Source organism: Centroberyx gerrardi, chromosome 1 (genome assembly GCF_048128805.1).
Source record: "Centroberyx gerrardi isolate f3 chromosome 1, fCenGer3.hap1.cur.20231027, whole genome shotgun sequence".
NCBI lineage: Eukaryota > Metazoa > Chordata > Actinopteri > Beryciformes > Berycidae > Centroberyx > Centroberyx gerrardi.
In genome coordinates this window covers 6,975,193-7,047,281 of record NC_135997.1, presented here as the reverse complement: position 1 = coordinate 7,047,281, position 72,089 = coordinate 6,975,193, and the positions used below count along the sequence as shown (strand labels likewise).

The following is a 72,089-nucleotide window of genomic DNA, read 5'->3' as shown; positions in this document are numbered from 1 at the left end:
CTTAAACACACACACGCACGCACGCACACACACACACACACACGCACACACACACGCACACATACACACACACACACATCACAGCTTCTCTTGCACTGCAATTCCCTTATTTCTTTTGCTTTATGTTTTTTTTGGCATTTATCTGCTTTGTTGGATAGTTGACAGTAGAGAGAGAGAGATAAGAAAGATGGGAGAGAGAGAGAGAGAGGGGGATGACATGAGACAAAGGCCAAGGCCCTTATTTCTACTACTGTAATAACTGGTTCCCCCCATTATCACCTCTCTCTCTCTCTCTCTCTCTCTCTCTCTCTCTCTCTCTCTCTGTCTTCTCTCTCTCTCTTCTCCTCTTCCTCCCCTGACTGAGTCCCCCCCTTTGGATCCTTTAACACTGGCCCACCGCATGATTCCCCCTCACAGAAATTGTTGCTCTAGTGGAACATTTAATGCACTGGAGCTCAAATTTCGGTTTCCCAAGTGCACGGCACAATGTTCCAGCCAGCCACAGTCTGCACACAAACCACTTCCTCTATCTAAAGGGGAATGAAGAAGAAGAAGAGGGAGAAGAAGAGGAAGGGGGGTCTGACTGGGACCATGAAGGAATGGATAGAGGCGAGCAAAACGGGGGTGATAGAAGAAGAGAGAACTAGGAAGTGCAGGAGCGAGTGGGAGAGAAAGAGTGTGTGGTTCAGATAGTGTATCAGTCAGAATTTCTTAGAAGTATGAATCAGAGCAGGGTGGTGGAGATAAGTAAGAGCTTTTTCTGATAAGATTTTTCTGACCTCATGACTCTTAAAATCCTAATGCGCTGATTATTGTCCGATGCAGAGTTGTGTGTGTGTGTGTGTGTGTGTGTTCTTGTGGCTGTCTATGTAGTATGTGTGTACACTGCAAAAAATGTCAAGCTGTCCAGTGATTTTAACTTGTTTCCAGACTTATCAAGCATCTTTTCATGATATTTTTAGTCAAATTATCTCACTGCACTGGCAGATAGTCTTGCTAGCTTCAATACATTTCACTTGATACAGGCCAATATGATTCTTTCAAGAAATCATCTTGAAAAACGATGAAGAAAATCTTGAAACTTTCTTCAAGTAAATGTCCTGAAACTTATCTTGAAAAAAAGTCAAATTTGCTGAAACCGGTAAAATTATCTGCCAGAGCAGTAAGATGATTTCAGTAAAAAAAAAATCCTAAAGTAAGTTTGATAAGTCTGAATACAAGATAAAACTTAACAAGTTTGTCAGTTTTTGCAATGTATGCCCTGCAACACCATGTGTGTGTGTGTGTGTGTGTGTTCATGCGTGTGTTTTTTTGGCGTGTGTGTTTTTCTGTGTGTAGCTGATGCATCGCCCAGCCACAGACTGAAAGTGAGCAGACAATTCCACAGTTTACTCAACACACACAAACGCATCTCTCCGGTCTCGCTTTCTCCTTAACTCATTTTCCACTGGTTTTTCATTCATCTCAAGTCTTCAGCTCCCCTCCTCTCCCATCTAGTTTCCCTTCCCAGAAACCCTCATTTGTTCTATTATTTCACCTGCCGGTCATACGGGCCGATTTATGGAGTCCTCTGATGGAAAAAGCCCCCCATCCCTCTCACCCCTCCCACCCCTTTCTGGACCCTAATTCATGTCAGTGTCAAAGAGAGATGCTTCTGAATGAAATGTTTTGTTTACTTTTATAACATTTCAAATATGGCATATCCTCCCTCTCTCCTGTTGCAGTAACCTCGGTAACCTTTTCTACAGTCACTGTAAGTGATAATGGCGAGTTATGGAGTCATGGAGGTAATAGATAATGTAAGTTATAGAGATATATAGGTGATTTAGGTTGAGGCTTGCACACATTTGGAATGAGAGAATGACACACACACACATCCACACACACACACACACACACACACACACTCTCTCTTTCTCTCTCTCTCACACACACACGCGCACACATTCACCACACACAGAGTCTGGAAAACAACACGCTCACATTAAGTCAGTGACAGCAGTACAAAGGCTTAACATGTGGTAGCAGTTAAGCAGACCTTTTCAATCCAATAGACCTAAAATAAAGAAAAACACTGGAAACACAGCTCCCGACGTTCAATCAAATGAAGGTATGGCAGCAGAAAGAGATAATGTCTTCCCCTTAGAAAGACCATTATACGTGCTTCTCCGAGTTAACGCACCGTCGTCTCCTGTGCGTATTTCCCTCATTGTGTGACATTAGTGAAGACAGAACAGTAAGATCTGCAACCTTTCACCATTTCACTCTCTTTTTCTTTACAATAGTCAAAGACCGTATATTTTTGGCTCTCGTAAAAGTCAATAAGCAAGGGGGGAAAACGCATTCAAAACTTATAATTTCCCTCGGGATCATTCAGTGAACTGATTGAGTGAGTCAGTTTGGCAGACGCTGTATATTTGAATATTCCTTTGGTCAGCTCTGTCCCCACCAATGAATATGAAGTGCCTTTCATGTCCATTTGGTTTCCATTTGGGGCCAAGTTGAAGGGTACCAAACTGGCACTTGACAAATTTCTGAGTTGTTTCTTTATCGTTTATGGCCCTGCTGTGCCATAAAGGTGGTGAGGCAGTACGGAAATACTCATTCCTTGCCATACGTACATGTATTTCATGTTCCCTTGTCTTTAATTCTGATGTGAAATGAGCCTTAGCATAAAGATGTACAGTACAAACAAAAGTGTGCAATTTATTTTTTAGGGTAGTCCACGTATGATGATGCCACTGAACAATCAAAGCAGAGACCATGTAAGACCATCACTTTCTATGGAGGCTTATATGACCATTGCCTTACAATCTGATAACATTTTAAAGGTCCATCTATGGATCATCAGCCTCCAGAAAAGAAAACACACCACAAACATCAAAATCCCCTTTTAATTCTCCCTCTCCCTCCTCCATCAGCACATAAACACCAAAAATCATGGAATTCAGATTTTTCTTTTTCTTTTTCAGCTGTCACCCTTGAAGTTCACACACAAGCTGCTTAGATGGCCTGTCCAGATCAGAACAAAACAAACAAACAGAAACGGGTCTAGATGTGTCTGTGTGGTCCGTCTTCCCACCTCAAAGGCAGCACGGGGAGTCCAGCAACAGTTCCTAGTCCGGAGCTAAGTCCAATGCTCTTTCTTCAATTAGTGCGGCTTCTTGTCATTGCTTACACAGCTTCTAGGCCAGCCTGAAGCTCTCACTCCCGGTCTTAGCACTAACAGGCGCGGGCTTATCATAAAAGCAGAGGAATGCTATTGAACCTTCTGCAAACTTCTGCATCCCCTCCGGTGTGCTGCCAAAAGCAAAAAATAGACGCTTGAGTCATGCTCGCCTACACTCGAGGGTCAAAAAGGCAGGTCAGTTCTTTGAAAAGTCGAAAATGTCAGGAGTGAGGGAAAATTCTCTCTGAATACGCATTATTTGTGTAATGTCTGATGCCATTACAGCATAAGAAGCACTTCTGGGGGGTTCACAAATCAAGAGTCTCTCTGTGATCTTCAACAACCGAGGGATTTGACAAGCTAGTGTTAAACATCAAGATGTGTCTGCTCTTTCAGTCCTGCTGTTTTCTGTTTTGTTGTCTGGTTGTGTACGTCAGACAAATGGTTTGAATCCTAACTGCTGGGGATTGCACACACTTTGAATGCATTCCAACTCGAGTCTTGATTGTGTTTGATTGAGCTGGTAATCAAAACTGGTCCGCGTTCAAGGTCTGATTAGTGCCAGCCGCCTGAAACCAGTGGCATATTCCTACCACATGGAGCAAGTGAAATAGTGTTGTTCAATCCAGACAGTTGGCTTGATTGATTATGGCATAAAGCAATTAAGATGTAATAATGCACAACAGAGGTATTGGATCATATTAGAGGCTCTAGGCAAGACAGAGGAATATTACAGGGATATTACACAATCAAAACCATACTTCATGTGTGTGGTGTGCTCTCTAAATACACTATTTTGTGCATTTTATGACACTTTACTGTTGGTTGATCGCCAAGACCAATTTCAAATCCAGCAGTGTGTGCCAGGCTTGCTCTAGTTGGTGAGTCAACATAAGGTGAGAGGTGAATACACAGTGGTTTGGAGAATCTATCTGTGGTCCAGTAGCCCAGATCCAGGGAGATTTCTTATCAAAACCAGCTGAAACCAACATGTTTTAGTGATTGCTTCTAAAATTGTCCATTTACAATCTCCTTTGTCAAATTTATGACAGCAGAGACGGTGTAAATTTCATCCCTCTCTAATACTTCACCATGTAGCAGTTAACAGTCGATAAAGACTATTGCATCTGTGTGGAAACTGGGAAGAGAAGAAGGGAGAGATGATTTTCATCACACTTACAGCTAATGGGCAATCCTACATTTATTTTTGGTCTTCAGGCCAAAAACAATCATTTAATCCTCTAAATCTGTGTATCCTTGGTCTATGGAGGGCTTGAAGGATCCCCTTTTAAAAGCAATGTTAAAACCTTTTTTCTCAGGCCTTTGGTTAGTTAGTATGTGTGTGTGTGTGTGTGTGTGTGTGTGCCTTTGTGTGGCTCTGCTGTAGTCTGCGTGTGTGTGAGTGCTGCTGCTTTATGTGTGTGTGTTGTATGTGTGGGTGAATAGGTATTTTATACATGCATTTCCTTCCTTTCCGTTTATTGTCACTATTGTTGTATTTTAATGTGAAGCACATTGAGCTTACCTGTGTATGAAATGTGCTGTACAAATAAAATTGACTTGACTTGACTGAAAGTTCTGTTTCTTTGATAATACACTGATCATTTGAACATGTTACCTGCAGTATTATGTCGGGTATTACGTCAGATGGGTTTCTGTGCTTCTAGTCAGGCACAGAAGCAGGTGAAACTGCATAATGATGACAGAAATGAAGCATTAAAGCTCTCCAAAAGCATGTGACCAATGTATATGATGGCAGACAGACCATATAAGACTTGAACCGCCGTCATATCATGAACCTGAAGTCATCTTTGTAACCAGAGGTCTACGGGAACCGAATGGACTCAGCGCTCGTAAACTGTGTAATTGGTCAGGGGTTACGGCTGTCAGCATCCACAGGAGGCATATTTACCTGCGCCTGGCAGAGGAAAGACACTCAGCGTGCGGGGACCCTCTGCAGCTCTGGACCCCGCTCCTGGAACCGTGCCCTACTCCTACGGTAAATCACATAGCAGCGGGGACCAAAGAAAAAGGTTGAAAGTCTGAGTTGGTATTTCCAGCTAAACATCTCATTCCTGGACACCAGCTGTTTGCCAGAGTGAAAATGGGGCACCAGCCAGCTATATTTCTAGTCCCTTTTCTGTAAAGACGGCTGTGAATTTTTTTTTTCCACCCCTGATTTTCGGAACTCAGGAAACTAGTCATTGCTCTTTTTTGGGGGGGCTGTGACGTTCATTATGTGTTTATTTTGTGGTGTGTCTGGCATAGTTTCCATGGCTGTGGTGTCTGTGTGAGTCTCTGGTATATGGCGTATATGTTATGTATATGTAGAGGTCCAGAAAAATGAGATAGTCAAGGTATTGCCCAGGATATCATGTCGAATCATGCCATGATATGAATCTGTTATTCAAAGGTGACACAGTTTAAGAAGGCAAATATTTTATTCTCATGAACTAGGAAACATCTGAATGTGTGAGCATGAACAAATCTCTCTCTGAAATCACAGAACTAAGACATTCATTTGTGATTGTACCCTTGTACACTGTTGTACCCTTGAGTTGCTAGACTGAAAATAAAAGAACATGTTTGTCTGAAATTTTGAATGCAAATGTACATTATATCATGGCAGTGCTAACAGCTGCTGTACCCTGATCCAATCCTATTTTTTAATATGAGGTTAACAAATAAAATTACATATTCAATTGCTATGAGTGACCTTTTTCCATAAAGAGTATTGCTGGAATATGTTCCTTCGTCTTTAATTCGGATGTTAAATGAGGCAAAAGTGACCAGACCAAAAGTGTGCAATTTATTTTCTAGGGTCGTCCACATATGATGATGCCACTGAACAATCAAAAGCAGAGCCCATGTAAGTCGTCACTTTCTGTGGTGGCTTATATGACCATTACCTTAAGTTTTGTTTGACATGGTGCATGCCATCAATGTCCATCTCTCATTATTATCATGGAACTTTGCACACATGAATGAGTTTCACATCCAAAATGGCATACCCTACATCCTCTTGTATCCCACATTAAACAATAAATGTTTTTTTTTTTTTTTTCTCCTCCCCTTCTCTCAGATTCCGGTGCAGTCTTCTAGCTGTCAGCGGACGGGTACTGCCCCGGCTCTGATGGTCATCGGTGCTGGCCTTAGTCCCATCCCGTATGCTGCTCCCACCTGGATGTGTTCGTTGTCTTTGCGCGCAGCCGTTTCTCTCCCCTTTCTCAGACTCTGGTGCAGTGCAATGGTCGCCAGTGCAGGCCTAAATCCCATCCCTGCTGCTGCTCCCTCCCGATGTATTCTGACTCCGTGTGTTCTGTGTGCAGCTGTCTTGTCTCCCCTTCCCAGACTCCGTTGCAGTGTTTCCACCTGCCATTGGACAGGTGTCGCTCTGGCCCTGGCGGTCGTCGGCACCAGCCTTGGTCCCATCCCTGATGCTGTTCGCGGCTGCGTTTCTCTCCTCTACTCTGACTCCAGTGCAGTGTTCTAGCTGGCAGTGGCGGGTGCTGCCCTGGCTCTTCCTTCGTCAGTGCTGGCCTTCCTCTTCCCTGCTGCTGTTCTCACCTGGACGCTGAATTACGACCGCTGCCCTCGTCTCTCTGAATTTTTAACGCTGACCACAGCCCCTACTCATCGCCGCATGCTGCCTCTTTCTTTTTGTCTCTCTTTGTTTTCTCATGTCATTGTTGTTGCCCATGATTCTGTCATTGTTTTGCCCGGCACCTATTGCACGCTAAGCCGTCCCGGGGGGGGATCCCTCTCTGCCTCAGTCCGCCCAAGGTTTCTTCCAAGTTTTTCCTACTAGGTTTTTCTAGTGAGTTTTTCCATGTGTGCATTTGGGGTCTAAGGCTGGGGGTGCCAGGTAGGTTAGATTGTTTGTCTTGCTAAAATCTCCTCTTGTCTACCTGCTTTTCGCTATGCTTGTCCTATATCTTTCTGTTCACCACTGATTTTGTTTAGTTAGACCGAGCTAGGCTCATTCTCTGTAAAGTCCTCTGAGACATGCTTGTGATAAAGGACTATATAAATAAACAAACTTGAACTTGATTGTTCAAACATTGTTGAAATATCCATGTTAATATGTAAGATGCACTACTATGATCTGGGAACATCAGTCCAGAAGATATGCTGTGGTAATCTGTAATTTGTCATTGCAATATAGTTATTCTCCCACTGACATTATAATCTAATATCACAGACATCCTTTACTTCAGTTTGTATATATGCATGGTGTACAGTGCTGAGATAAACCCATTTTCACGCTTTTTAAAAAATCTCAACCTCTGCATGGTATGTGGGGTATGTTTTACCTTAAAGAGCGCTCACTAAGTATTCACCAGGGTCCTCACTCTAATCCTGGCAGAGGCTTTTTCAAGGTCCAATCCTGAACACAATGTACAAACTATAATTGGACGAGAACCCATTTAGGGCAGACACCTTCTCCCTGCCAAATTAAATAGTTCTTTAAAAAATACAAACACAGTTAGGGAAACCGAATCTGTCTTCTCCTGAGCAAATTAACTGCCAAGTCTGGTATAAAAATAAACAGAAGGTTTAAAACCCCAGTTTGAACAGTAGCTGCCAGGGTGTAAAACAACAGAAAAATACCATCACACATAGACGTTCCCTTTGGAAATACCACACCACAAGATGTGTTACATTATCCGTTGATGCGTTGTCATATGGAGTGCATTTAGAGAGGGACTTAGCTTGGTGTTTGAGCGGTCAACCTGCAATAGATAATTATGTATAAGCTTCTCGAAACCTAATAATTACATGCAGAAAATTGTAGACAGTTTGGTTTTCCATTGAGATCCAAGAGGAGAGAAAAGCTTTTTTTTTCCCCTCAGTACAATTTTTCCATCTGTCTCCAAATGAATGTAAATGCAAACGCAATGAAACAGGAGTATGTGTTCTCCCATGATGAAGACATGACGGAGGCAAAAGTTTATTTTAGACCACAGGACGGTATGACCTAACAGTCTGTACGACGACTTATGAGTTGTGAGTTGCTTGATTGGATATAGGAATGTGGTGAGTGTAATTCATTTTTGATTGTTTTGAGTGAAGAGAAAAGAAGACAACTCCCAACTCCAAGGATTGTATAAGAACTGACTGTGGAGATTGTATGAATTTGTGTATCTGCCCTATGACTGTCTCTCACAGGCAATACATATATTAAACCTGTACTGGGAGGCAGGAGGTTTTACTGAGATTATGAATAGACCAGGAAAAAATCCATATCGTTGACATATAGCATATCACAATGTCCATGAAAGTAATTACATATGGGCTGCTTGGCTTTGTGTTTAAGCTGGGTGTCGAGAGAGAAGGCTTTGCCCCGAATCTGGATGCGTGATCTGTGTGGTGTTCCATTGTCGTCCATCTTGTGGCGTGTGGCTTCAGTTTCCACATTAGTCTATTTCCCACTATTGCTACTGGCACAACTCAACCTGCACAATCCTCTGCCAGAGATCTGGAAAAGTTAGAATGACTCACACAAGCTCAGACAGAAACATTTCGTTCCCTCATTCTCTAAAATCTGCCTGTTTGCCTATTTTATGTTCATTTTTACTATATTGTACACTGAGATTTTCCATAGGCATCCAACTACTAATGAGATTATGTCAATTAACAAGTACTTTTCTGTTTGGGGAATTCATTCAGTGGACATAATAAACTAAATAGAGCTGAACAGCGCGCTAGGGAAGTAAGTTAAGTTGGATATTGGCGAAAAACCATTGCTTTGAAGTTCTCTCACCAGTGCTGCACTGCTGATGCTCATTGCCTTTGCCTTGGTTTTATGGTTCCTGTGACGATTATTTCCCTGTCAAACTCCTAAATTGCTTTGGACCTCCATTGTAGATCCAGTAGTAAATGTTGGCAATTGTAGTAATATGCAAAATCTCAGAAATGCTGAGTAAGGCTCGTTGAGGCTGATGAATTTATATCCCCTGACAAACTACTAAGTAGCTAATAGCATAGAGGAGTGGCAACAACCAGGAGATGCTTCAACCAATGTTTTTCTTTTTGAGTTGTAGTGTACAGAGTTGAGTGTTGACAACAGGATAAGTACTGTGGTGCCTTAAGGGTTCTGGACACCAGGGGACTTTTAATGTCATGTTCAGAAGAAAAAATAAAGTTCTATCCAGAGGCAGACTAAACAAGCACAGATTCTGTACAGTCCCACCGGACATTTGTGGCGATAATGTTTAGTTCTTCCTTTCTGAATGCAAGAAGGAGATTGTGGGAGTTGGAAGGAAAATTCACAGCAAAGGTGTGAAGATTCATTCAGTTAAAGTTACATTTTCACAAACCTTAACTTCCTTTTATAATTTAGATATTGCTCAGTAAGGAACAGACATCATTTGTACAGAATCCTTCCCCCGACTGACTGACTGACTGGTGTGAAATTGCTCCTTGATGCCCACAGTTTCATGGTGAAAAAAAATACACATTCCTGCATCCCTCTTTAAAAAAAGAAAAAAGAATAATAGAATAAAACACTTTGGTTTCCTCCTGCAGTCCAAAGACATGCAAGTCAGGTGGACTGGAAACTCTAAATTAAAGTGTGAAAGTGAGTGCCTGTCTATCTGTGTTAGGCCTGTCCAGGGTGTCTCCCTGCCTTCTGCCCAGTGCATGCTGGGATAGGCTCCAGCCCCCTGTGACCGTAGAAACGGATAAGTGAGTAGAGAAAATAAACGATAAGAATAGACTGGCTGGTCAGGTGCCATTTTTTAAAAGTCTGTTCTGCTTATTTACCCCAAAACTAGCAGAAGCTCACATTCTCAGCATATAACTATGTATTTCCGCTTTGCAGTTCCCAAAGCATACCACAGTCTCTTGCACATAATAATATGTGGGGTGAATTACGTATTTCCACTTCAGCTTAGCTGTGGGTAGGCAGGCTTTGATGCTCAAAGCCATAGATCTCAGGTTGAGTTTACAACTATGATAGACTGTTTATTCTACATGCCATCTTTAGAAAACATGTACAGTATGAACAAAGAGCGACTGGAGCAACAACTGTTCCAGTTCAATCTCCACTTTGTTGTTGTTTTTGTAAAATATATCCTGCAGACATTTCACAGAAGACTCAAAGTTGCACAAATGCATATGTCTAAACCTATATACAGTATGTGTGCTCCCATGCAAGCACACACACACACACACACACACACACACACACACACACACACACACACACACACACACAGATATTGCTTTGCTTATTTACTCATCACAGTTGGCTATACACAGTTGGCTACACACTTTATCACTTTCATACAACAGAGGAGTCCTCTCAAACCACATGCATGCTATGAGACCATAACACTGTAACACTAAGAAAGAAAGAGTGCAGGCTACACTGTAACCCAAAATAATAATAACAAAAAACACTGTCTGCACACTCCAGTGTAACAGGATTTCTGTATGGTAGCCCGAAAACCACTGAATTCCTCATGGCCAGTATTCTGTCACTCAAACTCTCCCCCATCCGAATCCGCTCGCATTGCTTAGCTTTGATTTGAATCACTCCAGCATTGGTTGACCATCTCCCTTCATTCCTTTAAGATGATTCCCGAAAACACACTGTTTTAGCATCTGATCAAATCAACATGGTGAAGCAAGAGGCTTAGTTTGAAATCCTCATCATGTATAATATTTTCTAAAACATAATTTACTCACTGATGCTGTACATTTGTCATTGTAAGTTAAGAAACATGTTCTCCGTTTCATGCTCGTTGAAGAAGAATATCTAGAAAGAAGAAGCCTTTTGCACATGAAAATTAGTGAACATATTTTGAAATTACATCAGAATAAGATAAATCTGTCATTTTAAACTGTCAAACCATTCCTTTACAGGCTTTGATATGTGACTATTAGAAGAGCCTTATATCTGGTTACATCATGTACAGTACAATATTCTTCACAGAGAGCTGTGCAAGAATTTCCTGACGAAGACCTCAAACACTTTCTCCAGGTTAATGCTTATTGCAGGACCACAAGCTGGAGCTCTGCACTAATCTCTCCCCATTGTCTTCACAACAGATGATGTGGGTCCAAAAAACGAGTTGCTGGAATAGCAGCTTGTTTCAAAAACGCTCCTTGGAGGACTGTTGAGTGTGTGCTGTACTGCTATAAAAACCATTCGCTGTTTCATCCTGCTTCTGCCTTACTTGGCTGTGATTTGTGGAAAGAAACATCTCCACAGGCAATAGGCTTCAGCATGTATAGTTTAATGTTTTAAGAAGGATTTCCAAGAAATGTCCTTGGCATGCAGGCAGTACAGTATTTGGAGACGACTTGTGACAACAGGCTTAGTGAAGTTAATGTGTTTTGAAGTTGGTTTGGCCAAGGGACTGTGGGCATAAAGACTGCATATGGAGCTTCCGGTATCTATGGATCTATGGATGGCTGAGGCTTCACACTCGAATCTGAGGTTCATAATCTGCTCTCCCAACTGGTTCAGCCTTTGTGTGTCAAAGGAAGCAACACTCACGTGAGAGAGAGAGCGAGAGAGAGAGAGAGAGAGAGAGAGAGAGGGAGAGAGGAGAGAGAGAGAGAGAGAGAGAGAGAGAGAGAGAGAGAGAGAGAGAGAGAGATGGTTTGTTCTGTTTGCCACAAAAACCTTTGTGACTGATGGGCTTTGAACCAAGATCTAGGGTTAATGATTGGCTACTGTAATAATATCACAGCAGATAAACTACAGGATGGACGGGTGATCTGGCAAGTATGGTCTATGGCTAGAGTTACATAAAAATTACTATTAAGCTCACCCTTACAGTAGGGATATTTGATCCATATTGGCCTTTCAATAGAAATCGGATATTGCACAGTCAAAGTTGCCCTCCACCAATATGATGAAGGTAAAAATATGATTTTACTCAACAAGCTTCAAGGGTGGCAGTCTGTAAAACCTGCAATGAAACCTGCTCCACCCTGCCTTAAAGGATAACGCTGGTTATTTTCAACCTGACTGGGCCTTATTTCCCTACTTTTTGCTATCATGGCGATTGATTGTGTTCAGAGTTTCATCACTTACTTCACTGTAGAGTTTTGTCTACCTCCAGTTCACAGAGAGAGCTGGGATCTCCAACCGTCGAACCCAAAAAGTGACTAAAACACGTCTTTTCAACCAGAATTATCCTTCAGGGATTTGCTAACCCGCCTAAAAGAATTTCATGAGTATGGGTTTCAATGGAGAGTTTTAGTGTCCCATGATGGTCTAAATGTTGTTTCAGAGGCTTTTCCACCCAGCAACGAATACAATTCTGGGGGAAACAAACTGAATCTTTTTTTAATGGCCAATCTTCATGCCAAAACATTTTTAAAAAATGTTTTGGCATGAAGATAGGTCAAATTTAAATGTACAGAATATCAGCACAAAATATTGAATATCGGCTGCTTCAATCCAAAAAGATTGGCCTTCAAAAACCCCTAACTCTAACCCTAACTAATTTAAGCTTAGGTCATCCACCTCCCCTCTCATGCCTCACAAAGCAGCAGTTGAGCAAAAGAAATACAGACCAGGGCTAGGAGGTCTCCAGCTTGACAACATTATGATGGGTGATAGATGCGGGCCTCAACATGAGGCATGCAGCAAGCCTGAACCTCGACGGAGGTTAGGTGTTTGTTGCTTTTCTTCTGATCCCAGCGGACTTGTCCTCTGCCTGGCTGAAGCCCCTGTCCTTCCCCGAGCGGACAGCCATACATCGCACACAAACAGATAATCCAGGGGTGATTGAGGTAATTGCTTGCAGTTGTGGCACGGTGTCGGAGGGCCCTGAAAAGGTGAGGTAAGTGTAGCTCCTGTTCAGTATTGATTTCAGGCCTCAGTTCACTCTGTACAGCTTATACGATCCGAAGGAGGGAAAAAGAATAGGATTTCAAAACCTAATTTTTCACACTCCTTTTAGTTCCCCTTTGGTACCCCTCGCCCCAATTCCCCCTTCCTGAAAGTGAGCTAAATATCCACATGGCAATTTTGGTCAGCAGAACAGCATCGGGGAGAATTGCCCACCGCCCCCCCGGTCTGGAAATACTGACAGAAGGAGCCCAACTCCTTAAACTGTGTTGGCACACTGCCTTCATTCAGAGCTACAGACCTTAATCTTAATTGTAGGTTCCTCTCCGATTTATCATTTGTCTTGCAGGCTGACAGTGGGAGATTCTTGGGCTATGAGTTTGTACCCACAATACTGGTTGAAGCAATTCTTGTTATGAAACTTTTTATGTTTATGTTGAGCTTTTTATGTTATAATGATAACCAACCTCCCTCAACCTCCTCAGTGTTCCTTCCAATTTGTGAATGTTTTATTCCGAGGGAGTTTGAGTGGTAAGGAATGCTGCCTTTTATAATATTTTTCTATTATGTTGCCTAGTTAGTCTGCTTGGAGAAATAATGATGGTCATGATGTAACCATGTATACTCTTTAGTCTTGCTTTTGAGAAGGACAACAACATAATGCCATTGAGCGTATTTTATGAAATTAGCTAACCACTTTACTATTTCCTGTTTTAACCAGAAAATTATTGTTTTGGTGTTATGTTACTTGACAACAGTAAGAGCATAACAGCAAAAGAAGATACTAATGAATATGATACATTATACTGTACTATGTCTCTCTGGATAATTTCTGGCTGCAAAAAAGGGCAAACAGACTAACCGCCCTTACCTTTAGTTTCTATGGAGACTTAAGCTAATTCCCCAAGCTATATCAGCAGTAAAAATCTATCTGACCAGGGAATAACGCTAACTTCTGGCTGCAGTAACTCATTTCAGGAACTCTGGCCATTGATAGTTATATCAACACTGCAGAGCGGACGTACGCAGGCACCAGCAGGTACAGGGCTTAATTTCCTGACTTGAAAGAAGAAACAAGAGGGCCAGCAGTGCACAGAGGAGAAGTGATGAGGGAGAAAAACCCAATGAGCTTTTAAGCACCCTTAATGAAAGCAAGCCTTGATTTTTTTTTTTTTCTCTCTTTCTCTCTCTCTCTTGAAGACTCGGTTATCCTGGATGTTTGAAGCACAAACCGCTGGCTTGGTTTGCTCGATCTATAAGTGTTCTGTCCTGACAAGAAAAAGTGACTGTGATTGCAAACAAGAAGGAAGTGGTTGATGGAGGTGATGATGTGCGGTGGACAGTCTTCACACACATTCAGACAGACAGCTGCTCACAGGCTCGGTGCTGGATATCAAATCTGGACATTTGAGGACTTCCATTCCCTTCCTGATGAGTTTCACAGGCACTTCACAGTCTCACATGGGGTTTGACTGTGTCTATCTGCTCATGATATATATGTAGTGCTCGCAAAGAGATGTGCAAGATATCTATTTTTCACTGAAATACAATTCAATTTATATTATGATTATGATTATGGCAATGACGATGATGATGAAGATTATTACTAGTAGTAGTAGTAGTAGCAACAGTAGTTGTTGGGTAACACTTTACAATAAGGGTCACTAAGTTAAGGGTTAGTTAATGCTTAATAAGCATTAACTAACCCTTAATTAACAGCCAACTAATGTGTAATTTACTAATGGTGTTCATGTTAACTAAGGTATTAATTTATACATTATTTAATAGTTTATAAAGATGACTTAAATAATGTATAAATTAATACCTTAGTTAACATGAACACCATTAGTAAATGATTACCAGACACATTAGTTAACTGTTAATTAAGGGTTAGTTAATGCTTATTAAGCATTAACTAACCCTTAACTTAGTGACCCTTATTGTAAAGTGTTACCAGTTGTTGTTGCTGTTGTAGTATTGTATTAGTATTATAAAAGACATGTTGGGGAAAGGAAGGGAAGAGAGTCTGTGGCTTTGTATTCAGTGGCATCTCTGCCACTATTTTGAAAATGATATACGTTGGGAAACTACTTCATATATTGTATATATATATATTGTATAAGTAGCATCCAAAAGTTCCGGAGCATTGTGGTTACGGTTACAAGAGTTACATGGTTAAATATGCAAACATAGGTATTTCATTCTTTTCAATTTCTTTTTCTATTAATAAACAAGTGCTTTCTAGGTGCTTGGGTGGGGAGGTATGTTTCACTGGAGTAAGTGAAACTACTTTGACTTTAGAAACTGTTAACATCAAAGTGCTGTGGTGGCACAGCGTTGATGTAATTTAGAGAATCGCTGAACAAAACATTGAATTCATTGTTTTGACCCAGCCACCACAGTTAGAAAATCATCGAGCTTGGTCTGTGGATGTACAGTCACCAGCCTGCAGCTGATTGATGCTTGTTAGACTTCTACCGTACTGCCCGGTATGTGAGCGCACACAGTATTTTGCAGGGATCTTGGGGCTCTGCGCAGCCTAAATAGTGCATACCGTAATTCCCCTGAGCAATGCACATGGCAAAGAATGTTACAGACAAACACACAAACACACAGAGACCAGTTCTAAAAGACATTCTCCTCCAGAGCACCTAAAAATATTCTTTAATCGTTGCAGTACAGTAAAATCGTTTTTGAAGCCACTGGGAAAATGAGGCCTATAAGAAAAGATACGGACTGATATGGAATATAGCAGTTAGGCAGTGAATTGGTAATCTACCAGATGACCACAGAGTATTGATGTGTATCCCCAAAACAAACTATACATTGTTACATAAGAGAGATCATTATACATAGTTAGGACTGGATGGTTCAACTGCAAGGGTATGAGGTAACATACAAACCCCAAATTTGCGTTCCACTGTTAATACACTGGTTAGTTTGTGGTCGTACCATGATGATACCATGTGTGGTGCATAGCTTCAATATGACAGATCAGGCTTTTCAGCTTTGTAACAAGGAAATGTTTGGTGGCATTACTGATCTACTGTATACAGTACTTCTTCATAATCAACTCTAGAAACCAAGCTATCTGTGGAAAGTGGGGTGACCTCAGCGAAAACCAGAGTAATTTCTTTGCTGTAGTTTATGTATAGCATCTGCATCTGTCTATTTGTGTGCCGTACCATGTCTCTCATTTGTTGGTTCAATATTTATTCTCCCGTCTCCCTTGGAAGACTTTATGCTGTTTGCCAGGCTGTCATTGTAAAGTAAATAGGAAGGTTTTTTTGGTTAAATGACTTTGCCTGTTGAAATAAAAGTGAAATAAAATACAAATAAATAAATGACAAAACAAGATAACACCAGGGTAATGTCTGGATCTAACTAGCTATGGCACTGCATATATTAGCACAAATATATTCTTTGCTATCACTGGCTTATTTAGGAAAACCAGACCAAGTTTCCAGCCAGAGGCTATAACTTGGCTTTGACTTCTATCTTTGGGGAAGAAGAAGACACAATAACAAGAGAGGAAGAGATAGATATTGAATGCTATTTACAATACCACATGTCATCAATTAGTTCAAAATTACAAATGGTGATAGTTGATAGGTATTGTTTTATTTCCCAGTCCCCCAAAATCTTTAGGTAACAAGGGGGATACACTTAATACTTTGCATCTTAACAAGTCACTCTCTTCAAATCCATGTCTTCATATGTAAATCTCCACTATGGAAACTTTTGCCTAAAGTCGAGGCATTTCTGAGTATTCACACTGCGGACATCTCAGTCAAACAGAGTTGAATGAGTGTGTGCGAGAAACAGAGGATTCCTGCCCGCTGTGTCAGAGTGGACCTCCTTCTTCTTCAGCCTCAGTCCCCTCCTACTTCCCCAAGATATAGGGAGCATTTAGACTAGCAGGGGAGTCAATCAGACTGGGATCTTTAACTGTGCACGCCGCTGGGTCTCTCTGCCTCAGCCCACCCAGCACACACACACGCATACACACTCACAGACAACAACACACGCAGACACACACACACACACACGCCGGCAAACATATGGAGTACTACTGCTTCCTCTTGCTCTGGATCTGCAGCCAGTTGCTAGGTGAGTGAAAAGTGTGTGTGTGTGTGTGTGTGTGTGTGGGTGTGTGTTTGGGGGGTGCATAGGTGTGCATGCATGCATCTTGGCATATTTGTGTTGTACTGTATGTATGAATGTGACCCTCTTTCTGTCTCTACATAGTTTTGCAGTACAACAATGTCACACTAATTGTCAGTTGTAACTTGCCAACATTGCCAACTGGAAAACTTTTAGACTTTGCCTTATAAAAGTTTGAAATACATATCTCGAATGCTACAACATCTGCAGTAGAAGAGCTACAATAGATAAATTGATAGAAAACGTCTCCAGCTTTTTCTGTTCCAATATTTGTGGACTGAATTGGAAACCTGAATGTGCTATACAGTATACAGTAATGTCTTAAGTGAATGAATGACTGTCTTATCCTCTGCACATACACTTTGTAACCTCACATCTCGACCCCGTCCTGTGGTGAGGGACAGGGAGGCTGAGCTTGAGCGCTTTATTGAAGGATGTGTTGGCTTCCTCAGGTCTGCTGAGGTGCGCTGCTTTTCATTGGAAGCAGGCGCGTTCTTTGAAATGAAAGTTGATGCTATCTTTTCACAATCAAGCGCTCAGAGTTTCCAGCGACTGGAGAGATGTTGGTGTGAAGCCAGAACTGGGGTCAATTACCAGTGAAATCACAATACCAGTAACACATCCAGACGGGGCGAGAGAGAGAGAGAGAGAGAGAGAGAGAGAGAGAGAATGAATAAAACACAATATTATTTTTTCCAAAACCAAGGACTAACTATAACAGTTACAGTTAAGTACAATACTCATTTTTTAATGGATTCCTCCATATTAATTCAATAAAATAAATTAACAAATAAGGAGTGGTGCAATGCCAACTGTAGTAGAGATCTCAATGTGGGGGTTTATTGAGCTTATTATGTAGTGTGACCATATTATTTCAGCACATTGTGTGTTTTTTCATGGTAAAATTAAACATTATTCACTCCTTTTCTGTTAAACTGAATCATGTTGAGGTCAACACAGAGTAAGAACTTTTGAGGTTTGAGAGAGCAATTCATTAATCTTCAATTTGGACATTTGGTAAATAATACAAAACTAAAGAGTGCAGGGGAGGAAATCTCTATTGTAAATATTTGCTTTGATTTTGGAATTTGTTGGAACCAAGGTTTGGTCTCACGCAGTAGTGAGGGGGAAGAGACGCTGACCTTGTAGCTGGAGTCTGTGAGGAAAGACAAGATGCTGGCTGCAGTGGGAAAACTATTGGCAGGCACATAGGGAAAGGGGGCTGCATTCAAGACCACTGTTTGTGTAGTCGTGGGACTCTGGGACTGATGATCCCATCCAGATACTTTGAGGAGGGTTGTTTCATTCAGACTTAGGAAGTAGGAGAAAATAGAATGTCAGTGGGTGTCATCCGCCTGCCACTCAAGAACTGACTTCTAATCAACTAAAAGACACAGTTATGTCTAACTTTATTGCACACACAAACTATAGGAGCTCATTAACAGTAAAGCACCAATTTTGGCCTCTTGGTCACCAACAGGGATTTACTTTGGGCTTTGAGAACCATGTGAAAATCCTATTTCTAACAGGTATACAAACAGACAGAGTATTTCTTTCTGTGTCTAGGATCCCACTTTTGAAAATGTAATCTTGCCTGTTTGCATTTATTGACACTAGGAGCTGTTGAAAAAAAGCGAGTGATCTACCAAAGTGAAATATTGCTTTAATTTGCCTTCAAAGGACAATTCAAAGCACTTTGAAGATAATTCAGCGTAGTTAGATATTCAAAGTAGATTCATCTAGGGATCATAGAGCAAAAACAGCAACTGTTTGTGGTCACCTTTGTTGATCCACATCATGTGGAGCGCTTGGACGTGTGATGCTTGACACAGTTTAAGAGGTTTAGGCTAAGAAGGCCAATTTAGACTTATTATACTGCCGATTGACTTTTATGGGCGATTTATGGGCCATTTGATGAAAAGTAATGAAGTAAACAGGTGTTGAAGTTAGTCAAAGCTATTCATTCTCTCTCATCCAGTAGATACACAACATCAACTCAACCACAACATATTCTCAGTAACATATTGTTTTATTTCAGTCAGTTATAAGAATCTGGCAGCTGCTGCTTCCATGCAAATGTCTTCACAGTGACTTGCAGTTGTGTGTGATAGCTGACCTGTGTTGGTATGCAGCTTGTATGATGTGGCTTAAGCGTTGTCATGGAGGGCTGGTTTGGATGCCTGGAGGGTCTTTGGTTGGCTAAAAAGGTCAACAGCTTGGTAAGCTGTGCCCAGTTGGCTGTTATGTATGGGGAACATCTGGTTTCAGATACCCCATCCCTCCCAGTGCATTTACCTTGGCCTGGGGTACTGCGGCTATAATGTGCCAAAATGGTCAAAAGTATATTGTCCATTATGAAATATCTTTCCAGAGAAAACCATTTTAATGGAAACCCAGATCAATGGAAAAACGCTTCATTCAGATGCTTTGGAGATGTTTTTATGCTCATGTTTGTTAAAACTCAATCTACTGGCCCCATAACAGTCAGAGGGTAACAGTCATGACCAACTACACACATACACATGCCAGACTACTAGTATGCGATAGTAAACATAAAAAGCAGGAGACAGTGGGATGATGCAGCATATGCTATTCATAAAGTCTTATCCCCATTACATTGTGTAACACAAAAACGTGTCAGTGAAGTGTGTTATGTCCTGTGTGAGGATGCCTTCTAGCCACTCGCTCCTCCCAGGTTTGCACACTGCATCCGTGGGGCTGCTCTGTGTCAGTGGGTCTGCGGTGGAGCTCCTGCAGCTTGGTGTCGGGCCAAAGGCAGCAGCGGACTAATGTGGGTCGCACCGGCAGCCACCGGCCTGAGGTTTATTTATCTGGGCATGGAAGCCGGTACACAGGAAACCCAGCAAGACTCCGACCCGGCGTTAGAAGCTGCTGATATTACTGGGAATATTAAATTGCTCTGCCACGTTAGGGGCTTGAAATGGAAACTGGATCACCTCCATTCTCATGCTTTCACCCCGACACTTTTCCCTGTCCCTCTTTTAGATCTCTCTTTTTCTTGGTCAGACTACACCAAAGCTGCTCTGATATGATATTTGGGGCAGTTTGCTTTCTCTTAAAAGTCGTCAAAGCATCAAAACATCAAAGCAGCTACCACAATCATTCGCATTTATGTGCTCAAGCAGAACAATGACAAAAACTGTAGAGAGATTTCAAAACACCACAGCCCGCCTCCCTCTGTTTGTAAAATTACAGCTATACCACACCATTCTTTCAGGGTTACTTTGTGATTTGATTTATTTTTCAAACTCGCATGTGTTCCCAACAATCTATTTTAGTCTCTCTTTTCATGTTTCCAGATAAACAGGACTCTCAGGAGAATGTTTGGGGGTGGCATCAAAGACCAGCTGAACATGTGAACCATTCATGCAACAGGAAATGAGCAATGTGGAGAATGTGTCAATATTTAGATGAATGGTATGCATGATAGAGATGGCCATGCCATGAATGGAGGTTTTCATGAAATAGAACAAATGGTCTATGGTTGTGGCAATCAAGGTGCGATACACTCCTGGTCATTTGACGTACTTAATTGTTCCGCATCCACAAAAATGAGAGTGCGTCTGTCACTGCACTAATGTTCTGTGGTAAAACTGCGGTCTCCAGGGTTCTGCTTCTGATTGCAGTCTCAAAACCCTGCATTTACCAGTCTCACTTTTCTACTTGCTAAAGAGGAGTGGGAGTTGATGTTGGATTCCCGGTTTGCTTCTACAGCTTATTAACACTCCAAAATATTCACTATCTGAGGAATGCAGTCTACTTCTAATTCCTGTCAAGGAACCATTTTTCTTAAAGGAATACAGCTGCTCGATATATATAACCACTCCTCTGCATCTCAAAATCCAAACAATTACTAATGCTAACAAGTACAATGTTATACATCTTGTCTGCTAGTTAACAAACATTGGGAGCTGAATTGCAACTCTTTTACTAAAAGCCTGCAAAATCCAATTTAGTGTCCTGTATTTATAAAATGGTTGAAACGCGGGCACTTTTAAACCATGACTGCAAAGTAATGTCTTGCCAAATGAATGCAAAATTATGTCTATTTTTACAATATAAAAATGCTGATATATCTGTTAAAGATGCCTTCATTTCATCCAACTTGCCGATGCAATAAAACATTTAAATTACCCATCAAAAACGCACTGATCTGATGTTTCAACTGCTGTGTCATTTAAAAACTCCATGAAATAAAAATAATGCATAAAGTATACCAAGGAGATTTAAATTGGGTAGGGTTAAGGGATAACAAAAGTGTATATGAAGTTCATCCTCAGAGTAGCAATTCCAAAAAACACAAATCTCCCAGTAAGTTATAGAAATCTGTTCGATAGTAATCATATATTAACACAACTTCTTTGTTTTCTATTACCAGCTCCTTAAAAACTGTGTAATTAGCTGTTATCACTGAGTATTTGGTCATCAATGCGATCCACATCCCCTTCATTTAAGTCACAAAACATACACCCATATTTCAGTTTGTCAGAGCTGCAGAAACTGAGCTCTGTGTTCCATTTAATGGCCTTGAGTGCCACCTCCTCAAACACTGTTGTGGCCGAGCATATGGCTCTGTCATCAGCAAACACCAAGTCTTCCACTAACAAAACTCACATTTCCATTTTAACAGAGTCACTCTGAATCATATAATGATAAAACTTATTTCTGTAGCAATTTTCAAAGCAATGTTACGTAGTGATTTGCAAACCATAACACAATTATAAATGAGGCAAAACATGATTCTAATAATAAAACAGACTAAAACAACAACAATCAAATCGGTTAAAAAAATAAATTACATAAAGGCCTGTAAAAATGTGTTTCTAGAGATGATTTAAAAGATGACAGTGTTTGACCAGCCTAAGCTCTTCAGTGTAGGGCAGTTCAAGTCACTCTGGATCACAGGAGGTTAAATGGTCCTAGATGTAGCTGGGTGGCAGACCTAGCCAAGCATTGAAAGCAATAAGTGAAATTATGAAATTCATAATGAAAACTATAACTAAGTAACAATTTAACTTGTGATATACACCGATACAAATGTACTATTATGTGAGAAGACAACCCTATATAGATGCCAGGGTTATACAGTGTGATTCTATATCTTTGATTTGATATGATGTGTGTTTAGTCAGCAGATGGATACAGTTTACCCTGAAAGGTTACTTGCAGGCACACAGCTGTTCCAGGATCTCAACCAATAAAATACAATGTAACAATTTTACAGCCAACCAATAAAATTTTGTGGTCATACTCCCCGCAGCAGTGGAAGCATTGCACTTATTGTGCTAAGTTAAAATTGTTTCAGTATAGTCATCTACAGTCATCTGGCTACCTGTGCATCATCACCCTAATTGTTTTTTTGTTTTTTTTAGAAAAACAATGTTTTCTCTCTTTGTCAATAAACTGTCAGGTAAGCCAACCATTAACTTTGGCTGATTGTTTTTTCATGGATAGCTAAGAACTGCAAGCAGCTACAGTGAGGCTTGTAAAAAATTCTGATTCAATTCTTGCTTTATTTAACGACAGATTGGAGCATATTGTTACTGTCTGAGAGGTTTTGGGACATCCAGTCTTTGACATCAGCTAGTCAGTTATATAATGTGGCCAGCTGAGGCTGCTTGATTTAACATGGAGATACAATTGAGTATCATTGGGATAACAGTGAAAAGAGATGCTATGCTGACAATTAATAGGGATAAGGGATAACATAGGTAAAGAGAAGAGTATCGGCCCAGGACTTGAGCCTTGAGGCACACCATACCTAATCAATGAAGCAGAAAAAACAACCGAAAATCTTCTTCATTAACCAAAACATAACTAATAGTCTTAATAGCTGAGGTGGAAATGACGAGATTCTTTTTGTTTACACATTTGCATGCTACGATTCACAAATTTGTCCAGTAAATGTCCGACCTGCACAACCACATAACTTAGTTCAAGAGGTATGGTCAATTACAAGACAACCCTGGGTGCCACTGACTTTACTTTGACCTCAACTGTCATTTGTTGCGGTACAACTCAATTCTTACGTGCTTTCAAACTTTGTTGATCATTCCTTCGCCTTGTTGCTTACATTCAACTGAATTTCCCCTAGCAGGGAAAAAAGGCTCACTTGACTTGACTTGACCCCAAAGCCTCACAGATGGGTAGTGAGCTGTGAGTGGGGAAGTGTAGAGAGAGGGTAAGGGGTTGAATAAGCCCCGCAGTGTGTGGACAAGAGCCAGGGAGACGAAAGGGGGGGCCTGGGGAGGGGGGAGTTTACAACCAGAGGCCTGTGTGCTCTATGAAATCAATCTCCTCAGCTCAGATGTGGGGCTCAAACTGAGAAAAACAGATTATTTTTAAGCAATAATACTCAACCCCCTTAAAAACTAAGCTCTGTGTCTCATTAAGCATGATTAATAAAAAAGCTGCCTCACTTTCTTCCTTTTAATTTCCTCTTCTTTTCTTGTCGTGTCTTCTACTACTGTCTTTGAATTGTGATATTCCCTAATCTACCTGCAAGTCTGTATATTTTTGGCTGCAGTTCAACCATAATTGAGTATCACTGCAGAAAGGAGCTCCAATGTAAAGGGCAACATGAACCTTGACCTTACAGTAGCTGAGACATAAATCATTACTGGGACAGTACTGAACAACAGTACTAACATAACTATGAGAGGGCTGGCAACTGGTGAAAAAGGGATCAGGAGGAGATTAAGTAGAAGACAGATGAACGGAGAGATGGATTGAGAGGAAGTCAGAGTGGTAGACGATTACGTTTTTTCCCTCCTCTCCTCTGCCAAAAAGGAAAATCTCATCTCCTCCATGTCCTCACTAAAGGTTCTCCTCCTCTGCTGGAAATTAAAAAGCTGAAGGATGTTGTCATCATTAATAAGCCTTTTTCGGGTAACCTGGTGACAGGAGCAATATGAAAAATACTTTCTCTGATAAGCGTTTTAATCAAAAACAGAAATTCACAGCTCTTTTCTACCGTCTGGTCACACTGTCCAAGGATGTAAGAGGAATTTAATTACACAATTAGAAATCCAGTTCTTTGATCAGGTCTCATAGCAGCCTTTGTTTTTCCTCTCTTGCATGTCAGATTACACTTGTCCATGAATTGTGCTTCCCACATGCTCTAATCAAGATGTAACCACGATGCTTAACACTGCTTAACTTGTGCACTATTTAGACATAAACAGATTTTCAGGCGCCTTGGTCGCGTTTGATGTTGCTGAGCTCAACCAGTGCGACTGTGCCATCAGAACAGTGACTCCTTGGCTAGTCCTTCTACCAAACTGATAATTACCTATTGCAATAAATTAGTTACTGACTAGGTCCAGATTTTTGTAGATCCTTGGTCTGGTAGGCATTTTCTAACTGCCTCGCCAGTCTCATTAGCATTTCCCAGCTCCCTTACCACTGAATTGTGAAATCTGAATTGTGAAAACAGCTTTTAAATCTTTGACTTGGGCATCTTGTCTGTTGTGTTGAGGTACGCCATATCAGTGACAAAGACTTTGAGTGGGAATGTAGCATTGGCTAAGTAGGTGGTCGTGTAGATACTATGCTGTTTTACTGCTGTGTTATTATGTCTTTCTTTAAAAAGAGGTTGATGGAGGCATGTCAGTCAAACGTGAGAGACAGCTCTACCGCTCTGCAACGCTTATAGGATTAATATTTACATGCCTCTGAGGGAAGTCTGTGTTTACAGTGGGGCAGGGGGTCAGACAGAGATGAGACAGCGGAGAGTTTATTATAAGGATGGGTCATAACAGAGACAGTTACTATTCTGACATGTTATTACAAGACCTTTGCGGTTGTTTGTTGCACTTAGGCCAGGTGTTATGGTCTGGTCATTTTCCATAAAACACTCCTGTAGTTGTCTTTGCTGAAGAGTTCCAAACACCAGTCTAGTCGCAGTTAAATCCTCCTGGACTTCAGGTCACTGGTGGAAATGTTGGTATAAATATAACGTTCTCTTCCAGCCTGCTGCTGATGATAACTGACTTTCTCTTACTGTCTTTTTTTTTTTTTTTCAGGATTCCATGACTGTTTCAACATTGACACAAAAAACTACAGGGTCATCAAAGGTCCTAAGCAGGCCCAGTTTGGATACACTGTTCAGCAACATGTGGCTGCCGGGGGAGAAAAGTGGTAAGGGACTTATTCATATGATTTATACACAATTCTTTTGGAAGGTATTGTACCACCCTGATGTTTTAAATAAGCACCTTCAGCAAATGCTGCTGATCAGAGAGCAGTGTCTCTGCCCTATCAATTAACTCATGGTTTGCACATATGAGTATTTCTCTAAATCCGATGCACAACTTGAAGGAACCCCTGAGTTATTCATGCTTTTGTAAACAATAACCAAATGGTTCCAACATACTATACTGTATCTTCAAGCTATTGTTGATGGTGATTTTCAAGATCACTCACTATAAAGAAACCCACCCTTCGCTAGTTAAAATAGGTTAAATATAGGTTAAATGAATGAATGAATGAATTCATTAATGGCTATAGTCCTGTTTTAAGTGAGAAGTTAGATTCTGTGAAAAGGACCAAGAAAATTCAAATTCAAGTCAGGACCAACCAAAATTCAAATTTTCACCACATATGCCAACTTCAACCTGTTCTCTATCAAGGTGCTCTACAGTTAAGTTCCTGTAGTTATGCCTAAGGTACTTCGAATATATGTTTCTACCACGACTGGAGGACGATTTCTCCAAAGTACCAAATTCATACACTTAAGATTGACTATCTAGGTCTGTATTGACATTGTAATGACTTACTACACCACTGCCACCAGCTCAACCTTTATTATCCATATTTAGAGCATAAAATATTAGCATCTGTGAAAGTATATTACCGCAGCTTCTGTGAAAGTGCCAGAATTGAGTTGGGTGGCCCATGGTTAAGATTAAAAGGTCAAGTACATTACTACTGTAAAACATAATGCTTACATAGTGCAGTCTGTCTTACTTGGCAGTGAGATGATAAGATGTCTCCACTTTATCCCCAGGAAAGATAGTGATCTAGCTCTCCTGCGGTGCGCAAAGTTTCCTCCCATGAGTTTATGCTTGCAACACAACTTTTCGTCTTGAGCTGGATATTTCACATTCATCATATTACCTCATAGCAGTCCCTGACTTCTTATGTACACTGTTATTAGGCCAATTGGCACTGTGTGGTGGCCGAAAGTCGTTTCTGGCATCTCCAGTATGTCTGTTGGCCAGCGCTGTGCTGGAGTCATGCCCAGTTGCAGCTGTGCTTCTGTGTGTGTATGTGTGTGTGTGTGTGTGTGTGTGTGTGGCCTGTGTGCATGTGTAAATCAAATTGCGTGAGTGCATGCAGACTTTTGTTTGTGCACAAGTATGTATACACACATAGGTATGTATAAATATACATGTATATGTTTTTTTTCCGTACTGACTTCCATAGCTTCCCATCATTGCAGTTAATCAGGTTCCAACAAAGAACCATCTTCATACTGTTCTTTTGTTGTTGTTGTTGTTGTTGTCTGTTGGATGTTCTTAGTTTACTTTTCTTGATTGATGTTATAGCACTTCTTATTGTTTTCATAGCACTCTGAACTGTCTGGCTACTTACCCTATTGACACCTGAGGTATATTCACTTCTTTAACTGTTGCAATTATTGTAAGTTGTTCTGGATAACAACTGCTAAATGCAAATTGTAAATTGTTTTAAATATTACTTACCATTCCCTAATTTTCTACTTTTCAATTTTGTATATACTATTCCTTTAATCATTTTGTACACTTGGCCAATAAAACTGATTGTGTTTCTTATATGTCACATAAGTTAGTGACAGTCAGTTTTTAAATCAAACATAAGCAGAATTATTTGTATCTGATCTCACTCCTGCTGTAACAATACTGTGGTACAAATGGAAAGTTGTTCATTATTATAGGTATTTATCTCTCATAATTTCCTTCACAGAATAGTCCTATCGTATAACACTAATTTATTACCTGAGCACTATTGCACTGAGCGCTGCCTCACTAATACAAAGGCACCAGTGTGTATGGTAAATGTGGTAAATGGAGTTCACATCAAAGTGTGTTTACTGTCCCATGCTGATAGTTTTTTACTGTTCTTCTTGGCAAGTTATCCTTACTCACTCACCCTTTGGCAGTTTGGGATACAAGGCTGACTGTGTGTGTGTGTGTGTGTGTGTGTGTGTGTGTGTGTGTGTAAAAAAGTAAAAATGCACGCTAAATGCAGTTGGCAATAAAATCACCGTACTGTGCTGGCTGATTGTCATAGTTAAATAAGATTGTCAGTTAAATAAGCTATAAGCTAATGATTGCGAGCTCTCCACTGTGTGTGTGTGTGCTTGTGTGTGCGTGTGTACAGGAAGGGAGTTGATGTGACACACTTGGAGGGTGAAGTGACAAACCAATCATAGCTGCCAGGTCACAGAACTCGCAGCCTTCCTTTGCCACCACACCGCCATGTTCACTTATAACCTTAAGCCGGGGACGCTGTCAGCTACACCGTAAAGTCCAAGTTCTTTATCATGCAGAACACGACTCAGCCAACCGTGCCCACCGCTCCCAATGAAAAGGTCTGATGAGGCTGACATGTGTGGAGGAAAGGTCACAGGAGACACTGAGGTAAATGTCTGAGACAGAGGTGAAAACATTTGAAAACGGAGGAATGGTGCAGCGCAGACTGCGGCTTGTCCAAACAGCGCAAAGCCAAATGGAACTATAGGGATTGGGCTTTGGCGTCTTTATTGGGTGTTCACACATCTTGTATAAAAGTGTCTTTATTCATAAGTAATAAAAGAGTTGCGAGTGTGAACGATGTGGTATGGTGGAAAGTCTTTTAATTGATGCAAAAAAAAAGACAGCGCTTTTTACAATGTCTCCCTTTTTTGAAATGTATTAAAGTGCTCTTTTTTTTTTTTTAAATACTGCAATAATATCTAACTCAACCTACAGTGACCTGTTTCCCACACGAGTGAGTCTCTCTTTTTCAACAAAGGTTATTACCCGTCTGCCCTGCACTGCAGACAACTTAGTCAGCGAGTGCATTTCAGTCTAGAGAGAGCGTTTAGTCATAGTCAAAGTGTGTGTGGGTGTGAGTATGAGAACAGGAAGCAAGAGCATTTGTGTATGTGTGTGTGTGTGTGTGTGTGTGTGTGTGTGTGTGTGTGTGTGTGTGTGTGTGTGTGTGTGTGGCGTAGTCTGACACTGCTCAGCTGGACCGAGGAATGTTGAGGAATCAAAGGGGAGTGTGAAAACATCGTCTCCATTACTGTGAGTGCGAAAGGATCGATTCAAAATGAGCTACAGTACACAGTGAAGCTTTGTTTACAGTCGTGTGGAGAAATGTTTCAGTCGACATTTCAGCACATCATTAAAAATGTGTCATCATCACGTACAACAAGATTTAATTCATTTAGAAAAACACAGAACTTCACACAAATCAAATATTGGTGATCCAAACAGATATTCATATTGTTGTACAAGCTTGTTTGCTTGTATTAATTAATCCCCTTTATTACAATACATGGCCAGCGGTAGTTGGATTTGTCAGTATTGCATGCAGGTTGTGAACACTCACCTCATTGTTCCACATGTCCAGATCAGTGAAACCTTCTTGCGTAGCCTTGCAGCACAGCAAGCATTGTGCAACTCCATGGGTCCCTCATTTTCATGTTTGTTAACTTTGGGTTTGTGAGGTTTTTTTGTATCTTTTTCCCCCCAGATGGATTTGTCCATGAGGCAAAGAATCCAGCGGGTGAGGAGAGAAGCTGATGTTTTGCTTTGAGAGGTTGAAAATGTGTCTTTGAAGTGTCAGACAGCTTCCCCGCCGAATGCCCATGAATGTGTGTTCACCAAGTGTCACGGCACCTCAGGTGGCCTGAATTTGTCATTTGTCTTGTGTGTGTGTGTGTGTGTTTGTGTGTATCTGTGTGGTTGTGTGTATGTGCGCTATTTGCAAATGTGACATGACTGTCACATGTGTAAACATTCTTAGAAAATTAGAAAACTGTCAGCGGTTAAAAGGAGAAAAGCAGCCAGAGGGGCAACAAGTTATTGGTCAGGAGTTATTGGTCATTAGAAATAAAAAGAAAATTTAAAAACAAGTCGATGGGACTATGAGAGACTCAAAACTTTAAAAACTACATTGAACAATTTAAAATATATCTGCAATATGCAATTCAACAGCTTTTGGTTTCAATTCAAGCAGTTTAGCTTGCAAAATTAGAAATATTAACAGAAATTGAATCTACTGGACGTATTAATGGCCTAGTTTTAAAATGATACCACACAACAGTCATCCATGAGAGAGAACAAAGTTTAGCGATGCAGTTTAATATACAGCGGTTCCTGCAGATCCCACTCCCACAGTGTAAAGATGATCATACTGAGTAAAAGGTGGATAAAGAAATGGAAATTCATTTTTGATTGATTCTATCCCGGCTCTGCTGTGGCATTTTCAGCCGGGTCAGCTGTGTAAAGACGGCTTAACTTGCAAAGGACAGACGATGTTGTCCTTGGCCATTTACTGTATGCCTTTTTGACTGTCTAACCTTTACTTTCGCCTCAAGTACTTTCACCTCAACTGAGCTTTCAAGGGAATTTAAATTGTAACAATTACTGACGCTGCCCATGAGCATCTGTGCCAAACTGCAGCTCTGTCAACTTTTCCAGAGCTGTCTGATTTCTCAAAACCCTCAGCTCTGTATTTGGATAGGAACAGGATCACAGCTTGAAAATCACTCTGTAAAAAACGTTTTTTATGACCCGGACTCTGAAGCATGACAGGCAACTGCTAAATTCTGCCCTCTTTGAGGACCAAATTATGAAGGTAGTGCTTCTTGATCTCAGTGTGCTTGGACAAGTCATTTACAAGAGTTTTCATATATCTGAGTTATTGAAAAGGCATGTGGGGAAAAAAAGGCACATCTAAAAAGTTCTTTCATAGAGATTATTTCACTTAGTTTTAAGACAGTGTGTGGTATAAAGGACAGTCCTATGAAATCAATATCTTTTGAAAATCAGAATCAAAGTGAGTAATGAATTCCAAATGCATTTCAATCTTTCACCACCATTTTAACAGAGTGCAGCGTATCGCTAAGAAGTTTTAAACCTTCATGACTTCAGAGACGTCAAGAAGTTGAGACATCTTTCCAAGGTCTGTTGAGAGATTCTGTCCGTGAACCCTGATGGAGAACTACCCAGTGGAGGAAAGGTCATTATGTCGAGAATGTGTCGTTGTCTCACGTGTCTGTCCAAGATGATGGGGGCTCTAAACAGTCTGCCAGAGCAGACGCTCTTTGGGGAGCCGGGAAGAGGCCACATCACCCCCAGTGACAAAAAAGCTTGGACTTTGAATCCTGATGGAATACACTGACTTGCATACCTCAGCCTTGCATTACCTCCGAAACCTCCCACTTTCTATTTCCACTGTTTGTTTTTCTACAGTGGTACCAGGTCTCCTCAGCTGAGACCTGACCTTTACTCCTTCGCTCAGTCACGAGCTGCAGACCACAAAAAGCTGCAGGGAGTCTGTGAAGTCCTCCAGCACCGGCCTTCAATACTGTTGCTTTTATTTAGCGTGTGCTTTTGCCGCCTACTTCTGAAAAGAAAAGTATTTTTTACACCGTCTGGGCTAGGTAGGAAGGCCGAATTAGACCTGTTGAATTTAATTTTAGATATGGCAATTAACAGTAATGTGAGTGGAACGTCTACGATCTTGGCTTATTCATTTATGATTTAAGTTAGAACAAGATGCTGTGTAACTTGTTTTAGGGTTCAGAAATAAAAAACAGACTTACAGATATCATATAAAATCCCTGTAGCCTTTTTCAAGCTCTTGTTTCAAGCTGAAAAGGACCAAAGTGCTTTGTGGGACAGTGAGTTAAAGTGAATACCATGTGTTTGCAAGTGATTGTAAGTTATCTACTCACTCTAACCCTAACTCTTTGCTTCCTGTTACTGTCTGAAGTGCTCAGTGCTACCAAATGAAGCAGATATGTTATGAAAATATCTTTAAAAAACATTCTTACCATTACAATTCCTGGGATTTATGGGGTAACATTAACAAAGGAACTCATATCCTGTCAATGTAGACATATGGAATGTGATGAGCAAGCGTGTCATTGGAGTAGCACACTCATGTTTGGGGCAGGGATGTGGTTTCACAGCGTATACATCTCCCCCTTCCAAATATGAAAAACATTACCACATTAATGACAGCCTGGGCTTGGATATGGCGCTTCCTCAAACCCAAAATCCTGTATCCCCCGGTAACCATGGTAGAAAATGTCCACGCATTCATTTTGGGTCAAGTTATTTCTTTCAAAGTCATTACCGTTCTTGCAGCGATGATGCTCCACGGCTAGCATTTGACCCTAATGAGCTCTGGAACATGATTGTTTGAACAGCTTCTGGTGAAATTCAGGAGGTCCTGAGGCAAGCCTCCAAGTGAAAGGCAACAATGGTCTCCTTTCATCAAGGTGGCTGTATCCTGACCTGAACTTCAGCGAGAGCATCTCCTGGTGCCAAAGGATAAAGTAATAATCGTGATATTAATAGCTACGAAAATATGAGCACTGCTGGAGCCACTGAGGTGAAAATGATTTCCAGAGTCTGTGAGACGTGAATAGTTGGCTTGAGGAGCAATAACATCGAAGCTCGCTTGCATATGAGTCACTCTGAGAGGTGCAGTGACGGACTGTCTGAACCACTTCTCCCCTTGAGTTCAGTCAGTGCAGTAAAATCCCACAAACTATAGCGGGTGCTATATTTTTAGAGTATATGCACTGAATATATGACACAAGTTAAGAGATATTCACAGATAAATGTAGTAGGCTATATTAAATTTGACACCAAGAAATGTATTAGACTTTCCATGTTTAGATGATGAAATTCCTATTAGATTCTAGAAGTTTGCTGAGATTAAAGTAATGAATATTAAAGAGTAGTTGTTGCTATGCAATGATGAATTATGCATCATTAATCATGTAATAACTGGTGTCCTAATTTAGAGTTCAGCATAATGTTTGACAATATGCTGCAGGATTCTATTTTGGGATGGATGATACCCAACAGCTATTTGCAACTACACTGAATTGTTTTCACAGCATAAGCAAATAAATCCATTTGTCACAAAAATTCAATTTGATGGTTTGCACCAGTTCAAAATGCCTGTTTCATCTGTGCTGTCCATACCATGTTGAGGAAAGCAAAGAAAATAGAAGTTTTTTGAAGAAGGGTACACAACACATGTGCCCCCTCTTCTTAGATATCAGAAGATCGTATGTTGAATGTTTTTAGCAAACTGATGTTTTGTAAAACTACAAACAATACAATGTTTGTCATGTTATTTCAAATGCAAAGTGATTGAGTAATAATATAATAATTGGAGGTAGGCAGGTACTTATTACATCCAAATTTATAATACTATATTTTGAGGTTAACCCCAAAACCTACAGTCCAAACTTAAACCAAAATGATTATTCCAGTACTTCTGCAGACCCTACTTCACTCATGATCCGCCAAAAAGCTTTGACTTGAACTGAATTATGCACATCATGTTATGTCATGTAACCCTTATGGAAACATTAGAAAGGCCCCATTCATCTTAAATGCTACCAAAAGAGTTACCTCATTGAACAGTGAGCAACACTGAGCAAGTTTTGAAGCATGGAGGTCCATGAGGTTGACCTAGAAGTCGTAGCAGGAGGTTGGCCCTGGTCTGGTTTTGCTATAACGTGGTGTCGAGTGTCTTTCCTTTGGGGCTCCCTTCAACTGGGAGAATTGTTCCTTTTCCTGCTGTTTTCCCTATGATTTTGACTTGGACTACACAGTTGTTTCTATTCCTAGTTGACCTCCCGCATGTCCTGAAGCTGCTGCAGGAATGTGATTGGTTTAAGATACAATCTGGAGTTTCCACACAAATGTTTACGTACATTACAGATAAACAAACCTCTTACAGACTAAAAATACATGTAAAACTCATGTTTGACAATCACATACTGTCAATCATCGTATCAAAAGCTCAGACTAATTTCAGAGTGAAAAATTCTTCATTCAAACAAAACTATGTAAAAAGCATGTAGTGGGTTGACAGTGTTTCAACAGGCGCTGCCATACCGCAATTATGGATTCAACTTTCAAAGCCCATGGTATAGTATCAATTCCACAGTGCCACAATTTATTCAACAACCAATCTACACAGCAATACTTCTTCCAAAACACAGCCAATGTTGATAACTAACTGATGATAACTAACAATGGTTGAATGCTAATTTATAACAGCATGTTACACATGGATTACTCCATTTCCACGGCCCAATGCTCCTTCACCTCAGTGTTCCCTCATGCCTATGTCACCTCAACACAGTTTTATGCTGTGTGCTCCCTCAACCATATGTACATTATATTTCCTCAATTACTGAATTAGCATCACTATCATGCTATACTACAAACTCACAAAGCTGATTTGTGCTGCAGTTCTTTGAGAAGTTTAGTATTACATCTAGTAGCTCTTTTTATTATGTATTTGGGCTATTAGCTTTTACTTTATTTTACAAACACAAGTTGAAATGCAAAACTAAATTGTGCAGTTTAGCAGTGCTTCCTGGTATATTTCTAGAATTGTTAGAAGTCCTAAGAGGAAAGTGTATTCCATTTTTGCTGACACTTCTTGAATTGACTTTTTCACATCTTACCATGTAGCTGTAAACAGCCTAAAGTATTTTTTTCTTTTTTTGATTTGTTGTTTTAATTTTATTTTTAGATGTTTTCTCATGTTATTGTAAGTATTTATGGGACAATAAGGCAGATTGAATTGAGCTGAACACACTGTGGGGCTTGTGGTAATGTATACAGATTGTATTTACTGCATATATTATGTCATTAATGAAAGAAAATATATTATTTAATATACAGATGAAAATGTGCAAAGTCTCACACTGTGTCACAAGTTAAGTATTTATTTTGAGCTGTTGAGATCTGTTGAGTCCTTAAGGCAAGTGGGCAGTAGAACCTTGTGATTGTACAATATGTCAAGGCGTGTTAACTAGTGTTTACAAAGAGCTGTGGACCATTTCATCTAAAGGTTTCAACTCATATGCAGAAAAACATCACAAGATATAGCTTGAAACCCTAACGGACTTTCCCAACTGAAAATAAGGGTATTCTCGGCAAAGCATAAATAAACTGACTTAAGAAAACAAAGAGTCCTTATCTCTGGAATACTTGTGAATTATAGCTCCCTTTACAGTCTTTATGTCCTCCATCAGTCCTGAGGTAAACACTCCAGACTATTTTATATTCTCCATTACATTAAGTCATCTAAAACCTCTCAGTGACATTTATAAGACCACACTGACACGGCACAGGAAATCCACTCTGAAGTTATGTGCACGACTGTCTCCTCGTAAGGACGATGTCATGCGAAAAGAATGCCGAACACCCAACATTGCTCTTTGAGGAGATCTCAGTGTGACCCTATAGCGGTCGATGACCACAGAATTTCCCCCGACCTAATTCGATTAATTTGATAGCCTACATGTGGGAAATGAAATGGTCATGTCATTCCCTTAAATATCCTTTCACTCAGATGTATGTGTGCTGATAGTGACTGCTGCTGACTTGGTAGATCTTTCTCTCTCACTTTGTCCTCTGTGTATACATGTGTGTGTGTGTGTGTGTGTGTGTCTGTGTCAAAATGAAGCGATGCCTACTCGTGACCCCCCACCACAGGCTGCATATGCAAAGTGGTGAAGAGTTCACCCACAAAATTTTCCCTTTTAAGGTCGTTTCATTTGATTATCAGAGGAGGCCTAGAAACTGAAAACTAGCCAATATTTTACAAGAAGAAAAACAAAAGTTGGAGAAAAGTCAGAAGAAATTATACATGATAATAAATAATTGTATAGTAGAAATACAGTATATTTTTTTTCCACCTATCCCATAAATCATCTCGCGACACCCCAAAATGACCTTGTGACCCCCTGGGGGGTCCCGACCACCAGTTTGAGAACCACTGGCTTAGAAAGTAGAGAAGCAGGCTTTTGAATCTCCAGACCAGCGGGGGAAATGTGGGCAGGGTAAGTGGATGAATAACACTCTCCCCTCCCTCAACAACTACTGTGGAGTTGCCCTTTAGCATTTACTGTAACCCCCAGCTGCTGCAGTAGAAGACTGGTTGTTGCTGGTTATACTTGGCAGCTACCAGGTGTGAATGTTTGGAACCGTATGAATGTGAAGCAAAGTGTTGCTGGAAATGAGCAGACATGCTCAGTTGACTTCCTTCAATAAATAAAGGTTTAAAAAAAACCTGCTAGGTCACTTTGTTATTAGCCCCTGTGTTTATGGGCCAGTGTGTGTATGTATATTAAGCTCAGGGTCACTGATGTTAATGTCATATTTCCTCAGGGCTTTGGACACCAGACTAAGAATTACTCTTAAAATGAAAAAGAGTTTCTCTCATTCTTACTCTTTATCACACTCACCAGCACTGTGAAAGTTAATTAGATATTCAACTGTTAAGACAAAAATGACTTTTGAGACCGCATGTAAAAAGTATACATTTTAATATTTCTTTATGTTCAAGTGTTCATAACAATTCATGTCAATTCTGACTTTTGGATGTTGTGTTTTACAGGCTATTAGTGGGAGCCCCGTATGAAATGAATGGCCCGTACCAGACAGGCGATGTTTATAAATGTTCACTGAGCAAACGAACCAATGGCAACGGTTGCTCCAAGCTCAACCTAGGTATAGTATCACAAAACACTACACAATTTTTCTGTCTATATTTATTTATATATATATGTGTGTGTGTGTGTGTGTGTGTGTGTGTGTGTGCAAGTGTGCATGTGCATGTGCGTTTTCTGCACATGTTTTTTATGTGTGTGTCTTAATAAGTGTCATGGTAGCATGTGTGAGGCAGAAATGTGCGTACCATACCACTCATTCCACATTTTACAATTGGCTTAATGGTTTATGTACATTTCCACATGTGTGTTATACCACACATCTCACCGCATTCCATCATACGGGACACATGTGTGTGGTGTTGGTTAGATAGGCACATGAGGATTTGTCAAGTAAACTTTTAGATCCAAGGATGTAGACACTGCTTTGGCTGGCTAGACAGCAATAACAAACCAAGGTCCCAGATGGTGGAAGTTCTAGTTCAGTTTGGTCTCCAAAGGAGAGAGCATACATTTATATGAGAGAGCAACCAGTATCATTTCACTGAGATTAATTTTTCCTCAAGGAAGGATATCTCTGACCAATGTATCAGAGCGAAAGGACAAGATGAGGCTGGGAATGACGCTCACATCTAACCCCAAAGACAACAGCTTTGTGGTGAGAACTGTTTTAAAACTCATTGGAATTACGTTCTTCAAACATTACATAATGGAGCGGTCTGTTTCAGCAGAACTTTGTGAGTAATAACATGTTTAATGAAAGAGCAATGGTAAAAAAAAAAAAAAAAAGGAAACCACAGGATTATCTTTTGATTACACGCTTCTCATACTGCTGCTCTACCTACGGACGTTCTCTTAGAGCATGAACCTAATTTTGTGGAATCCACAATAATATGCAGTAATATACTGTGGCCCATAATGTTTCTGCTATAAGAGCTTTCTTTTATGTTGCAGGCCTGTGGACCACTGTGGTCCTACGAGTGTGGCAGCTCTTACTACAGCACTGGCATATGCTCCAGAGTCAATGCAAGCTTCAAGTTCTCCAGAACCATTGCTCCTGCCTTTCAGAGTAAGACTCAGTTACCTTTCCTGATTGACAGAGATTCATGGATTGTACTTCTTAGACATAGCTGGGGTTTCTTTCCTCATTTCTGAATGTCTGTTTTCTCCATGGATAACTGTGCGCTGTCATGATTAGTTTTCCCCTCTAAATGTTTTTCAGGGTGTGAGACCTATATGGATATAGTGATCGTCCTTGATGGCTCTAACTCCATCTACCCTTGGTATGAGGTGCAGGCTTTTCTCATCAACATTCTTCAGAAGTTCTACATCGGACCAGGTCAAATACAGGTGTGTAAGGACTAAAAGCAGATAAGATGCATCAGTAATGTAACTTGCTGGATAAATGTGAATACTGGAGTACATTTATTCAATAGTCCTCTATTATATAATATAAGTTTATTGTGCCACAGCCTATAATTTACTGTGCTTGTCAAAGTTTTTTATTGTAGGCCACTCTGCTGTGACTATTTTATAACATTATTATTTTTTAACAGAAGGCAGATGTTTAGCTGTGCCTCTACTATTTGTCATAGATTGTTCATTGTTTGTTTTATTCATCAGGTTGGAGTGGTTCAGTATGGTGAGAAGGTGGTCCATGAGTTCCAGCTTAGTGACTACAAATCAGTAGAGGAAGTAGTGAAGAGAGCGCGTAGTATTAACCAGCGGGGCGGAGAGGAGACCAACACGGCTCTGGGCATCAATGTCGCACGGTACAGTTTTTGCAGCCACAAATGTAACATCAGCAGCATTCCTCCACTCTGTATCATTGTATCATCTGCTTTAATGAACATATGAAACATGTTGCCACAGCTCAGAGGCTTTCAAACAAGGAGGTCGGCGAGGTGCCAAGAAGGTGATGATCGTGATCACGGATGGAGAGTCACATGACAGTCCGGATCTCAAGCAGGCCATCGAGGACAGTGAGAAGGATGGCATCACCCGCTACGCCATTGCTGTGAGTCCGCTAGACTGATTCTTCACCTGGGTTAACACTCTCAATCTCTATGGCTTTCGACTTCGTTTTCTGATGGCTAATAAATTTCTAGTACAGTATTAAAGCACTATAAACATTAAAGAGGTGACCTCATGGAGTTCAGCTATAGCAGGCTTCTGAAGAGCTAAGTGGAGTATGCAGCCAAAACTGCTTAGAGCCCTTGGAGAACTCTTAACCTAAGCCTAGTAGAAGCGTAGTTAAAGGTGTAAATGATCTCCTCCAGACCACATGGTTCTTTGGTTGGTGCCACTATTGGTATGGCTTAATCCCATCCAGTGGCTTAGTTGGGTACGGGCATCTGAGCAAACGTCTGAGGTCATTTGGTTACAAACCAACTGGAATTGGTGACAGCATTGACATTGGTGTATAAAATGGCAAAAACAACCACAGTACTAAAATGTTCTAAAACTTTCTCAAAGAAAGCTAATGTTAACTCATTAGTTTATAGGCTTTGACAGATTGCCTGACCTTGTCTTCATAGGTCCTTGGATACTACAACCGTAGAGGAATCAACCCTGAGGCCTTCCTCAGTGAAATCAAGTACATCGCCAGCGACCCGGACGACAAACACTTCTTTAACGTAACGGATGAGTCAGCTTTGAAGGATATTGTGGATGCACTTGGAGAACGCATCTTCAGTTTAGAAGGTTTTACAAGGAATTCTCATTCAGTAACCTAAGAAGCACAGAATCAACACAGTAATACATTGCTGCTTTCATGTAAAAACCTCATAACTCCACTTAACTGATTTTCATGTTTTAACTTCAATTGAAGGATTACATGGCTCGTTATGGGTTGAGACAAACACTACAACCTTGGGTTTATTAAACCCTTTCAAACCCCATTGGATAAACTCAAAAATGCATGGTGGTTAAACTAAAACCAAAGCTGTTGTTCTTAGTTCGTGAAAAGTTGACATTTTCACGTGACAGCAGTAAGATGCAATGGACGGGTTTTTCAATTATTTTTGTGACTCCTACGCCACTAGCCTAGTTAGATCATGATTGTGGTTGAAAGATTGAGTTCATGTGGTGCTGCAAAGGTTCAGAACTGTAAAAGAACAAAAAAATTGACTTGTTTTCCCAGGGACCAGTAAGAATGGCACAGCGTTTGGTCTCCAGATGTCCCAGGCTGGCTTTTCTTCACACAACGTAGAGGTGAGTCTCACTTCTGCTACCAAGTCTTCTCATACCATCTGTCAACATGTAGAACAACACACTTTGTCTCCATTTCTGGCACATCTTCATGACTCCTCCCCACAACCCGCCATGTATCACTCTCCATTCCCCCCTGAGGTGCCTGCTGTGTGGCCCCAGAGGCTTAGGTCATCCTGATTTAGGAGCCCCTGACAGAGGAGACAGGCCTTTTTCCACTTCAGCCATCAAGCGATGGGAAATAAGACACTGCTAATTCCCCGGGGAGACATATTAGTGAGAGGTTGAGACAGCCTGGCTGGAGAATGGGTTGTTTTTCCTTTTGCTTTCTAGAGGTTTTTGATTGTATCGGAGAGCAGATAGCTGCAGGTGTGTTGGCTTTGAGGCTGATGCAGCTGGAGGAGGGAGATAAGGCACGTTCTCTACTGTACCTGCTATTCATACCAATTCAATGGTTTCCATTTCTTTTTTTTCTTTTTCTGTCTCCATCTAAGTCCCAGGTTGACATTTGCTGATGCAACAGCTTTGATTTTCCAGTTCCCCTCCACGGCACAACTTGTCTAGGGAGTAATAAATATATCCCGTTTATGACAAAAAAATAAATAAATAGCAGAAGTTGCAGCTGGGTGGCAGGAATGGCTGGAAATTCTGTCCACAAGGCTGGATTCCAGGGATAGCACTTGCTCAACAGCGGCAACCTGAGTGTTGAGAGTAGGATAACTTATTGGAAAGAATGTTGGGGCTTTAAAGGAGAAAAACAGTCCTGAAAGCCCAGATGGTTTTGTTGAACGTGATGTGTGCCAACTTGGACGACTGCTTATGTCATGCATATCCAGACATTGCATGCGTCTTAGCAATTTCTCTATCTGCTGTTTGTTTAGCTTTCTGTATCTAAACAATTATGCTGAAAAATAACCTGTGGTCAGAAACAGAGGGCTCTGTTTTAGTAAAATTGCACTGCCCATAGCATAGTTGCAGTTGATTCCTGCGTTTCCCATGATGCAGAATATGTATTACTTATTTGTTAAATGGGTATGTGCTGTATCCTGCATACATTTCTGTATTCTTATTCATGTTACTTGGACAAGCGGATATGCCCTCTCTGATAACCAACTGGCAAGCATGGGAGCCATTTTACCACAGCTCTGGCTTGACATCCAACCAAGCAAAGGACACATGGCAGGATAGGATACATGCATGTCCCTACATGCAAAAGCAATAGAAATAGGTCATTGGTTTATGACGTTGAGTTGTTTTGGGGTTTGATTCATTTACCATGGAGACCATTTTGACCAAAACAGATAACCACATAAGCTAACATTGCTGTCAGAAAGTGACGTAGTGCGAGCTTGGTGAGCACACAATTCCATCTCTCAGGAAGGAATCGCAAGTGCTCCAGCATATGCTAACACTGGAAAATGTGTTGTCGGCATAATGCGTATGGCAAAAATACTGAACTAATTAAGATGTAGAAGCCTATAATTACAGTGTCATAGATTCAAAGTATGGTGAACAAATGTCAACCACGGAAGCTAAGAAACCCCTCCTCTATCTCCTCATGTCTGCGGTTAATTGCACTTGCCAGTGCATTTCCTTTGTTGAATAATGGTTTACAAATACATACTGATCAAGGTTTAACAGTGCTTTGATAATGTACTCAGAACTTCGAGGCACATGTTATAGCTTGCCTTGCATATTATTGTCTGTAATTGTGTGAAAATGTGTGTTCTGCTGTGTCTGGCGATGAACTATAGCTGCTTAATTGATCATGCACTTAACTCAGCCAGTAGTTTTTAAATCCATTTTGACAGAAGGGAGAAGGAAAATGTATTGAATGTGGGTAAGCAGACTTAGGTTTTGACTCATTTACTGCTTTTTAAGCTGTTGTTGGCAGAGAGTGAGATAGGCCATCAAATTCGAAATACTTGGACACATGTTTGGGCAATATCTGCATTTGCTGTACCAAGGACAGAGACAGGAGGATCCGTATAAGTAGAATTTTACCCCATCCATTTGAGCAATCTAAAAACTCAGTGAAGATGACCTCCGTTGTTGCCCATCATTATTATTATCATCATCACCAAGATTCGACTTTGAGTTAGAGCATTATTAACCTGCCTGAAATTGAAGTGAGCCAAACATGCACAGATTGTGCTCCAAAGTGGTGGTCACACTTTGCTATGTTACTAGATTTTTTCATCATGAGTGTATCTGTGGCATGTAATTACTCCACGCATATGCAGCACAGGCAGTACAACCAGACCAAACTCTACTAACAGACCAACAGAAATTGTTACCATACACTGCACCTCACCCTACAGGATGGCATTCTGGTGGGTGCTGTGGGGGCCTATGATTGGAATGGGGCGGTGCTGAAGGAGACCCGGCAGGGGAAGGTGGTCCCTCCCAAGTCTTCCTACACACAGGAGTTCCCCGAAGAGCTCAAGAACCACGGTGCCTACCTGGGTGAGTAAGACCCTGAGGTGCAGAAATCTTTCGTCACTCTGTTGATGGAGTGAAAGAAGCAGGAATGTATGAGGAGGAAAAATTGCGAGGGATACGGATAAAAAGGAAGGAGAAATGCAGAGAAAGAAAGTATAATTCTGTTATTTTAGTAATGAAGGATGTGCTTGAACACCTTTTCAGCGCTTACAATCTCAGCCTTTAATCTCTGTTTACACCCTCTTTCTCTGGCGGAGGCATGTGTGGCAGGCCTGGTAGAAGACTTGTGGTTTAGCACCGACAGTCCTAGCTGCAACCCATCTCTGTAAAGTGCTCCATTGCTCCACTGCTTCCCACCACATCCAACTCCATCTCACCCCACTACCACAGACTTCTGCTTTTGCCATCAGTGGCTTGTCCCTCTGCCTATACCCGCCAGGCTGCCAATGGAAGCCATTCTAGACTCAATAGGAATACGAGGTGGAAGCATAATTCTGGACATGCTTAGAGAGGGAGGCAGAGAGAAAGAGAGAGAGATGGGAACAGAGGGGTATAAAGATGAGAGATGAACGTGGAAAAGGATACAGGGAGAAAATGGAAGTGCCATAGCAGGCAAAGAAAGACATATGAGAATAGTGAGAAAGAGGAAATGGAGCTGTGCATGGCTGAATGCAGTTCATTGGAGTTATTTTAGAATTGCAGTCATGCAGTTCCATCGCTATGATATCGAACCTCTATGTACACACCAACAGTGCAACAGTGCCGTTAACGTCCATTAGAAGCACACACACAGACACACACACACACACACACACACACGCACACACGCACACATACACCACTAGAATGCATTTATTTGGCCCTTTGATAATGATGCTGTGCAGAGTTAAAAGAGTGGGGTTCACCACACACTCTGGAAACAAGCTGACATTCCTCCCAAAGATTCAATAATAGGTCAAGAAGAGAAACTGCAAAGTGTAACAGAGCCCAAGTAACATTTTTCTTTAGTGAAAACTATTCTAAACTTAAAGTAATACTTCAGAATTGTCCAGAGGTTCAGGCTGATTTGTTTGTTCAACAGAACATTTGTATTGTTAGTAATCTATTAGCTTAATGTTTTACTTCAAAAAACCATTGCAAATTCAAAGGGGCTCTCCTATAGAGTAGTGGTGTCTAGTAACAGGTTGTTATCACATTCTGTTTGACCATGACAGCCTATTTACAATTAGCATATTGCATGGGTTACCTTTTACATTGGTGAGGTAGTGTAAGAACAACTTGTAAATCCGCTTACTTGAGAGAACTGTTGTCTGTGAGTGGAGGTAGACTTGACGCATGTGTTTATATCATCAGGTTACACTGTGACTTCTGTGGTGTCAGCCAGAAACGGTCGTCTGCTTGTAGCTGGAGCTCCGCGCTTCAACCACACCGGCAAAGTCATCATCTTCACTCTGAAGAACTCTGGCAACCTCACCATCCTGCACTCCCTCAAAGGCCAGCAGGTAGCGTCCAACACAATACTACGCACTTAGTGACGCATTAAAAACATGTAGCATTTCTGTAATAGATTTTTCAGTGTGCCATCTCACTTGATTTTCTGTTTTTTTTCTGTGACACATTGATACCACCTGAGGGTTTCATCTCACAATCTGACAATCAGCATCTTTTCAAAGAGATGTGGTTCTGTGTTATTATTAGCTCTGTACTCATAACTGGCAACTCTTCACAGGCTGCAAGACTAGTGATCCTGCAGCAACTTACAATGTACCTTGTCAGCAATAGCTCATCCAGAACAACAGATGTTTTTTGCAGAAAAACTTAGGACTTTCTTGATCCGGCAAACCCATGTGAGACGAGCTCTTTTATAGTCAGATGTTTCCAATCTGAAGAACAATTGCTGACGTTCCATCCAGTGACTGATCCAGTCTTTCTCAGACACTTAGTATCTACAAAAGTGTCTCGACTCCTCCCACGCCCCCCTGACATAACGCAGGCCCCATTTGCTTCCCATCTCAGAGTAAAGTTCAAAGCCGCTCCACATCATCAGCAAGTCAACAGACACACAACTTGTGCTTCAACAAGCAGTGAGGAAAACGTTAAGGATTTCACCGTATGTAGTAGGTAGTATAAGTGACATTCGTCCTGGGATTTATGTTCACTAATTAAAACCAGTAGGGCACTTATACAGTCAGCAAAAATGTAATCACCTACTCAATTTAAAAGGCTTAAATTGGAAGAAAGAAGAAGAGAATGGAACAATAAGGGCGGGCGCACAATGAAGCTCTGAGCAAGATGTGTGTGTATGTGTCTCACAGATTGGCTCCTACTATGGCAGTGAGATTGCACCTCTGGATATAGATGGAGATGGCGTCACTGACAATCTTTTGGTGGCAGCGCCCATGTTCTTCAGTGGAGGCTTGGAGAAGGGCAAGGTCTACATCTACAGAGTGACAGAGCTGGTGGGTACACTCTACAAACAACAACAACAACAACAACACACATATACACAAAGGCATGCTGTGAAGTACACAAGCATGCACACACACACACAGTATGTAGCCAAGCTACAGAATAATACCGGCATATACGTACACTTTTGGCCGAGAAACCCGCTCATACAATGAATTGGGTCAACACCTGTTCAAACACTCCAACCTTGCACCAGAACTCCAGACATTCCCAGTGATTTCTAACACACAGCAGAAGTGTCCTGCATACTGTAACACACACCAAACCAGACTCTATTGCATTCCAGGTCCACAATTAACATATTGACGCGCTGCAGCCAGACATTTGGCACCTGACCTCGGGCAGATCAAATGAGAAACCTTTGCGATGCCAGTGCGCAGACTTCATTAGATGTGTAGAATGAACTCAGCAGGAAAGTATTCCTCCCTTCAAAAACCTATTTCCACCCAGTCGTTTGGAGGCGAGAACTTTCTTAATAGAAGGAAATTCCTGGGTATTACAGGTCTCTTTTTCTCTCTGGGATTATGAATTTCTTCAACTGTTTTGACTCCATAGATTAGGCACTGGGCCACTTGGCTTGACATAATTCAGTAGCCCAAACCACAGCGCAACACAGGTGGCAGGCCAAGCTAAACAGTTAGAGAGGTAGCTTGCTATTGTCCATTAAGACTACATAATAATAATAGGGAAACAATGTTTAAAATAAATAAAGTTGATGTTGACGGTCCTGATGTTAGGATGGTGCACGATGCACTGGAATATTGTTCTGGAAGACTGTTTAATGTTGAACACTGGTACACGTCTTTATGCACCTGGTCCATTTGCTGGTCTTGGGAGGAAAAAAATCTGGCACTATTGTCATAGTCGAATTTGGGGGGTACATACATTACTATTATCAGTACATACATTACTCCTGTTCTTTATGTTTTTTCTAGTGCTAGGTGAGAAGGATATCTTGATTTGTCAGAGATTCATGGGTGGTATAGTTGGTATGTAGTCAGAACTCTGCAAATTATGCAAATTATTTAGAGTGTAGTGTAAAGAGTAGTGTGAGATAACTAAAGATTCTGGATCAATGACAAGTTCATACTAAGTTGCAATTGCAGGTTTTGAGGGTTTACAGAATCTAAGGGGTTCTTATAGCTACAAGGCCAAATCTAAACAAATTTGTCTAAACTTTAGCAGCCTAAGCCCTGTTAAAGGTAAAATTCCATTCAATGTCTAAGACATAGTTGCCCTTTCAACTTTCTCCTGGGCCACTGCAGAATGATTATGAGGTCTCTGCACAAACCATATGTTTCAAATTAAGACCCCACTGAATGTATTATTCCCCATTTTCTCTATCAATCTCCCTCTTTGTCACACACACACACACATCAGGTAGCTGAGAACTAGAGCCGACTTTCCTAAATCAACTCCCTTCCCATATATTCAACTGAAAAAACAGGTGATCTCATGTTTCGTCTGCCGACGATGAATTATATTATGAGGAATATTGGGATGCCAAGTGGAGCAATGATATGCATGACTACTGATGGGCTCAAATATTTGGCTCCATTTTGTCAGAATGCTTTCCATCAAATTTCTTTCCAGTCGGGTAGACGTAGATGCATTCAAAGACATGGATATTTTCCATCTGACTTTACACTAGCTAAGAATAGCCTAAGAATAGAGACTCAAATAAATATACTAAAGCTATATGGCTTTCTTTGGTCTTTGGTCAAAATTCTTCACTCTTGTTGACAAAGATTTTTAAGTTCAAACATACAAAATCAAGGGATTATGTGAAAACAACCCAAATCTTATATTTTGTTTGATTACCTTTTATGTAAAAAAGAAATACAACATGATTAGTTGACTTTAAAATGGTTTTGAGGTAAGTGAAATAACAAACAACGGTGCCAGATGGAGGGGAAAGAGTGTAAGACAACAATCCCTCTTGGTCTCATTATGAATTGTCTAAATAAATGGATGGCAGTTCATTTGAGGAACAGATCAGTGTGTTGACTGGAAAACTGAACCATGCCAGAGGGCATGGCTCTACCCACTGGACAGGGAATAGGAGTTTCTTGGATCAACACATCATTTCCTTGATCATATGGGCTAGTTTGAAAAATGTCCCTTTGGCATACGCTTCTGTTTCCAAAGGAGGATCTGTGCTGCACAGCTTGTTTTTGTTTATGTGTACATTTGGTATGATCAGCATGCGCATGAAGAAAATGTCAGTGTGTTGTCCGTGCATGTGGATTAAGTGTATTGGCTTGTTTGAATGCTGTTTATGATATTGTAGGCATACCAGCTGCCTGTGATCTTCAGCTCTTGAGGGCTTGCCTTCAACTGTTTATGGGGAATGAAGGGAAAAACGAATATACAATGCATTATAATAGCCACAAGTGTCAACACGTGAGACACAGGAGGCTATCTATCCCATCTAAGATTCAAAGATACATGAGCATGATTAAGCATGATTAATATATACCCTTTAGCTAAACAATATGTGTCAAAAAGATGAAGAATTGTGCAGTGATCATGATGTTTTCCCTGCCTCCTCAGAATCGTTTCGTCCTTGAGGGGGCGCTGGAGATCCATAACGGAGGCCAGAATGCTCGGTTTGGCTCGTCTCTCGCTCCTGTCCCTGACCTCAATGGGGACGGGTTCAACGACCTGGTGGTGGGAGCCCCATTGGAGGATGACCACAAAGGAGCCATTTACATCTTCTTTAGCCAGCAGAACAGAATACTACGCAAATACAAACAGGTACGGCAGCCCAAATATCTTCAAGATGTCACTGTCATCTCTTTGTATTTACTTCTTGAGTCTGAAAATTGACAGTGCAAAACCTTGGAGGAAATCAACATACCACGCAGCAAAAAGCAGCTGGTCAAAAATATGTCCAGCTCAGATGGCTTCCTTCTTGGGAATAAAGAAAACGCATACAGTATATGTAAAGAAAAGACACTCAAAAGCTCAGTTTTGTTCTGAAAACAGTATAGTACTATAATTATCAGAGTGCAGTGGCAGGGGAGGTGAGAATAGCAATATGTTTCAGTATATATGTTAGAGAAATGTAGGAAAGCGTTTATTCTGCTGTAAATGTGTACATATCCTGGTAAATGTATGCATTTACCAGTATGGGAGCAAATTTGCATATTCCCCAAGCTAAATCTGCTATCACAATCACAATAACAATCAAATTAATCACAATTAAATTAATCATAAATCATAATAGCATGGAACCCTGATTACTGTGGATGCATTGATGATTGCAGTTTTTGTTTGCAATGTGTGTCAATCTGTGTCAAAACTACTGTCTGAACTATTTGATCTACATTTTTAGATCAAATAGACAAATGACAGCTCTAATCATGACTCTAATCATAACATCATAAGCTGTGGTTGAGGTCATTCTGATCCTTCACCATGCTCTTATATTTGTTGCTCGGTCTGTCTCTTTCTCAGAGGGTAGCAGCAGCAGACTTGGCTCCTGGCCTGCAGTACTTTGGCCGCAGCATCCATGGCAAGATAGACATGAACGAGGACGGTTTAGTGGACTTGGCAGTAGGTTCCCTTGGTGCTGCTGTGCTCCTCTGGTTAGTATTTCACTTAGTAAATAAATAATGCTGTTGTCAAAATGAACAACAGTCTTTCCATGACTGTTATGGTGCTTATATCTGAAAAAAGTACCAGGCGGGCTCAGTGCTGGGCCATTGTATCCATAAATTTAAGTTATATAAACAAAACAGTGATTGTATCCCTTGAAAAACAACCATATGTTCAGAAGTATAAGTCTGAAGTTGGTCATGGGTTGGGTTCACCTTTAACACTCTTGTGTTTTCACAGGTCACGCAGTGTCGTCCGGATTTACGCCAATGTCAGGTTTGAGCCCAGCAAAGTCAACATCTTTGTGAAGGACTGTCAGAGAGGCGGCAAAGACGTGACCTGCATGTCAGCCATCGTGTGTCTCAATGTCACGGCCAGGACAGCCATCCCTCCAACACAGGAAATTGGTAAGCCAGCAAAATCAATTCACTACTACGGAAGCATCTCAGCAGTCTAAAGTTTCCTGGTCTTCCCCTTGTCTTTGCCCTCTTGGCTGAAGTTTAGCATCAGATCCCTTTAGTTCTTGCCTAGCCTATCAAATCTGCAGATGTAAGAGGAGGGAAGTGTTTGTGTGTGTGTGTGTGTGCGTGTGCGTGTGTGTGTGCGTGTGTGTGTGTGTTTGTAAGCTTGGCTCTATCATATTCCAAGACCTGCTTGTGTTACACAATTTGATTATTTACAAATGACTCATGTGTTATCATAGTCCTCAGCACTGAGCCAATAAAATGTTTTAATTTGGAGTAATTCAGATAATAGTTAAGGGTTCCAGAAATGCGATACATACAAGAAAGGAAAAAGCTCTCATTCTCTAACGTGCCGCACTCAGTCACATTTCGTTTCTTAGACACAAAGACGCTGACACTGCCAACTTTACTGTTGTTAAACGTTAAACCCCTGGATACTGTCAAACCTTTAACAGACCTTTTTTCGGATACACATGGGCTGCGAATTTTATATTTTGGACCTGGAGCTGTACTGAGGTTCAGCCATTATTATTCAGCCTGGAAATTTAGTACATGACAGGAAGAAACATGGCTGTCTTCAAGTAAGAATAGCTGAGTTACTCAAACTTCTGAATGTATATCCTTCATGTCCTGGCTCAGGCTGTTCGGCATGTGTCTTCCCAGTGAGAGGGGTGATGGCTCTTCCACTCAGAATAATGCCAAAGGAAAATGTTTCTTTACTATCAGTAAGAGATTATGGTCTCAGACGGCTGTCTACCTGCCAAAGATAACGCTGCTGCCTCCAGCGGTGGTATATCTGCTGTCAAATGTTACTTCTTACTATTGTGTGAACACTGGCATGCATTTACTAGTGCAGTGGTTCTCAACGTGGGGTCCGGGGACCACCAGGGGTCCTTGAGGGGGTTCCAGGGGGTCCCCAGCAAATTGATGAATTGTTAAACTTCAGCATTATTTCATTTACAAGAAGTTAACACAATTAGAGAATGTAGAAGAATGATTATTTTGATCATAGTTTCACTGTTATCTCTCTACCTACAATACAGATAGTCATGGAATTCTGGACAAAATCATATCTAACAATAAAAATATTCTCAGATTTGGGTCCGAGAGACAAAATCTCATCAAATGGGGGTCTGTGGCCCTAATATGGACTAAACTAGGGGTCCTTGATATGAAAAAGGTTGAGAATCACTGTACTAGTGCATCTGTCTTTTGTTCAGTCCACACAAGAGAGCTGTTGTAATATTTGAGTGGTGGTGGTGACAGACCATGGATAACTCAGTCAGGCAATCCACACCTCCGGTTTGTGCCAGTACGATCCCTGAAGGGAGATCCAGTTGCTCTTGGACCTGAAGTGTTGTGCCGGCAACAGCAGCCCACCTGCATACAAGCACAGGGTTTCTCTGATCACAATTTGTTTTAAGAGATGGGATCCCAGGGTTGAGTTTCACTGTGTATAGGGGGCAAGGAAGCAGGGGTGCAGGGGAGCGTGCTCTTAGTTAACCCCTTGACCCCCCGACATCTTTATCAAATCTATCAGACGTACCCAAAACAGAGTAGTGGAAGGACAGAAGGTATCTTGTCTTCCATGGTTGAATACAGAGGAACACGTTTATTTCATTTTCCTCTCATTGTCGTGTCTGGCTAGTAATGCATGGCAGATGTGCTGGTGTTTGTGAGCTCGCTCTGCTCTGTTGTACAAAATGGAGCTGGTTTTTTGCCATCTCAATAAAGTTAGTATAATCCATGCAAATATTTATTTGTATGGAAGCGTTTTTCTAAGCAAAAAAGATACAATTAATTATTTTTGGATGGATAAAAAGTAGTAGTAGTAGTAGTAGTAGTAGTAGCTAGTTTTGGCTGCCCTTGGTAGATATTTGAGGTTTTATATTGATGACAAATGCCACTGTATATATAATCCAGTCGCTCTTCAAAGTCCAACACAGAACTTCCAGAACACCAGCTATGTTTTCCCATAATCTTCTGCAACTGTCTTCAGAAGAAATATTCCTAAAAGCAGCCAACTCTTTTGATAATAGGTGATATTAATAATGTTGATGTGGTGATAAGAGGGGACGAGCTTCCTATTTTCTATATTCCATTATCTGTCTCGATATATTTCCATAAAGCATTAGGATTTCTCTTGTTGTGTAGTTGACCTTACAAGGACTGTATGCATGAGTTCAGGTTTTATAGATTTTTCCCCATGCTATGAAACTAAAAGGCAATAAATGACAAGCCTCAAAAATGTGGCTTGGGAATGAATCACTTCAAAAGCCAGTGGATTCTTATGTTTGTTGGTTACACATTTACATATTTTCAGTCTGGCTATTATTACATTGCACAATTACAGTGATGTCATTTTGGCTGTAGCCACAATTTGTCAATTACTCTGGAATCATTTAAAAATGTTATGGCAAAACATCTCAGAAACATTTTAACACTGATCGAAGAAGATCTTTAACTGTTCCAGATAATAATGCCATTTCCTCTGTTCCTGTTGCCCACTAGCCATTAAATACAACGTCTCCATTGCGGAGCGACGCTTCAATCCTCGGGCCATACTGGACAATCCTGACAAGCTGCAGCCTCACAACCTCACCCTCCTTTCTGGAGAAGAGACCTGCGAACACATCTACTTCCATGTGATGGTGAGGACCAGTTATACCCGGAGGGTTGCAAATGTCACACACTAGGGTTAGACCGATATATTGGTTTCTATATATTCTATATATGATTGCAGCCCCCATTGAATAGGTGCGGGTGGGTCAGCCTGCCGTAAGAAACTGCTAACCCACCTAAAAATTAGTTTTGCTTGCAATGGAAAGTTTTAGTGTCACATTAAGGTGTAAATGCTGTTTCAGAGGCTTTTCTACCCTGACAAGAATACAATTCTGGCATATTTTTGGCATGAAAATGATCAAATTGAAGATATTGAATGTTGGCACAAACTACTGGCTATCAGCAACTTCAGCTTAAAAATATCGGTATTGGTATTGGCCCTCGAAAACCCAATCGGTCGAACCCTATCACATATATCTAATGTTCTGTGACTTTTAGAAACTTTTTGTAATCACAAAATTATTTCTTTTTGTGCTATGGCTGATGATAGAGTAAATCCATATATTAATCTTTTAACATGCACTACCATAGGAGACCACGGACTATGCGAGGCCCATAGTGTTCGCTGCACAAGTGGGGCTGCAAGATCCTGACAACGGACCGGTTCTAGATGACAGCTGGCCTACTGTTGTAAGGACTGAGGTGAGTCAGAACCGACAACTTATCACTTCCACTTCACTTCCAAGTTATTAATATATTTACACAAACTATTATTTGATTCTGGGAAGGTATATATGAAAAGGGGCTGCTTTTAAGTAGTTGCCACTATATATATTTTCACGATATGACGCGATATGGGGTTCACGATTCGATAGAACCACGATACGATGTAATAAATAAAAGTTCAATGACAACAGTAAGTATGACTGTGCAGAATTATGTCACAAATCTTTCTAGTGATGCCATTGGCTTGCTAGAATATAAACAATTTAAAAATGTCATTACAATGCGCAAATAATCTAATTTGGATGGAGAGCTAGTGAAATTGTGATGGGCAAGCCGTCTCATTTGTGATTACTACAGCAAAATGGAGCTAATATATCACGATTCATTTTTCTGCCTCATGACACGTATTGTGACATTTTTGTTTTGCGATATATTGAATTTCGATATATTGTCCCAATCCCTAATATTTCATATTTATTTCACTTACAAAAGCAGTAGTTATCTTGCAATATGAGGACAAAATCAGAATGTCTGACTGAGTCTTTTTTCTGCCAGCTGCCCTTCTGGAACGGCTGTGACGAGGACGACCGCTGCATACCAGACCTGGCACTGCAGAGTATGACTGACCTGATGACTCGAAAGTAGGTACACACATGCTCCGCACAACATATAATATACATGAATGCATACCAAGTGCCTACACACTGAAAACATACACACACACACACACGCATGAATACACAAACACACATGCACATACACAGGGTTTCTCTGAGTAAACCAAAAATGTCATCCTCTAATCCCTCTGTCCCTTCTACATTTTCCTGTCTCTTCCTGCTTATCTCCCTCCCAGTCAGTTCTGTGCGCAGGCCATTCACTCCCGCGGCGCGTTCTGCAGCCACGTCAGTGAAGGAGGGATGGAGGGATCCCAGCGAGTTTTAGAGGGAAACAGGAGGAGGATGGTAGTGGATGTCCGGTTGGAGAACAAGGGAGAGAACGCCTACGGTGCTCGCCTCAATATCACCTACACACCCAATCTACGCTTCTCCAGCCTCATAGTCAAGGTGTGGCCAGTGTGACGTCTCCCAGTGCAACATTTTCAGTAGCTCAGGTGGCCTCTGTTTAATAGCCATTTTGGTATCATCATGGTTCATGTGGTTTGTGATAATAACAGAATTTCTCAAATGGTGTTTTCCACATAAATAACATCTAAAATGTCTGAAGAGTTGCAGATTTAACCAACAGATGAACTGATTGTGTTAAATAAGTGTGTTATTGTTCTCAATCTAGGACAACTCTGACATCAAGATAGAGTGTTACAGTGAGGACAAACTGAGGAATGAGAAAAACTGCAATGTCAGCGCACCCTTTATGAGGGCCAAAACTCAGGTGAGACACCACACCAGTGCATACAGTGCGTAAATACAACATTTCACCATAACAAAGTAATTGGATCTGTACTCCTATATTTGTTTAACATGTCCCAAGTTGTTAACCAAGTTGTTTGCTATGAGACAAATCAACTAAAAAAACATCTAGACTTCAGCCAACTTATTTAACGTCTGGTGGTTTATGTTTTGCAGCTGTATTCATTTGAAAAAACAAAAATCAAATCAATAATATTGTATTGATAGATTTTCGAGTTGTATTTTGTGACTTTTTAAGCCCAAAAAGAGTGTATGGTTTAGGTGAGAATTAGTAACAATACATATTCTGGGGGACAGGATCGGTTTCCAAATGTGCCGATGATTTCTGTGTTCATCCAACTGAAATGAATGCAGATTCAAGAGTTAATCTTTCCAACCATGCTGAATACATACATGTTGGAGCTTCATAATGATCCTGAAATAAGATGAAGTTCAGTTTAATATCAAATATCAAAATCTGGCTTGATATTTTTGGGGGTACATGTCAGAATAATCCCATAACCCGCATTGGGCCGCGACTCATGAGTTGAGAAACATTGAAATGGACCATATTGGACCACAGGGGCCTGAAACACATGCTACAGGCTTCAGTAGACCATGACAGACCACAATGGTTAATGTAAGAACCACAAGCCAACCAGGGAAGCTCAGTTTAGTTCTGGTTTGTGAGATTCCCCCATTTTCAGTTTGAGGTTAAAATCTGCAGTCATGAATAGAATGTCAACACTAAGCCATACCTCCTACTGTGTTTAGCCTACAAACTAATGCAACTATGGAGCCATCTACAATCTAAACATAAGCATTACTGAATCTAACGTTTAACCCTTTCTTAGCATTTTTGTAGCTTCCTTTGCTTTTTATTATTACACATCAGTTTTAAGAGCTTTCATAGGCTTATAAAGCAAAGACAAAATAACACATAATGATATAATACACATAACACAACGGTATAATGGTGAAACAACAGTATTTACAGTTCTGTGTGTAGCATTTGGCCCACAAAGAGCACAGTATGATGGGGAAACTTGATTTTTTTTTCTAGTTTCCCAGACCATTTACTTACTCTGTGTCTCTTTAATGCTTTTAAACCTGAAGGCCTCAAAGTTTATGTCATGATCCTAGCAGGAAGCGCAAAATTAAATCTGTTCATTATAATCAAAAACTAGGATAGTGATAAGAAATTTCAGAATGAGTAGCCTATTCAGTATATGCTTTTATTACTTAGCCACACATCAATTAAGAGGGCTGTATATTCACAAGGAGCGGATTCATGTACTACAGTATGTGCACTATAGTGCCACGTAAGAGCTTTTTATTGAGAGTATAGTGCTGGCATTGAAGTTTGTGGAGAGAGATGGTTGGAGTGACATAAAAGAAAACCACTGTGCCTCCAGTGGATTGTGCTGCCTATACAGAGCGGCATTGAGAGTTTCCTAGTGGTTTACATTAATGTAAACCACTAGGAAACTCTCAAGCTGGACGCTTCATTTCAAACTAGGGACATCTATCCGTATAGCTTCAGGTGAGACCGGCTGAAACCTACATGTAGAAACGTAAGAGTTACTCTATCATCTGTTACTGATTCCCACATTCAATTCTGTCATTTTGCCCACTTACCTCGCTTTTCCACAAGCTTGTAATGTCAACAATATTTATGAGACCCTCCATTTTGCAGTGTATTTTACAGCATAGCATCAAGTTTTATTTTTAAGAGGGCGATGTTTGAATTAACTGTGATAGGGATGACATTGATGGTACTTGGTTCTGTGCAATTAAAAGCTCTGCTATTAAACAGTGAGCAGATTATATGTACCCACTATCCCAGCGATGTCCCAACAAATAAACTGCCATTATAGTTACGCAACCAACAAGAAGACCACTGAGAGAGATTATGGGAATGAAGTAATGTAGGTGATTGAAAGTTTTCATGTGAATATGCACACAGGCACATTCCAAAAAAATGATCCAATGCCATGAATCCCAAATACATCCTGTCCCACAAGCTAACCACGTCATTATCACAAACAACCGTCATCTCCTTGACAACAAAAAAGATCACTGCATCTCACTCTATCGCTCCCGAACAACTGAACCGACTGGACTCGGGTCACCCTTTAAAACTCACTGAATGATTCATACTCAGTCATTCAGTTTGAATGGTAGCCAGAGCCACAAGGCTGATCTGTTCTGGTCGAGGGCCTCTTAAAAAATGTGGCACAGAGTTAAACAAGACTCATTGTACAACGGTGCAACTGCCAAACCAGCCCAAACTGCTGTGTTGCTCAAGGAAAGCTGTTTAAAGTAGCCAGTTATCACTCTTGTTTCTACTTTTCTGGTTTCTTTTGACCTGTGTAAAACTAGCATTTAAACTTTAACAGAGTTGCAGCAATGTTGCCTTAAGAGTGAGATCTGAAAAAACAACAGAGCTGGTAGAAATACACAAATTCCAAGTAAAAGTGCAAATACTCATCTAAAAATATACTCTGGTAAAAGTTGAAGTACTATTTCAAATCCTTTACTCAAGTCAAAGTATAAACATACATGGTCTCAAATTTACTTAAAGTATAAAAGTAAAAGTAGTCCTCTAAAAAAGGCATTTCTAATGTACTAAACTAGTTCTCTGTTGAACATTACTCTGAATCACAGATGAGAAAGTGCAAGTCTGCACCTCAAATCACAATAACGTTAATTCTAGTGCAGCTGAATTCACTAACGTTAATTCTCTGCTTTCTTGTTGCTTCTCTCTCTGTCCCTTTCCCTCCTATTTGGTGTCACTTTGGTGTACAAGCAGCCAATCACATTTGACAGAGAGTATAACGAGTCTGTTTTGAAAATGTAGTGACTAGAAAGTATAGATTTTTCTTTTGAAATGTAGTGAGTAAAAGTAAAAAGCCTTAAGTGAAAGAAAAACTCGAGTGAAGTACAGATACTTGAAAATCTGAACTTCAGTACAGTGACAAAGTATTTTTACTTCGTTACTTCCCACCTCTGAAAAACAATATTTTGTGGATGTGTTGGTGGTGACACATTTGTTCATAGTTATGGTGGGGGGTAAGTAAGAGACGAGGAACAGTACAAACCAATGCATTCAAGTCATGCCAGTTTTAACCTCTGTTCAACTGTTGACTGTCAATGTGGCTTCGGGGGGGAAAACTACATCGGACCAAATGAGGAAGAAGAGGTTCAGGCGCTGTCTGAATTTCCATGTTCAGTCATGCCGGCGCAAGAATCTCCTCTAGCCACTGACACGGACGTCCTCCAAATACATACCACTTGCGTGTGTGCATATGTGTGTGTGTGTGAGCGTGCATGTGTGTGTGTGTTTTTCATCAAACCCTCCTCCAAAGGAACCCCACATAGATTCACCCAATTTTGTGAAAGCAGACAGAAAAAAGATGAGCCCTCCTTTTGCGATGTCTTCATAACAAAACAGAGCAGGGGGGTCATTTTCCACAACGAGGACATGATTATATGCTGAGAGGTCATCATTTATGTGCGTATCGTATCTGTGTTCTGTCAAAGATGAGTGAGTCTATACGGGGAGGGAAGCTACAGTAAACCTCGTTAGGCATTCCTCTCCGGCCAGACGGCATCCATCAGGACTTCATTACGGCACGGAGGACTGTAAACAATGCTCTGCTCTGCTTTGTTTGCTTTCTCTCCTGTCTGCTGCCAATCAGTCCTCCCTCTCTTCTCTGCTCTCGTCTCCCTATATGTGACCTGTAGCTTTACTGCAGACATCCATTCTTCCTCTGGTTTTGTTTAGGATTCCTCCATCCCCTTTCCCTTTTGTAGCAGTACTTTTCGCCTCTTTTGTTTCTCCACTTTTCATCCATCTATTTTACTTTTTGCCTCTTCTGTTTCTCCACTTTTCATCCATCTATTTTACTTTTTGCCTCTTCTGTTTCTCTATTTTTCATCCATCTATTTTACTTTTTGCCTCTTCTGTTTCTCCACTTTTCATTCATCTATTTTATTCCACTTGTAATGTTGTAACCCCCTCCCCTCACACACACACACACACACACACACACAAACACACACACACACAAATACAAATACACACACACACACTAATGCTTAGGGTTAGGCAATATGTTGACAGTCACCTGAGCATCTAGAGCCTAATAAGTCAAACTAAATCACTGAAATTGTTACCACACAATCACTGAAAGGAGTTGACACAGGGTCCAATGTGCACTGAATCTATGCACATGACTCTTAGTGGTAATTGTGTGTGCATGTGTGTTTTTAAGGCAAGGTCCTCACTAAGGGGAAATTCCCTGGCTTTCTTTAAGCAGCACCAACTGTGCAGCAGGCAGCCCGGGGTCGAGGCCAGGGGCTTACGGCAGGTTATTGCAGGCTTTCCTCCTTAATCCATAATGCAGCAGGACCCTTACTGCTGGGAGCCCAAAATAGAGGATGCATGGCAAGTAGAATCAAGAGAAGATTCTGATCTGTGTTTCAGTGCTCATGGGATAAAGATGCGATGATGTGATGATGACAAACTGGTCAGCAACTCAGAGGAAGCATCGATTTAAGACTTCTAGCTACTGTGGAAAGGATTCCATGTGTAGATATGATTATCTTGGGCTCATGGATGAATGAATCACTCTCCTAAGCTTTCTTTCTCCTCTGTGCAGGTATCATTTCGTCTGGAGTTTGAGTTCAGCCGTTCTGTCTTCCTAGAGCATGTAAGGGTCATCCTGGAGGCCAGCAGGTGTGAACTACTAATCTTATTCAACCCTTATCTGTATGTTAAACCTATACACTACCAGTCAAAAGTTTGGACACACGCATTTTCCTTTATTTTTACTATTTCTCACATTTTAGAATAATAGTAAAGACATCAAATCTATGAAATAACAGAAATGGAATTATGCAGTGACCAAAAAAATGTTAAACAAATCAAAACTATCTTATATTTTAGATTCTTTAAAGTAGCCGCCCTTTGCTTTGATGGAAAGGCAAAGGCTTTGGAAAGAAATTCACACATAGGGATCAACTTCACTATTTATATTTGTCTAAAAAACAAATTTCAAGCATTTAAGCATAAGCCTTTAGATCAAAATGGCTTTAAGATCATGAAAAACATATTACATTCAATCAGGCGTGTCCAAAGCTTTGGCTGGTTGTGTATTGCACAAGATCTTGACATTGGCCTCAACTCTCTATTTTACATCAACAAAGATGTCCATCAAATAACAGATAAGCACTTATTTCACCACACACCAAGTGGCAAATCCAAATATTTCACTTGGCTTCTCTATCTGTTTGTCAGTTTGATAAGGTCAAATCGCTCAGATTTTTTGAATATCTTGTATGTCTCCTTCTCTCAACAGCGACGGAGAGGAGATGAGCTCAACTGATAATTTCAACGACATCTATTACTCACTGAAATATGAGGCTGACCTTCTCTTCACTAGGTTTGTCATTTTCTCGATATCCTATCAAACTACGCACTTCGCTGCACTCTAGCTCTTGTGGTGATTTTGGAAGCAATGAACTCAGCAACATAAGTAGCTGGAGCTGAGTGATTTAATGGCATCTGGAAAATGATTAAACATATCAGGGTTGGAAAATAAGTTGCAGAACGCCAGCATGGAGGTTTCGGGATTATGTGCTTTGCAACATATTCTTTAAAGCCCACTGTGAATGTTACATAATCATGTTTACTACTTTTGTTTATGCTTATTCTTTACTTCTAAAGGGATTCCAATCCGACTCGGTATGAGATCAAATCAGAACTGTCACTGGAGGAGCCTGGAGTTATTGGCCCTCCATTCAACTTCACTTTCCAGGTGAGATCCAATTGCATCACCACCATGACTGTGATTTACTGTGCAGGAAAACATTGCTCGGAAACATTCTATGCAATTTTCCCTTCTTGTTGTCTCTCAGATCCAGAACCTTGGCTTCTTTCCAGTAAATGATCTGCAGCTGAACATTGAAATCCCAGAAATGACAAAAAATGGGAACCAACTCCTGCAGATATCAGACTTCTATATTGACCAGGTGAGAGCGGAGCCTCAAGAGAAATAAAGACTATCCAGAGCAACTCAATCTCAGTAACTTTGGAGGGATATTTTTACACACATATTGTTTCAGTTCAACACAAATGCAACTTAATTCAACAAATTCATGATTTAGGAACTAGTTAATTGACTTACACTACCAGTCAAATTATGCAGTGACCAAAAAAGTGTTAAATCAAAACTATCTTATATTTTAGATTCTTTAAAGTAGCCGCCCTTTCCCTTGATGGAAAGGCAAAAACTTTGGAAAGAAATTCATACATAGGCATCAACTTCACTATTTATATTTGTCTAAACTAATTTCAAGCATTTAAGCATAAGCCTTTAGATCAAAATGGCTTTAAGAGAATGAAAAACATAGTAAACTTTTGAGTGGTAGTGTACTTAGCAATGCTCGGCTTTAATTTAGCACCAATTAACCTCCTCTTCCTGAGCGACTATTTCACCCTTGCTCTGCAATAGGGTGTCAAAACTAACAGTGTAAAGACCCTAACAGGTATTTCCTCTCCTGTCACCCCTCAGAGAGACGGGACCCACTGTATTCCCCCTCAGCATGTGGCTCAGAGCAGAGCATCACCTGAAGACCTGTCACGCTTCTCCCGCCTGGTAAATCACCAACCCAACCACACTCATTCCCACATTCCCCATTTATCTGTATCTACAATAACTTTTCCCCCCCATTGCCAATGTCTGGTGTCTTTATACAGAACCGATCCAACACCCTAACTCTGCCAATCCAATGCACTGTCAACTTGGCCTCCTACAGAGAAGTTGCTGTCAGAATCACTGGGGCGCTACGAATAGACACCCTACACGCAGTGAGTATAGCACGCACAAAAATACTATGGCCACGCATTCCACATTCCAAGTATGTTATTCTGTCTCGACTCTATAGCGATGACAGCTTTTTAGTTTTTCAAATGTGTGATGTGTTAGTGGAAAGTGACTGTGTTTTGATTTCTTATCCAGCTGAAGTTCAAAATCCTGGAGCTCGTAACCAGTGCATCAGTGGAGCTCCCCTCCTCCAGCCCCATGTTTCTACATGAAGAAAAGCCTGTCAGACATGTGAGTCAACGAGAGCCAACGCTATAAATTCTGTCCTGCGTTTGACCAGAGTCAGATCTGAGTCACTAATGGCATCATAACTGGATCAAATTTAGCTTCCCTCTGATCACTGGTCATGCGTGAATACACATTTTTTTGTGCTTTAGGAGATCAATCTTCATAACTTGACAAAGGTTGCATTTGATTTGGTTAGAATCTAAGTATTCAGATCAGTACACTGTATGTAACATGTAACAATTTATATAAAACTGACTGAGAACGTATTTTACTGCTGTGACTATTTTGGAATGACATTTGAGCAGGGCATCACTCAAGTGAAGCAGTGTAGAGTCACACAGTGAAGGTTGGTACTCCAGCACACGTGCTGTGTGGTGCTCAGGGACCGAAAGGACCAGCAGCACTACATGTAAAAGTATGGTCTAATACTCTAATATTTGCTGCCATCTATTGGCCAGAATGTACAACCATATCTCATTCCCTGCTTTTTGTTGGGGTTTGTAGGTAAAAATTACCCATTTCTTTCAGCTGATGTAGGATCTAATCATATTATAAATGTAAAATCGTGTTGAATGGACTTCAAACTTAAAATAGCAAAATTGGATGGCTGTTGCATATCCAATTCATTAATCCTGTTTCAGAGTGATCTTTGCAAATATTCAGTGCACGTATTAGTGTGAGCTCATGAGCTGAGTTCTCAAGCATCACTGGATGTCTATTTTTTTGGTGACTCCAGCCAGAATCCTGTCTGAAGGTTTAACAATGGTGTAAAACATTCTTATGTTATTGAGATTCTTTAAGATAGACTCAGCAAGCAAGCTACTATATGAATAACTCTTCAGCTTGACATTAATGCACTCACAACAACAAATGACTGGACTTTATACATGATCCAATGACTACATTAACTCATTTTCCAGCCCCACTGTTTAGTGCTCTTGCTTCTGAATGCTATGGCTGTGTCATCTTCAGTGTTTGTAATCGATACAGACTTTTATTCAAATGGACTAGCATATTCAAATAAATTCTGTTTTCATTTTTGTACAAGATGAACCAATGTGCGCTGCATTAATGACAGAGTTCAGTGTGGCACTGAAAAAGGAATGAGATTTTGTGCTTGAATGATGTTTCCAAATATCTTCTCATCTTGTCCCACAGATAATCTTGGAGATCAGGAAGGAGGGAGATTACAGAATCTCTATCTGGATTATCATAGGTAGTACTTTGGGAGGACTCCTACTGTTAGCCCTGCTCAGTCTCGCTCTATGGAAGGTAAGGATGACTTAACCCTCTGGACACCTTATGAACCAAATCATGCACAATTATTAGTCATTAGAAATTAAAATATTGAATTATGATAGGTGATTAAAATAACACTGATGTTCCTGTTGAGACTGTCACAGATTGGCCCTGTCTCAGTACTCCTTCTCAGCATATTATATTATTACCAAAGCAATCATGCTCTCCTACAATGATTAAAGTTGCTATTTATGCCTAAACACTAAAGCAGTGCTCCAGTGAGTTAGACTGCCACCCTATGGTAGAGGATGAAACTGCACTGTAAATACAGCTAAAACGCAAAGCCATAAAACAAAAATATTTAGAAAATATTCTAACAATTGCTTGAAGGTGGATGTCTTGAATGTATTTTACCATTAAAATGCTATAGCTGAGGCCAGTTTATTTTGTATTAGTACACATTTATAACTGTGTCCCATAGGAAGAAATGGGAGGGAAGATTTCATATGTGAAGTCCTACTAAAATACTGTAAACTTCCAGAAAGAAAGAATGAGATAGAACAGTTACTCAGGATGATTTTCCTCTATGGGCATGTTTTGTAGTTGGAGAACTACTATACTATATACTATACAACACAACTATAAGTAGAAGCGTATTTTGAAGTACAAGGTCAGTCCAACAGTCCACAAAGGCAGTCTCCCATTCATTGTCAACACAGCAGCTATCGACAGAAATAGACTATCCATCTTGAGGACATAAATCTCAGGGGCCAAGCTTTAGGATAAAGCTGTTCATGTTCACAAATAGCTATTGGTCTGTCGTGTCACATAAATAACACACTAACATACTTTTCCGTCTTAAGGCTATGACTGCCCTGGAAAGCACAGTCTTGTTTGTTAAATCGTACCTTCTTGTCTAATTTGTCTCTGTGTCTGATCTGTCTCTTTGCCCAGCTGGGCTTCTTTCAGAGGCAGAAGAGGAGAGATGAGGATGAGCAGGAGGCGAACGGGAAAGTGGCCGAAGAACGGTAACGCAGGCTAAGGGCCCCCGCAAGACTCCTTTTCCACAGGGGACCCAACACTCAGGGACCGTCCCACCTCCCCCACCCCCCCACCCCCCCACCCCCCTCCCTCCGCTCCCAGAACACCACAGCGGCACCGTACGGACAGCTCCGCAACAACCGCTGCAGCAAGGCCTGCTCAGTGCACTGGATCTGTCCCGCGCCGCGACCCCTGACCCCCATGAGTCAGCACTGTCACACTCACCCAGCGTTCCTGCACTGTCACGACTCTAGGGCCCTCATTGTCCGTGCAGTCCATTGCTCTAGATGGTGTCCCTTCACAAACCTTGGAGCTCTCCTTTTCGGGGCTAAAGGCTGGAGCTTTGGTGCTTTTTTCTGGCCACATGAAAGAAGGATAGAGCATTTCAGGCCAGAATTTGCCCTTGAGGCAAGCGTTAGCCAATCACTTTTCTTTGTCTCTTCCTGATGAGTATTTATTTAACTCTTATGGTTAATTTTAAAATACATGAAAAACCTCAAGGGTGACGTGCCACCCAAATGCTACCACAAATGTAAAGTTATTATACTGTATATTGCTAAAGAATTCGAGTTTTAAAAGAAGATGTTATCTGCAACAAGTTCAGTTGACTTGCAAAGTAATTTATGAAGAAACCAAACTGAACTGAAGTCACCAGAGCACAAAGAGGATTTGTAATTTTTTCAGTCCGCAAAGACTTTTCTTGAGCTTTTGCTTCAGAGGAACTTTTACAGAGAATTTGTATGAAGTTCCTCTAAACATGCATCCTCTTTTTTGGAGTTTATTCCTTGTCCTTTAATATTTTCATCCTGGGAAGTATGCAGGATGGTTTTTAAACATTTGATGCACTTTTATTTTGTAGAAAAATTAACTTGAATTTTGTAAATAGTCAAGTACCTTTTTATACCTTATCAAATATAATATTGGTTTTCAGTATTTTCCACACAGTGTATGGCATTACTTTGTAACTTTAGCATGAAGGCAAATGAAAACGAGTCAGCTTTGGGTTACTAAACCTGTTGTGAGATGACGGTTGCCTGTCTTCCAACATGCTTTGCATCAGAACAAATAGCCTTTGTTAAAGGGTATGCATAAAATCCTGCTTTGCCCACAAAGTCCACCTATTCTTTATGTGCTGTTGAGGCAACTTGATCAGGATTTCAACAAAATAGCAGATTGTGAAGAATTGTACCCAGATGATAATCAGATGCCATAAAGATCAAACCGGTAATGTACATTGCTTACTGTATGTCAGCATTTTGTTTGCTGAAATCCCTTCTGGTGTTACCAATGAATGTCAGTGTCATATCTAATGAGGTGTGAAGAGCTGTAATACGCCTAGAATAAAACATCTAATGTGTATGTCTATGAATGTGAGCCTCTTTAATGAATACCAGAGGAATATGAACTGTCAAACAGTCCAAGTGGCAGAGTGACATGTATATAAATATATAAATAGAGAGAGAGAATAAAATCATTACATGAGCGAGGCAACAGAGGAGATCCATATCTGTGAGCTCTAATCCGTCTTGTAAGCACCATCTTTCTCCTGCCACTGTCAAAGCAAAAAGGAAGCAAGACTGCTCTCCCAATCCTGTCAATTCACCTGAGAGAGAGAGAGAGAGAGAGAGAGAGAGGGAGAGAGAGAGAGAGAGAGAGAGAGAGAGAGAGAGAGAAGGTTAAGGAAAGATCATTCAGTTCACAGGTTTCATTCATGCCACAATTCCACCTCTTTACTGAAATGTACTTGCTCTGCTAAATAAAATCCAAATATTCTCCTTGACAAGAAAAAGTTTCAGAACAGTTTCTGTATTACACTTCATAAACCATTAAGGGGCACTGTGTTTCTTCTTGAGACATTTCTCTCATAGAAATATCAACAGGCTGTTTGATTTGGCCTCATACTGTACATTGATTATGATTGCTCCTAGCATGAATCATTATTAACATAATGAACATCTGTAAATAGCCCACGATTAAATAAACTTTACTGGAAAATAAGTTTTGAGAGAACAAAAAAAAATGTGAAAATAAGTTTCCGATGCACCCTGTTTTAAGATTAGATTTTGTTCTTGTAAAATGATCAGAGCATCTCAATATCGGAGCTTCATTATACAAACTGTAACTGAACAACAAGCGGTTTAAAGCCAAATTTTGGAAAATAATTACACTGATGGATTTTCTACTTGAGTTCTTCCCTAATTTAAACCTCATTGCATTCTTTTCACCATCACAAAAAAGGACTTGCTTCAAGGCACAGATGTAACCAATTATCCATCTTGAAAAGTTAACATCTGGCAAACAAAGCCATTGGGTATCTAGCCTACTGTAGCTTGTTAATGGCTTTGTTCAGGCTGCATGACTGTCACTAACATCAATTCAAATCAACTGAGAATCAATGCAAGTGTTAGTTAATGTTGTTCTCCAAGTCAAAAGAGGATACAGGCTCCCATGCGGTCTTGTGATTAGGAAAACTGTCTTTGTGCAGAAGGTTGTTGGTTCGATCCCCTACACTGACACCTGCTGGCCATCTGCCACCGACAGAGATAAGACGGAAGTTTATTGATCCCTGAGGGGAAATTAGATTGGTGCAGCTTGAAAAGAAATAAGATTCTGAAAGGAAAGAACATTTTTTAAAACAAGCAAACAAACAGAATAGAAAATAAGCAATAAGAAACAGTAGGACTAAAAAGCAATTTAAAAAATAAAAGCAATAAAAGATAATATAAACAGGGGACTTCCGGTGAGCGTTTCAAGATGGCGGCATAAACCGAAAGCTCTCCCGATCAATTTAATACAAAAACCCACAAAACTACGAATATTGCTATCACAAGAAACTAATATGACTTAGAATGAGTGGGACAAGAAGCAAGACAAAAGCGGGGGAAAATAAAAAACAGGAAAACAAAACTCAAGACGAGGAGAGGGAGAAAGAAGCAACGGACGACAACACAGCTAGCATGGAGGAATCTGACGGTGAAGAGGAGAAACTCACAACGACCAAAGCCATTCAAAACTTGAGCAAAGACATTCAAAACATGTATAGAGAATTCAAACGAGATCTAATGGACTTCAAGACCGACATGAAGCAGGAGCTTAATAACTTCAGAACGGAGACAAATCAAAAGATACAAAGTGTTGTCAGCGATGTCCGCAACCACGGTACAAGACTAACTGAAGCGGAGCAACGAGTGGAAGAAACGGAGACCGCTAACACTGAGCTGAGGGATGCTCTGCTCGATTCACTGAAACAGCAGAAACTACTTCGAGACAAAGTAACGGACCTGGAAGGAAGATCACGCCGTAATAACATTCGTATATACGGCATTAAAGAGGGCACAGAAGGAAGCTCGATGCTAACATTTATTGACAACTTTATGAAGACGGAGCTAACGCTCGACAGCACCGCTGATTTACAAATCCAACGAGCCCACCGGTCTATCGGCCCAAAACCTCAAGATGAAGCAGTTTCCAGGTCTATTCTAGTCAACTTCCAGAGGTATGACACCAAAGACAAAATACTTAAGACGGCTTGGTCAAAAAAAATCACTTGTGACGGGAAACCAGTCACATTTGCACATGATTTCCCCACCGAAATTAACAACAGACTCCGGGAGTACAGGGATATAAAGAAGATACTTAAAGAAAAACAGATACGTTTCCAGACCCCCTACCCTGCCCGGATGAAGATCCATTGGGAGAACGGACCGCGCCTCTATAACAGCGCAAGAGAAGTATCCGAGGACATGAGAAAAAGAGGCTTTCAGCTCGACCTGCCACAAAAGACCTCCATCAACTGGGAGCAGAAACTCACCCAGGGCACACGCTGGAATAGAAAGGACGGAGATCGAACCACTTGGGTCCGGGAGAGGCTCAGAGATTTTCATCGGCAGTAATATAAACATCAATAGAGCTCATAAGGTCCTGTTCACATAATCTCAAATAATGCAGAAAATATAAAACACCTCACTCTGATACACACACAGATTTAACCCAAATTTAAACTCTATATGTTGCATTTTCATTAACCATTAACCATTTTCTTATTTACTAATTATAAAAAAAAACACATACAAACATTTTTTTTTTTTTTTTTTTTAAACCCCTCTCCTCCTCCCCCCGAGTTATAAACAAAAAAGTGAACCTGATCGGGTGGAGATTAAATGACTGTTCGGCTCAAGAGGAAAAGGACACTTTGCTAACTGCAAAGAGGGAGCCCCTACACAAGTAGGACTGATTCTCCATCAGCGAATGAGTAGGTGTAGGAAGAAGACAGGGCAGTGTAAGACCCTGAGGTTGGAAGTCAATATTGCACTTGTTCTTGCTGTTCATGTAAGTGTTTTTTGTTATTGTCACAGTACATATGTTTATGCAGCCGGCACGAGTGGATTAATCTATTGTTATGGGGTATAGCAATTTGACAGTAGCTTCTTGGAATGTAAATGGTTTAAATAACCCAGTTAAGAGGAGTAAGGTAATGACAAAAATGAGAAGGGAGAATAATAAAATTATATTGTTGCAGGAAACCCACCTATCCCGACATGAACATGAAAAACTGAAAAGATTTGGATATAAAAATACATTTTATAGCACATTCAAAACAGGTCATAAACGAGGTGCGGCAATCTTAATACATAATTCTGTTAATTTTGAATTAATTAAGGAGATCGGGGATAGTGAAGGCAGATATATATTGGTGCAAGGCAAAATAGAAAATCACCTGACCACACTCATTTCAGTTTATTTACCCCCACTAAATGATCAAAACATTATAAAAAAGCTCCTTGAATTGATTGGATCAGAATCTCAAGGCACACTAATCTGCGCAGGAGACTTTAACACAGTAATGAATGGTAAATTAGACACATCTAATAGTAAGAGAAATATAACTCCCCAAACTAAAGTACTGAGGAAAGGTCTAGATGAAATGGGCTTGCTTGACATTTGGAGGGATCTTCACCCTACAGACAAAAGTTACACCTTCTACTCTGCCCCCCATGCAGTACATTCAAGGATAGATTATTTTTTTATTTTTCAAAATGATAGACATAGAATCCTGAATTGCGAAATCGGAACTAGAGATATTTCAGATCACTCCCCAATCTATTTGAAACTATATCTAGACAGTAGACCGAAGAAAACTATTTGGAGACTGAATACAAGTCTGCTTAATAACAAAACAGTCATACAAAATGTAAAATCTGAAATTAAGACCTTTCTTGATCTTAATGACAATGGGGAAGTGAACCCAAATATATTATGGGATACCCTAAAGGCAGTTGTCAGGGGTAAATTGATATCCCTCAGTTCGACAATCAAGAAAGCGAAAGAAAATAAACTAAAACAACTTGAAGACAGTTTAAAAGAATTGGAAAGACAACACTGCAGGAGCCAAGATTCCCAGATTCTGTCTAAAACTAAAGAAATTAGGAATCAGATATCGGACATCTATACAGAGGAACTCGAGAAAAAACACAAGTTTCTAAAACAATCATATTATGAAGTGGGCCCTAAGGCTACAAAACTACTAGCAAGGAAAATACGTAAAAAACAAATTTCCCAATCAATATATAAAATATTGGACACTAAAACAGGGCAAATATACCATAATCTAGAGGAAATTGATGCTGCTTTCCAATCATATTACAAGAACTTATACTCGCAGCCAATGCAAGAAATTAAAGAAAATATAATAACTTTTCTAGACTCCCTAGATCTACCTACAATTGGAGATCATCAAAATACATGTTTAACATCACAGATTACAGAAAAGGAATTGGAAACTGCATTGAATAAACTTAAAAATAATAAAACGCCAGGAAGCGATGGACTACCAGCTGAATGGTACAAGATCTTCAAAGATGAGCTGAATCCGACACTTCTAAACTCTTTTAATTGGACATTGGAAAACATGTCATCTCCACCCTCATGGAGCGAGGCGATCATTTCTGTTATCCCGAAAGAGGGAAAGAATAAAATGTTATGTAGCTCATATAGACCGATCTCAATTTTAAACCAGGACTATAAACTATATGCGTCAATCATGTCCAGAAGATTAGACTCATTTGTGCCAGAATTAATTGATAGTGACCAAACTGGTTTTATCAGGGAGCGTCAAACACATGATAATATCAGACGCTCTCTTCATATAATACAGAACATTAAAAAAACTAAAACAAGTGCTGTGTTGGCAAGTCTAGATGCGGAAAAAGCTTTTGATTGTGTTAGTTGGGAGTATTTATTTTTAGTGTTGGAAAGATTTGGTTTCAATGAAAAAGCAATTAACAATTTTAAAACATTATATTCTGCCCCTACAGCAAGAATTAAGATAAACGGAAGCCTCACTGATCGCATAAAACTGGAAAGATCTACACGTCAGGGATGCCCTTTATCACCAACCCTTTTTGCGCTATACTTGGAACCTTTGGCACAGGCAATAAGAGAAGACTGTAACATACAGGGAATTTTGATTGATAATATGGAACATAAAATAGCGATGTACGCAGATGATGTCTTGCTATATATTAATAACCCAGAGAAATGCCTTCCTATTCTTTTGGATCTCCTTGATGTATATGGCACATATTCAGGTTATAAACTTAACATACAGAAAACCCAAATACTAACGTTCAATTATAACCCGTCACCGAAGCTCAAACAAAGAATACCAATTGATTGGTCTCAAAAAGCAATTAAATATTTGGGAGTTTGGTTGACACACTGTCCTAGTGATTTGTACAAAAAAAACTATGAAACTGTAAACAGGAAAATTAAAGAAGATCTTAATAACTGGTCAACTTCTCTTCTAAGCTTCAGTGCAAGAATTGACATTATAAAAATGTCTATTTTACCTAAACTATTATATCTATTTATGTCACTCCCAATTAAAATTCCAACCAGTCAATTTCATGAATGGGACAAGCAAATCTCACGTTTTATTTGGAAAGGTAAAAAACCAAGGATTAGATACAGCACATTGACCATTAGTAAAGAAAGAGGTGGTATGTCTCTCCCTAATCTCAGGGATTATTACCATTCTGCCCAGTTAAAATATGTGATCCTCTGGTGTGATAGTAAATATGAGGCAAAATGGAAGGACATGGAAAGGGAATGCAGGGGCACACCCATACAAGCAATGATTGGTGATTACAAATTAATGACAACCCATCAAGAACATCTGAGCCCAGTCGTCTCTTTTACATTAAACACCTGGTTTGGGGTTCTGAAGCAATTCAATTTGTGGAACCAGCTGAAAATATTTAGATGGGTTGGACATGACACAGATTTTAAACCGAATAGTATGGATGCTAAGTTTAAACACTGGACAAATAAAGGTATTACTGCCTATTATAATTTATTGGAAAAAAATGTTCTACAAAGTTTTCAGGCACTGAGAGAAAAATACAACTTAGAAAATTGTGATTTTTTTAGATATTTACAAGTACGACAATATTTTATGAAAGAAATCTGGGAGAATGAAACTGCAGAATCAAATGAAGTAATACAACTACTAATACGGGCATATAAAGGTACTTGTAAATCTGTTGTCTCAAAGCTTAGCCAGGGTTTTGCAAAGAGCAGAGATAATACTACAACATACATCAAGGAGAGATGGGAGAAAGAACTAAATGACAAAATAACCTGTGAACAATGGGACAACATGTGTGATACTGTTTTTTCCACATCTTGTTCTATGTATTGGCGTGAATTCTGTTGGAAGAACCTGGTTCGGTTTTTTGTAACACCTAAAATGAAGACATATTTAATAACAATGGTACACACATGCTGGAGAAAGTGTGGGGATGACGAGGCAAACCACTACCACATCTTTTGGAGCTGCCCAGGACTGCGACCATTTTGGGACGACATTGTAAAAATTGTACAGCGCATACTGGGACAACAGATTCCTCTGTCATTTACTACTCTTTATCTTGGTGATTTACCAGACGGAATGGCAGAAAATGATAAATACCTCTTAAAAATAATGTCCGCAGCAGCAAAAAAAGCAATAACCCGTAAATGGCTGCAGTCAGACCCTCCCACAACCTCGAACTGGTTAGAGGTCATTAAAGAAATTCACCAGATGGAGCGACTGACGTTCTTGCTCAGACTTAAAAGGGACTTGTACTATTCAAGATGGAAAAAATGGATGATATTCTTGACGAATGAGGAGGGTCATCCATGATCCCCCCCCTCACTTTTATTTTGTTGTCCTACAAAAGCTCTGTTTGATGGGGTGTATAATCACCAGATGCTTTCCAAGGGACACATGCTGTATGGACTGAGTGGTACTGAAGGGTACCCCCTGTCTAAAAATGTTTACATGTTAATTGCCCTAGAATGAACCAGAAGCCTGGCTGATGTTATTTCTTACTAGAATGTACTGTGATGTTGTTGTGTTTGTTTATTTCTGATATAAAAACCAATAAAAATATAAGTATAAAAAAAAAAGATAATATAAACAGGCGGGGTTATGCAAACATACTGTATGCTGCCAACAATTTCAACACAGAAATTGACTGTAAGAGTGGGAAGCGTGAGAAAGAGTATGGATTACTTACTGTACATGCATGGATTTCATTACAGTTTTCAATTACAGGTGTTACTTACTTAGATGAGGATTACTAGATATGAAATGTAAGTAAATATAAGTTGAAGACTTAATAGTGATAAATATGATGAATCAATATCAAAATAAAAGGAGATCAAGGAGATTCTGCTCATTTGTCAGTCACCACTGTCAAGGCAGAATCATTGATTAGGATTGCTAGTACTGTATTATTACCGACTACATTTGCTTTAACAATTCCTTCAAGTATCTCTGGCCAGGTTACAATAAAAAAAAATCTCTGACATTACGACCGCAGTGTCAAGAGGCTGGAAGAGCAAAAGCTTTCCATGGCTAATCAGCGGAGGACCTCAGGACAGGTAATGATTATGACTGACACTTCGCCCAGAGTGCTGCTCATTTCCTTCCAGACGAGCTCCCTGGACCGCACAGAAAAGATAATTTCTCCATGCAATCACCTTTTTTAAGTCTCCTCGGGCCATAATGGGGTGGTGAAGTGTTGTTTACTGCATGTTCTTTCAATTTGTGGTAAAAAAAAATATATATATATATCAAATTATAGTAATAAGGAGAAGAACTATATTTACACTGCACTTTTAAAGCAGAGAACACACAATATTCTCTAAACATGGATGAAGCATGAACATAAGGTATGGTAGTATAAAAAAAACAATGTAAAACTGAAATCATTAAAGATAAAAGGAGGGTAAAAGGAGGACAAAGGGATAAAATAAACTCAGAGTTGATAGAAAGCCATCATATCACAAAAGGCCATTATCATTATTATCATTATTATTTAATTAAAAGCAGAATTATACCCACCTGAAACCGAAATCTAACTTTTGCAATGTTCCTAAATTGTTAAAAAACGTAACTGAACTATTTTTTTAGTCTGTTGGTCAAGGTTTAAACCTGGATCAAAGATGACTCCTAAAGGCATCATGCAGGCATGATGTTTCTGAATTAAACGGCTAATAGATAGCTGAATTTGTCTGGATATGCATTCAGGGTCAATAATGAGGACTTGAAAACTGAAGTCCTCAATTTTGAGTACCTTCTTATCTCGTCCAACAGATAATCATAGAGGTCAAGGAAGATTACAGAATCCCTATCTGGATCAGCATGACTGTTAGCCTATACTCACTTTAGCTTTGTCGAAGGTAATGATGGCCTCCTGACAAGTATTTACATTAAGGATAATCCTCCTCTTTCACATAAATCTCATTATGCTGTTCACAAAGCAATCAAGCTTTCTTGCCATGATAAAAGTTGTATTAAAGTACGTCATTGCTTTATCCAGTGCCTTCACTGCAGCCAGATGGCACAGTGTGTCAGTGTTAGAGGATGTAGCACTGAACTGCAAATAGGGCTAAAACGCTTTAGTCCAAATCTG

General features: G+C 40.3%; 1 protein-coding gene across 1 annotated transcript; it reads left to right on the top strand.

Moving 5' to 3' along the window:
- The first annotated feature begins 16,975 nt into the window (after positions 1 to 16,975).
- itga11a (integrin, alpha 11a) lies at positions 16,976 to 63,711 on the top strand. The gene is made up of 30 exons (XM_071915698.2): positions 16,976 to 17,090; positions 25,190 to 25,304; positions 35,802 to 35,914; positions 36,420 to 36,511; positions 36,808 to 36,922; positions 37,076 to 37,203; positions 37,477 to 37,625; positions 37,726 to 37,870; positions 38,391 to 38,556; positions 38,996 to 39,066; positions 41,385 to 41,529; positions 42,859 to 43,007; positions 43,821 to 43,964; positions 46,528 to 46,731; positions 47,434 to 47,564; positions 47,815 to 47,981; positions 50,550 to 50,689; positions 51,192 to 51,302; positions 51,882 to 51,967; positions 52,180 to 52,390; positions 52,617 to 52,715; positions 57,397 to 57,473; positions 58,096 to 58,179; positions 58,464 to 58,554; positions 58,655 to 58,768; positions 59,311 to 59,394; positions 59,496 to 59,606; positions 59,758 to 59,853; positions 61,009 to 61,122; positions 62,044 to 63,711. Exons 1-30 carry the CDS (start codon positions 17,042 to 17,044, stop codon positions 62,119 to 62,121), a joined length of 3,579 nt encoding a protein of 1,192 aa, XP_071771799.1. The 5' UTR covers positions 16,976 to 17,041; the 3' UTR covers positions 62,122 to 63,711.
- The last annotated feature ends 8,378 nt before the right edge of the window (positions 63,712 to 72,089 follow it).

Coding starts and splice junctions, on each gene's coding strand:
- itga11a (XM_071915698.2), top strand. CDS start 17,042: ATGGAGTACTACTGCTTCCTCTTGCTCTGGATCTGCAGCCAGTTGCTA. Junction 35,915..36,419: donor TTGCTCCAAGCTCAACCTAG/GTATAGTATCAC, acceptor TTTTTCCTCAAG/GAAGGATATCTCTGACCAAT. Junction 37,204..37,476: donor TCGGACCAGGTCAAATACAG/GTGTGTAAGGAC, acceptor TTTATTCATCAG/GTTGGAGTGGTTCAGTATGG.